Source organism: Electrophorus electricus, chromosome 9 (genome assembly GCF_041902795.1).
Source record: "Electrophorus electricus isolate QZ-2024a chromosome 9, ASM4190279v1, whole genome shotgun sequence".
Lineage (NCBI taxonomy): Eukaryota > Metazoa > Chordata > Actinopteri > Gymnotiformes > Gymnotidae > Electrophorus > Electrophorus electricus.
Genome location: NC_137505.1, coordinates 25389086 through 25461174, shown reverse-complemented (window position 1 = coordinate 25461174; position 72089 = coordinate 25389086).

Genomic DNA, 72089 nt, shown 5'->3' with positions numbered 1-72089 from the left:
GGGGAGATGCAACCCTTTCCAAAGAACCATGAAAAGACTTTCTACTCCCAAGGAGACAAGAGATATTAAGCCGCAATGACGTCCGACGCGCGCATTTTCTCCGCCGCGCAGCACATTTAAAAAAATCATAGCGTGAAAACCGTGGGTTCGATCCACGTGCCGCTCGAAGGCGATTACAGCGGAGATGCAGCCCTTTCCAAAGAGCCATGAAAAGACTTTCTACTCCCAAGGAGCCCAAAGATATTAAGCCGCAAATACGTCCTACGCGCGTCTTTTCTACGCCGCGCACCACATTTAAAAAATCGTATCGGAAGAACGGTGGGTCCAATCCGCGTGCCGCTTAAAGGCGATTACAAGGGAGATGCAAACCTTTCCAAAGAGCCATGAAAAGACTTTCTACTCCCAAGGAGACAATAGATATTAAGCCGAAATGACGTCCGACGCGCGCATTTTCTCCGACGCGCACCACATTTAAAAAAATCATAGCGTGAAAACCGTGGGTTCGATCCGCGTGCCGCTCGAAGGCGATTACAGCGGAGATGCAGCCCTTTCCAAAGAGCCATGAAAAGACTTTCTACTCCCAAGGAGACAAGAGATATTAAGCCGAAATGACGTCCGACGCGCGCATTTCCTCCGCCGCGCACCACATTTAAAAAAATCATAGCGTGAAAACCGTGGGTTCGATCCGCGTGCCGCTCGAAGGCGATTACAGGGGAGATGCAGCCCTTTCCAAAGAGCCATGAACAGACTTTCTACTCCCAAGGAGACCAGAAATATTAACTTATAAAGCGTTACGCTCCAGTCGGATGAACGAGAAACGCTTGTACAATTGCAACGAATTGGAGGAGAAAGTTTAAACAAACGCGCTGACTTTGAACGCTCACATCTAGGCCGGGCCAACTCCAAATGGCGTGCAACTCGGTGTGCATCACCTCCATGACTGTCCCTAACGAACGCCACCTGCCACGCTTTCGGCCTATCCCTGGCGGCATTAAAAAATCGTAGCGTGATAACGATGGTTCCGATGCGCGTGCCGCTCGAAGGCGATTACAGGGGAGATACAGCCCTTTCCAAAGAGCCATGAACAGACTTTCTACTCCCAAGGAGACAAGAGATATTACGCGCATTTTCTCCGACGCGCACCACGTTTAAAAAATCGTAGCGTGAGAACGATGGGTTCGATCCGCGTGCCGCTCGAAGGCGATTAGAGGGGAGATGCAGCCCTTTCCAAAGAGCCATGAACAGACTTCCTACTCCCAAGGAGACAAGAGATATTAAGCCACAAATACGTCCGGACCGCGTCTTTTCTCCGCAGCTCACCACATTTAAAAAAATCGTAGCGTGAAAACCGTGGGTTCGATATAGTATACATACAGAGTATATAGTTTGACCAAAAGATCGTGCTGATCTTTGATCTCCTGGTTCTTCATCTCCAGCGCCACTTTCAGACTCATAATGTCCTCCTCTATGGGCTGGTATAACACAGACACGAATCATCACTACAGCCAGTACAATGGAAAGGTGGGAATGTGTACTGAATGTGTACTGACGTTATAAGTGAGAGGTGGTGGTACTGGTGGATGTGTACTGACACTATAAGGGATCTCTACCTGCAGTGACAGTTTGAGCTTCTCAAGTTCTTCCTCCAGAGATTTCTTCTCCTGTTCACAGGCCATTTTCATATCTGCCAGAGCAAGTATCATTACTGCTGGATATAACATAGATTGTATATACTACATAATTACTGCTGAATATATAAAATATAATATATATAGTACTATACATATATTAGTGTCACTTTTATTGGAGCCTAAAGGCTAGCATTCATTATTAGTTATGTTAGTATTATTGCATTTCCATAGTACTTACTCTTCATGGACCTGTTATGCTCCTCCTCCTCCTGCTGTTTCTGCAGGAGCTCTGTCTCCTCCTGCTGCTTGTGTTTCAGCATCTCCTGAAGAACCTGCAGCTCCTTCTGCTTCTGCAACCTCAACTCCTTCAGCTGCTCCAACAAACTGTTCTCCAACTCCTCCTTCTCACACCGCAAACACTCCAATCGGGCCACAGGCCCCACTAGTGACACAGAACCACACACACACACACACAGAGAGAGATAAACATGTATAAATGTATAAGAATTTGTGGATAAAATTATTATGAGATTATATATAATCAAACGACTACACTACACAACCACATCTTCCTTTTATTTACATATTATACAGATATTTAGAGATATTTACATTTTATTTACCCGCGTGCGTCTCTCTTCTCCAAGGTAGCGGAGAGATATGAAAGGATAAAAGGGGAAAAGAATAAAATGCACGTCCGTTTTAAATTCGCAGGCTACCTGCGCTGAAGGCGTGGAAAACGAGCACGTGACGGAAAGGCTTCCGTACCCGATGGGTCCAAATCACATGCCCAGCAAAGTAGCCTTAAACCTGGACACACAATGGAGACCATTTGACCCTTTAAAATCATACTACAACCAGACTTCCAGGCCCAAGAGGTCACACAGCCATGCCCAGCAAAGTAGCTCTGGGCCTGGGCACACTTCACGCAGTTTGACCGTTTAAATAAAACTAGAAACAGACTTCCTGGCCCAAGAGGTCACAGTCATACCCAGCAAAGTACGTTTAAACCTGGAAACAAATCAGATCCTTTCTGTCATTCAAAGGAATGGGCCTGCAACTCACAACCACATCCCCAGTGAAGCGCACCGTCACCCAGCCACACTACCCCACCTTGCCCGTCCTGGAACAACCACACCTCCAGGGCACCACATGCCAATCTCTCATGCCCAGCAAACTGCAACCTCACGCAGCCAGGCCACACACTGTCTCCCCTTGTACAGTCCAAGGACGAACTCCTCCACAAACCTGGTGTTCACGCGCACACACGCAATTACAACGAATTGGTGGAGAACTTTGAAACAAACGTGCTGACTTTGAATATTCACATCTAGGCTGGGCCAGGTCCAAATGGCCTGCAGCTCGGTGCGCATTAACTGCTTGACTGTCCGTCACGAACGCCACCTGCCAAGCGTTCGTTCCGTCCCTGGCGGATTTTAAAAAATCGTAGCGTGAGAACGATGGGTCCGATCCGCGTGCCGCTTAAAGGCGATTACAGGGGAGATGCAACCCTTTCCAAAGAACCATGAAAAGACTTTCTACTCCCAAGGAAACAAGATATTAAGCCGCAATGACATCCGACGCGCGCATTTTCTCCGCCGCGCAGCACATTTAAAAAAATCATAGCGTGAAAACCGTGGGTTCGATCCGCGTGCCGCTCGAAGGCGATTACAGGGGAGATGCAGCCCTTTCCAAAGAGGCATAAACAGACTTCCTACTCCCAAGGAGCCCAAAGATATTAAGCCGCAAATAAGTCCTACGCGCGTCTTTTCTACGCCTCGCACCACATTTAAAAAATCGTAGCGTAAGAACGGTGGGTCCGATCCGCGTGCCGCTCAAAGGCGATTACAGGGGAGATGCAACCCTTTCCAAAGAACCATGAAAAGACTTTCTACTCCCAAGGAGACAAGAGATATTAAGCCGCAATGACGTCCGACGCGCGCATTTTCTCCGCCGCGCAGCACATTTAAAAAAATCATAGCGTGAAAACCGTGGGTTCGATCCACGTGCCGCTCGAAGGCGATTACAGCGGAGATGCAGCCCTTTCCAAAGAGCCATGAAAAGACTTTCTACTCCCAAGGAGACAAGAGATATTAAGCCGCAATGACGTCCGACGCGCGCATTTTCTCCGCCGCGCAGCACATTTAAAAAAATCATAGCGTGAAAACCGTGGGTTCGATCCGCGTGCCGCTCGAAGGCGATTACAGGGGAGATGCAGCCCTTTCCAAAGAGGCATGAACAGACTTCCTACTCCCAAGGAGCCCAAAGATATTAAGCCGCAAATACGTCCTACGCGCGTCTTTTCTACGCCGCGCACCACATTTAAAAAATCGTATCGGAAGAACGGTGGGTCCAATCCGCGTGCCGCTTAAAGGCGATTACAAGGGAGATGCAAACCTTTCCAAAGAGCCATGAAAAGACTTTCTACTCCCAAGGAGACAATAGATATTAAGCCGAAATGACGTCCGACGCGCGCATTTTCTCCGACGCGCACCACATTTAAAAAAATCATAGCGTGAAAACCGTGGGTTCGATCCGCGTGCCGCTCGAAGGCGATTACAGCGGAGATGCAGCCCTTTCCAAAGAGCCATGAAAAGACTTTCTACTCCCAAGGAGACAAGAGATATTAAGCCGAAATGACGTCCGACGCGCGCATTTCCTCCGCCGCGCACCACATTTAAAAAAATCATAGCGTGAAAACCGTGGGTTCGATCCGCGTGCCGCTCGAAGGCGATTACAGGGGAGATGCAGCCCTTTCCAAAGAGCCATGAACAGACTTTCTACTCCCAAGGAGACCAGAAATATTAACTTATAAAGCGTTACGCTCCAGTCGGATGAACGAGAAACGCTTGTACAATTGCAACGAATTGGAGGAGAAAGTTTAAACAAACGCGCTGACTTTGAACGCTCACATCTAGGCCGGGCCAACTCCAAATGGCGTGCAACTCGGTGTGCATCACCTCCATGACTGTCCCTAACGAACGCCACCTGCCACGCTTTCGGCCTATCCCTGGGGGCATTAAAAAATCGTAGCGTGATAACGATGGTTCCGATGCGCGTGCCGCTCGAAGGCGATTACAGGGGAGATACAGCCCTTTCCAAAGAGCCATGAACAGACTTTCTACTCCCAAGGAGACAAGAGATATTACGCGCATTTTCTCCGACGCGCACCACGTTTAAAAAATCGTAGCGTGAGAACGATGGGTCCGATCCGCGTGCCGCTTAAAGGCGATTACAGGGGAGATGCAACCCTTTCCAAAGAACCATGAAAAGACTTTCTACTCCCAAGGAGACAAGAGATATTAAGCCGCAATGACGTCCGACGCGCGCATTTTCTCTGCCGCGCAGCACATTTAAAAAAATCATAGCGTGAAAACCGTGGGTTCGATCCGCGTGCCGCTCGAAGGCGATTAGAGGGGAGATGCAGCCCTTTCCAAAGAGCCATGAACAGACTTCCTACTCCCAAGGAGACAAGAGATATTAAGCCACAAATACGTCCGGACCGCGTCTTTTCTCCGCAGCTCACCACATTTAAAAAAATCGTAGCGTGAAAACCGTGGGTTCGATATAGTATACATACAGAGTATATAGTTTGACCAAAAGATCGTGCTGATCTTTGATCTCCTGGTTCTTCATCTCCAGCGCCACTTTCAGACTCATAATGTCCTCCTCTATGGGCTGGTATAACACAGACACGAATCATCACTACAGCCAGTACAATGGAAAGGTGGGAATGTGTACTGAATGTGTACTGACGTTATAAGTGAGAGGTGGTGGTACTGGTGGATGTGTACTGACACTATAAGGGATCTCTACCTGCAGTGACAGTTTGAGCTTCTCAAGTTCTTCCTCCAGAGATTTCTTCTCCTGTTCACAGGCCATTTTCATATCTGCCAGAGCAAGTATCATTACTGCTGGATATAACATAGATTGTATATACTACATAATTACTGCTGAATATATAAAATATAATATATATAGTACTATACATATATTAGTGTCACTTTTATTGGAGCCTAAAGGCTAGCATTCATTATTAGTTATGTTAGTATTATTGCATTTCCATAGTACTTACTCTTCATGGACCTGTTATGCTCCTCCTCCTCCTGCTGTTTCTGCAGGAGCTCTGTCTCCTCCTGCTGCTTGTGTTTCAGCATCTCCTGAAGAACCTGCAGCTCCTTCTGCTTCTGCAACCTCAACTCCTTCAGCTGCTCCAACAAACTGTTCTCCAACTCCTCCTTCTCACACCGCAAACACTCCAATCGGGCCACAGGCCCCACTAGTGACACAGAACCACACACACACACACACACACACACAAAGAGAGAGATAAACATGTATAAATGTATAAGAATTTGTGGATAAAATTATTATGAGATTATTTATAATCAAACGACTACACTACACAACCACATCTTCCTTTTATTTACATATTATACAGATATTTAGAGATATTTACATTTTATTTACCCGCGTGCGTCTCTCTTCTCCAAGGTAGCGGAGAGATATGAAAGGATAAAAGGGGAAAAGAATAAAATGCACGTCGGTTTTAAATTCGCAGGCTACCTGCGCTGAAGGCGTGGAAAACGAGCACGTGACGGAAAGGCTTCCGTACCCGATGGGTCCAAATCACATGCCCAGCAAAGTAGCCTTAAACCTGGACACGCAATGGAGAGCATTTGACCCTTTAAAATCATACTACAACCAGACTTCCAGGCCCAAGAGGTCACACAGCCATGCCCAGCAAAGTAGCTCTGGGCCTGGGCACACTTCACGCAGTTTGACCGTTTAAATAAAACTAGAAACAGACTTCCTGGCCCAAGAGGTCACAGTCATACCCAGCAAAGTACGTTTAAACCTGGAAACAAATCAGATCCTTTCTGTCATTCAAAGGAATGGGCCTGCAACTCACAACCACATCCCCAGTGAAGCGCACCGTCACCCAGCCACACTACCCCACCTTGCCCGTCCTGGAACAACCACACCTCCAGGGCACCACATGCCAATCTCTCATGCCCAGCAAACTGCAACCTCACGCAGCCAGGCCACACACTGTCTCCCCTTGTACAGTCCAAGGACGAACTCCTCCACAAACCTGGTGTTCACGCGCACACACGCAATTACAACGAATTGGTGGAGAACTTTGAAACAAACGTGCTGACTTTGAATATTCACATCTAGGCTGGGCCAGGTCCAAATGGCCTGCAGCTCGGTGCGCATTAACTGCTTGACTGTCCGTCACGAACGCCACCTGCCAAGCGTTCGTTCCGTCCCTGGCGGATTTTAAAAAATCGTAGCGTGAGAACGATGGGTCCGATCCGCGTGCCGCTTAAAGGCGATTACAGGGGAGATGCAGCCCTTTCCAAAGAGGCATAAACAGACTTCCTACTCCCAAGGAGCCCAAAGATATTAAGCCGCAAATACGTCCTACGCGCGTCTTTTCTACGCCGCGCACCACATTTAAAAAATCGTATCGGAAGAACGGTGGGTCCAATCCGCGTGCCGCTTAAAGGCGATTACAAGGGAGATGCAAACCTTTCCAAAGAGCCATGAAAAGACTTTCTACTCCCAAGGAGACAAGAGATATTACGCGCATTTTCTCCGACGCGCACCACGTTTAAAAAATCGTAGCGTGAGAACGGTGGGTCCGATCCGCGTGCCGCTTAAAGGCGATTACAGGGGAGATGCATCCCTTTCCAAAGAGCCATGAACAGACTTTCTACTCCCAAGGAGACCAGAGATATTAACAGATAAAGCGTTACGCTCCAGTCGGATGAGCGAGAAACGCTTGTACAATTGCAACGAATTGGAGGAGAAAGTTTAAAGAAACGCGCTGACTTTGAAGGCTCACATCTAGGCCGGGCCAGGTCCAAATGGCCTGCAACTCGGTCCGCATCACGTCCATGACTTTTCCTAACGAACGCCACCTGCCAAGCTTTCGGCCCGTCCCTGTCGGCATTAAAAAATCGTAGCGTGATAACGATGGTTCCGATCCGCGTGCCGCGCGAAGGCGATTACAGGGGAGATGCAGCCATTTCCAAAGAGCCATGAACAGACTTTCTACTCCCAAGGAGCCCAAAGATATTAAGCTGCAAATAAGTCCTACGCGCGTCTTTTCTACGCCTCGCACCACATTTAAAAAATCGTAACGTAAGAACGGTGGGTCCGATCCGCGTGCCGCTTAAAGGCGATTACAGGGGAGATGCAACCCTTTCCAAAGAACCATGAAAAGACTTTCTACTCCCAAGGAGACAAGAGATATTAAGCCGCAATGACGTCCGACGCGCGCATTTTCTCCGCCGCGCAGCACATTTAAAAAAATCATAGCGTGAAAACCGTGGGTTCGATCCGCGTGCCGCTCGAAGGCGATTACAGCGGAGATGCAGCCCTTTCCAAAGAGCCATGAAAAGACTTTCTACTCCCAAGGAGACAAGAGATATTAAGCCGCAATGACGTCCGACGCGCGCATTTTCTCCGCCGCGCAGCACATTTAAAAAAATCATAGCGTGAAAACCGTGGGTTCGATCCGCGTGCCGCTCGAAGGCGATTACAGGGGAGATGGAGCCCTTTCCAAAGAGGCATGAACAGACTTCCTACTCCCAAGGAGCCCAAAGATATTAAGCCGCAAATACGTCCTACGCGCGTCTTTTCTACGCCGCGCACCACATTTAAAAAATCGTAGCGTAAGAACGGTGGGTCCGATCCGCGTGCCGCTTAATGGCGATTACAGGGGAGATGCAAACCTTTCCAAAGAGCCATGAAAAGACTTTCTACTCCCAAGGAGACAAGAGATATTAAGCCGCAATGACGTCGACGCGCGCATTTTCTCCGACGCGCAACACATTTAAAAAAATCATAGCGTGAAAACCGTGGGTTCGATCCGCGTGCCGCTCGAAGGCGATTACAGGGGAGATGCAGCCCTTTCCAAAGAGCCATGAACAGACTTTCTACTCCCAATGAGACAAGAGATATCAAGCCGCAAATACGTCCGGCGCGCGTCTATTCTCCGCCGCGCAACACATTTAAAAAAATCGTAGCGTGAAAACCGTGGGTTCGATCCGCGTGCCGCTTAAAGGCGATTAGAGGGTAGATGCAGCCCTTTCCAAAGAGCCATGAAAAGACTTTCTACTCCCAAGGAGACAAGAGATATTAAGCCGAAATGACGTCCGACGCGCGCATTTCCTCCGCCGCGCACCACATTTAAAAAAATCATAGCGTGAAAACCGTGGGTTCGATCCGCGTGCCGCTCGAAGGCGATTACAGGGGAGATGCAGCCCTTTCCAAAGAGGCATGAACAGACTTCCTACTCCCAAGGAGCCCAAAGATATTAAGCCGCAAATACGTCCTACGCGCGTCTTTTCTACGCCGCGCACCACATTTAAAAAATCGTATCGGAAGAACGGTGGGTCCAATCCGCGTGCCGCTTAAAGGCGATTACAAGGGAGATGCAAACCTTTCCAAAGAGCCATGAAAAGACTTTCTACTCCCAAGGAGACAAGAGATATTACGCGCATTTTCTCCGACGCGCACCACGTTTAAAAAATCGTAGCGTGAGAACGGTGGGTCCGATCCGCGTGCCGCTTAAAGGCGATTACAGGGGAGATGCAAACCTTTCCAAAGAGCCATGAAAAGACTTTCTACTCCCAAGGAGACAATAGATATTAAGCCGAAATGACGTCCGACGCGCGCATTTTCTCCGACGCGCACCACATTTAAAAAAATCATAGCGTGAAAACCGTGGGTTCGATCCGCGTGCCGCTCGAAGGCGATTACAGCGGAGATGCAGCCCTTTCCAAAGAGCCATGAAAAGACTTTCTACTCCCAAGGAGACAAGAGATATTAAGCCGAAATGACGTCCGACGCGCGAATTTCCTCCGCCGCGCACCACATTTAAAAAAATCATAGCGTGAAAACCGTGGGTTCGATCCGCGTGCCGCTCGAAGGCGATTACAGGGGAGATGCAGCCCTTTCCAAAGAGCCATGAACAGACTTTCTACTCCCAAGGAGACCAGAAATATTAACATATAAAGCGTTACGCTCCAGTCGGATGAACGAGAAACGCTTGTACAATTGCAACGAATTGGAGGAGAAACTTTAAACAAACGCGCTGACTTTGAACGCTCACATCTAGGCCGGGCCAACTCCAAATGGCGTGCAACTCGGTGTGCATCACCTCCATGACTGTCCCTAACGAACGCCACCTGCCACGCTTTCGGCCTATCCCTGGCGGCATTAAAAAATCGTAGCGTGAAAACCGTGGGTTCGATCCGCGTGCCGCTCGAAGGCGATTACAGGGGAGATGCAGCCCTTTCCAAAGAGGCATGAACAGACTTCCTACTCCCAAGGAGCCCAAAGATATTAAGCCGCAAATACGTCCTACGCGCGTCTTTTCTACGCCGCGCACCACATTTAAAAAATCGTATCGGAAGAACGGTGGGTCCAATCCGCGTGCCGCTTAAAGGCGATTACAAGGGAGATGCAAACCTTTCCAAAGAGCCATGAAAAGACTTTCTACTCCCAAGGAGACAAGAGATATTAAGCCGAAATGACGTCCGACGCGCGCATTTCCTCCGCCGCGCACCACATTTAAAAAAATCATAGCGTGAAAACCGTGGGTTCGATCCGCGTGCCGCTCGAAGGCGATTACAGGGGAGATGCAGCCCTTTCCAAAGAGCCATGAACAGACTTTCTACTCCCAAGGAGACCAGAAATATTAACTTATAAAGCGTTACGCTCCAGTCGGATGAACGAGAAACGCTTGTACAATTGCAACGAATTGGAGGAGAAAGTTTAAACAAACGCGCTGACTTTGAACGCTCACATCTAGGCCGGGCCAACTCCAAATGGCGTGCAACTCGGTGTGCATCACCTCCATGACTGTCCCTAACGAACGCCACCTGCCACGCTTTCGGCCTATCCCTGGCGGCATTAAAAAATCGTAGCGTGATAACGATGGTTCCGATGCGCGTGCCGCTCGAAGGTGATTACAGGGGAGATACAGCCCTTTCCAAAGAGCCATGAACAGACTTTCTACTCCCAAGGAGACAAGAGATATTACGCGCATTTTCTCCGACGCGCAACACGTTTAAAAAATCGTAGCGTGAGAACGGTGGGTCCGATCCGCGTGCTGCTTAAAGGCGATTACAGGGGAGATGCAACCCTTTCCAAAGAGGCATGAACAGACTTCCTACTCCCAAGGAGACAAGAGATATTAAGCCGCAATGACGTCCGACGCGCGCATTTTCTCCGCCGCGCAGCACATTTAAAAAAATCATAGCGTGAAAACCGTGGGTTCGATCCGCGTGCCGCTCGAAGGCGATTACAGGGGAGATGGAGCCCTTTCCAAAGAGGCATGAACAGACTTCCTACTCCCAAGGAGCCCAAAGATATTAAGCCGCAAATACGTCCTACGCGCGTCTTTTCTACGCCGCGCACCACATTTAAAAAATCGTAGCGTAAGAACGGTGGGTCCGATCCGCGTGCCGCTTAAAGGCGATTACAGGGGAGATGCAAACCTTTCCAAAGAGCCATGAAAAGACTTTCTACTCCCAAGGAGACAAGAGATATTAAGCCGCAATGACGTCCGACGCGCGCATTTTCTCCGACGCGCAACACATTTAAAAAAATCATAGCGTGAAAACCGTGGGTTCGATCCGCGTGCCGCTCGAAGGCGATTACAGGGGAGATGCAGCCCTTTCCAAAGAGCCATGAACAGACTTTCTACTCCCAATGAGACAAGAGATATCAAGCCGCAAATACGTCCGGCGCGCGTCTATTCTCCGCCGCGCAACACATTTAAAAAAATCGTAGCGTGAAAACCGTGGGTTCGATCCGCGTGCCGCTCGAAGGCGATTACAGCGGAGATGCAGCCCTTTCCAAAGAGCCATGAAAAGACTTTCTACTCCCAAGGAGACAATAGATATTAAGCCGAAATGACGTCCGACGCGCGCATTTCCTCCGCCGCGCACCACATTTAAAAAAATCATAGCGTGAAAACCGTGGGTTCGATCCGCGTGCCGCTCAAAGGCGATTACAGGGGAGATGCAGCCCTTTCCAAAGAGCCATGAACAGACTTTCTACACCCAATGAGACAAGAGATATTAAGCCGCAAATACGTCCGGCGCGCGTCTTTTCTCCGCCGCGCAACACATTTAAAAAAATCGTAGCGTGAAAAACGTGGGTTCGATCCGCGTGCCGCTCGAAGGCGATTACAGGGGAGATGCATCCCTTTCAAAAGAGCCATGAACAGACTTTCTACTCCCAAGGAGACCAGAAATATTAACATATAAAGCGTTACGCTCCAGTCGGATGAACGAGAAACGCTTGTACAATTGCAACGAATTGGAGGAGAAACTTTAAACAAACGCGCTTACTTTGAACGCTCACATCTAGGCCGGGCCAACTCCAAATGGCGTGCAACTCGGTGTGCATCACCTCCATGACTGTCCCTAACGAACGCCACCTGCCACGCTTTCGGCCTATCCCTGGCGGCATTAAAAAATCGTAGCGTGATAACGATGGTTCCGATGCGCGTGCCGCTCGAAGGCGATTACAGGGGAGATACAGCCCTTTCCAAAGAGCCATGAACAGACTTTCTACTCCCAAGGAGACAAGAGATATTACGCGCATTTTCTCCGACGCGCACCACGTTTAAAAAATCGTAGCGTGAGAACGATGGGTCCGATCCGCGTGCCGCTTAAAGGCGATTACAGGGGAGATGCAACCCTTTCCAAAGAACCATGAAAAGACTTTCTACTCCCAAGGAGACAAGAGATATTAAGCCGCAATGACGTCCGACGCGCGCATTTTCTCTGCCGCGCAGCACATTTAAAAAAATCATAGCGTGAAAACCGTGGGTTCGATCCGCGTGCCGCTCGAAGGCGATTAGAGGGGAGATGCAGCCCTTTCCAAAGAGCCATGAACAGATTTCCTACTCCCAAGGAGACAAGAGATATTAAGCCACAAATACGTCCGGACCGCGTCTTTTCTCCGCAGCTCACCACATTTAAAAAAATCGTAGCGTGAAAACCGTGGGTTCGATATAGTATACATACAGAGTATATAGTTTGACCAAAAGATTGTGCTGATCTTTGATCTCCTGGTTCTTCATCTCCAGCGCCACTTTCAGACTCATAATGTCCTCCTCTATGGGCTGGTATAACACAGACACGAATCATCACTACAGCCAGTACAATGGAAAGGTGGGAATGTGTACTGAATGTGTACTGACGTTATAAGTGAGAGGTGGTGGTACTGGTGGATGTGTACTGACACTATAAGGGATCTCTACCTGCAGTGACAGTTTGAGCTTCTCAAGTTCTTCCTCCAGAGATTTCTTCTCCTGTTCACAGGCCATTTTCATATCTGCCAGAGCAAGTATCATTACTGCTGGATATAACACAGATTGTATATACTACATAATTACTGCTGAATATATAAAATATAATATATATAGTACTATACATATATTAGAGTCACTTTTATTGGAGCCTAAAGGCTAGCATTCATTATTAGTTATGTTAGTATTATTGCATTTCCATAGTACTTACTCTTGATGGACCTGTTATGCTCCTCCTCCTCCTGCTGTTTCTGCAGGAGCTCTGTCTCCTCCTGCTGCTTGTGTTTCAGCATCTCCTGAAGAACCTGCAGCTCCTTCTGCTTCTGCAACCTCAACTCCTTCAGCTGCTCCAACAAACTGTTCTCCAACTCCTCCTTCTCACACCGCAAACACTCCAATCGGGCCACAGGCCCCACTAGTGACACAGAACCACACACACACACACACACACAAAGAGAGAGATAAACATGTATAAATGTATAAGAATTTGTGGATAAAATTATTATGAGATTATTTATAATCAAACGACTACACTACACAACCACATCTTCCTTTTATTTACATATTATACAGATATTTAGAGATATTTACATTTTATTTACCCGCGTGCGTCTCTCTTCTCCAAGGTAGCGGAGAGATATGAAAGGATAAAAGGGGAAAAGAATAAAATGCACGTCGGTTTTAAATTCGCAGGCTACCTGCGCTGAAGGCGTGGAAAACGAGCACGTGACGGAAAGGCTTCCGTACCCGATGGGTCCAAATCACATGCCCAGCAAAGTAGCCTTAAACCTGGACACGCAATGGAGAGCATTTGACCCTTTAAAATCATACTACAACCAGACTTCCAGGCCCAAGAGGTCACACAGCCATGCCCAGCAAAGTAGCTCTGGGCCTGGGCACACTTCACGCAGTTTGACCGTTTAAATAAAACTAGAAACAGACTTCCTGGCCCAAGAGGTCACAGTCATACCCAGCAAAGTACGTTTAAACCTGGAAACAAATCAGATCCTTTCTGTCATTCAAAGGAATGGGCCTGCAACTCACAACCACATCCCCAGTGAAGCGCACCGTCACCCAGCCACACTACCCCACCTTGCCCGTCCTGGAACAACCACACCTCCAGGGCACCACATGCCAATCTCTCATGCCCAGCAAACTGCAACCTCACGCAGCCAGGCCACACACTGTCTCCCCTTGTACAGTCCAAGGACGAACTCCTCCACAAACCTGGTGTTCACGCGCACACACGCAATTACAACGAATTGGTGGAGAACTTTGAAACAAACGTGCTGACTTTGAATATTCACATCTAGGCTGGGCCAGGTCCAAATGGCCTGCAGCTCGGTGCGCATTAACTGCTTGACTGTCCGTCACGAACGCCACCTGCCAAGCGTTCGTTCCGTCCCTGGCGGATTTTAAAAAATCGTAGCGTGAGAACGATGGGTCCGATCCGCGTGCCGCTTAAAGGCGATTACAGGGGAGATGCAACCCTTTCCAAAGAACCATGAAAAGACTTTCTACTCCCAAGGAAACAAGATATTAAGCCGCAATGACATCCGACGCGCGCATTTTCTCCGCCGCGCAGCACATTTAAAAAAATCATAGCGTGAAAACCGTGGGTTCGATCCGCGTGCCGCTCGAAGGCGATTACAGGGGAGATGCATCCCTTTCCAAAGAGGCATGAACAGACTTTCTACTCCCAAGGAGACCAGAGATATTAACAGATAAAGCGTTACGCTCCAGTCGGATGAGCGAGAAACGCTTGTACAATTGCAACGAATTGGAGGAGAAAGTTTAAACAAACGCGCTGACTTTGAAGGCTCACATCTAGGCCGGGCCAGGTCCAAATGGCCTGCAACTCGGTCCGCATCACGTCCATGACTTTTCCTAACGAACGCCACCTGCCAAGCTTTCGGCCCGTCCCTGTCGGCATTAAAAAATCGTAGCGTGATAACGATGGTTCCGATCCGCGTGCCGCGCGAAGGCGATTACAGGGGAGATGCAGCCATTTCCAAAGAGCCATGAACAGACTTTCTACTCCCAAGGAGACAAGAGATATTACGCGCATTTTCTCCGACGCGCACCACGTTTAAAAAATCGTAGCGTGATAACGATGGTTCCGATCCGCGTGCCGCGCGAAGGCGATTACAGGGGAGATGCAGCCCTTTCCAAAGAGCCATGAACAGATTTTCTACTCCCAAGGAGATATTAAGCCGCAAATACGTCCTACGCGCGTCTTTTCTACGCCGCGCACCACATTTAAAAAATCGTAGAGTAAGAACGGTGGGTCCGATCCGCGTGCCGCTTAAAGGCGATTACAGGGGAGATGCAAACCTTTCCAAAGAGCCATGAAAAGACTTTCTACTCCCAAGGAGACAAGAGATATTAAGCCGAAATGACGTCCGACGCGCGCATTTCCTCCGCCGCGCACCACATTTAAAAAAATCATAGCGTGAAAACCGTGGGTTCGATCCGCGTGCCGCTCGAAGGCGATTACAGGGGAGATGCAGCCCTTTCCAAAGAGCCATGAACAGACTTTCTACTCCCAAGGAGACCAGAAATATTAACTTATAAAGCGTTACGCTCCAGTCGGATGAACGAGAAACGCTTGTACAATTGCAACGAATTGGAGGAGAAAGTTTAAACAAACGCGCTGACTTTGAACGCTCACATCTAGGCCGGGCCAACTCCAAATGGCGTGCAACTCGGTGTGCATCACCTCCATGACTGTCCCTAACGAACGCCACCTGCCACGCTTTCGGCCTATCCCTGGCGGCATTAAAAAATCGTAGCGTGATAACGATGGTTCCGATGCGCGTGCCGCTCGAAGGCGATTACAGGGGAGATACAGCCCTTTCCAAAGAGCCATGAACAGACTTTCTACTCCCAAGGAGACAAGAGATATTACGCGCATTTTCTCCGACGCGCACCACGTTTAAAAAATCGTAGCGTGAGAACGGTGGGTCCGATCCGCGTGCCGCTTAAAGGCGATTACAGGGGAGATGCAACCCTTTCCAAAGAACCATGAAAAGACTTTCTACTCCCAAGGAGACAAGAGATATTAAGCCGCAAATACGTCCGGAGCGCGTCTTTTCTCCGCCGCGCAACACATTTAAAAAAAATCATAGCGTGAAAACCGTGGGTTCGATCCGCGTGCCGCTCGAAGGCGATTACAGGGGAGATGCAGCCCTTTCCAAAGAGCCATGAACAGACTTTCTACACCCAATGAGACAAGAGATATTAAGCCGCAAATACGTCCGGCGCGCGTCTTTTCTCCGCCGCGCAACACATTTAAAAAAAATCGTAGCGTGAAAAACGTGGGTTCGATCCGCGTGCCGCTCGAAGGCGATTACAGGGGAGATGCATCCCTTTCAAAAGAGCCATGAACAGACTTTCTACTCCCAAGGAGACCAGAAATATTAACATATAAAGCGTTACGCTCCAGTCGGATGAACGAGAAACGCTTGTACAATTGCAACGAATTGGAGGAGAAAGTTTAAAGAAACGCGCTGACTTTGAACGCTCACATCTAGGCCGGGCCAACTCCAAATGGCGTGCAACTCGGTGTGCATCACCTCCATGACTGTCCCTTACGAACGCCACCTGCCACGCTTTCGGCCTATCCCTGGCGGCATTAAAAAATCGTAGCGTGATAACGATGGTTCCGATGCGCGTGCCGCTCGAAGGCGATTACAGGGGAGATGCAGCCCTTTCCAAAGAGCCATGAACAGACTTTCTACTCCCAAGGAGACAAGAGATATTACGCGCATTTTCTCCGACGCGCACCACGTTTAAAAAATCGTAGCGTGAGAACGGTGGGTCCGATCCGCGTGCCGCTTAAAGGCGATTACAGGGGAGATGCAACCCTTTCCAAAGAACCATGAAAAGACTTTCTACTCCCAAGGAGACAAGAGATATTAAGCCGAAATGACGTCCGACGCGAGCATTTCCTCCGCCGCGCACCACATTTAAAAAAATCATAGCGTGAAAACCGTGGGTTCGATCCGCGTGCCGCTCGAAGGCGATTACAGCGGAGATGCATCCCTTTCAAAAGAGCCATGAACAGACTTTCTACTCCCAAGGAGACCAGAAATATTAACATATAAATCGTTACGCTCCAGTCGGATGAACGAGAAACGCTTGTACAATTGCAACGAATTGGAGGAGAAAGTTTAAACAAACGCGCTGACTTTGAAGGCTCACATCTAGGCCGGGCGAGGTCCAAATGGCCTGCAACTCGGTCCGCATCACGTCCATGACTTTTCCTAACGAACGCCACCTGCCAAGCTTTCGGCCCGTCCCTGTCGGCATTAAAAAATCGTAGCGTGATAACGATGGTTCCGACACGCGTGCCGCGCGAAGGCGATTACAGGGGAGATGCAGCCCTTTCCAAAGAGCCATGAACAGACTTTCTACTCCCAATGAGACAAGAGATATCAAGCCGCAAATACGTCCGGCGCGCGTCTATTCTCCGACGCGCAACACATTTAAAAAAAATCGTAGCGTGAAAACCGTGGGTTCGATCCGCGTGCCGCTTAAAGGCGATTACAGGGGAGATGCAGCCCTTTCCAAAGAGCCATGAACAGACTTTCTACTCCCAATGAGACAAGAGATATCAAGCCGCAAATACGTCCGGCGCGCGTCTATTCTCCGCCGCGCAACACATTTAAAAAAAATCGTAGCGTGAAAACCGTGGGTTCGATCCGCGTGCCGCTTAAAGGCGATTACAGGGGAGATGCAGCCCTTTCCAAAGAGCCATGAAAAGACTTTCTACTCCCAAGGAGACAAGAGATATTAAGCCGAAATGACGTCCGACGCGCGCATTTCCTCCGCCGCGCACCACATTTAAAAAAATCATAGCGTGAAAACCGTGGGTTCGATCCGCGTGCCGCTCGAAGGCGATTACAGGGGAGATGCAGCCCTTTCCAAAGAGGCATGAACAGACTTCCTACTCCCAAGGAGCCCAAAGATATTAAGCCGCAAATACGTCCTACGCGCGTCTTTTCTACGCCGCGCACCACATTTAAAAAATCGTATCGGAAGAACGGTGGGTCCGATCCGCGTGCCGCTTAAAGGCGATTACAAGGGAGATGCAAACCTTTCCAAAGAGCCATGAAAAGACTTTCTACTCCCAAGGAGACAATAGATATTAAGCCGAAATGACGTCCGACGCGCGCATTTTCTCCGCCGCGCACCACATTTAAAAAAATCATAGCGTGAAAACCGTGGGTTCGATCCGCGTGCCGCTCGAAGGCGATTACAGCGGAGATGCAGCCCTTTCCAAAGAGCCATGAAAAGACTTTCTACTCCCAATGAGACAAGAGATATTAACATATAAAGCGTTACGCTCCAGTCGGATGAGCGAGAAACGCTTGAGCAGTTGCAACGAATTGGAGGAGAAAGTTTAAACAAACGCGCTGACTTTGAACGCTCACATCTAGGTCTGGCCATGTCCAAATGGCGTGCAACTCGGTGCGCATCACCTCCATGACTGTCCCTAACGAACGCCACCTGCCAAGCTTTCGGCCCGTCCCTGGCGGCTTTAAAAAATCGTAGCGTGATAACCGTGGGTCCAATCCGCTTGAAGCTCGAAGGCGATTAGAGGGGAGATGCAGCCCTTTCCAAAGAGCCATGAACAGACTTCCTACTCCCAAGGAGACAAGAGATATTAAGCCACAAATACGCCCGGACCGCGTCTTTTCTCCGCAGCTCACCACATTTAAAAAAATCGTAGCGTGAAAACCGTGGGTTCGATATAGTATACATACAGAGTATATAGTTTGACCAAAAGATCGTGCTGATCTTTGATCTCCTGGTTCTTCATCTCCAGCGCCACTTTCAGACTCATAATGTCCTCCTCTATGGGCTGGTATAACACAGACACGAATCATCACTACAGCCAGTACAATGGAAAGGTGGGAATGTGTACTGAATGTGTACTGACGTTATAAGTGAGAGGTGGTGGTACTGGTGGATGTGTACTGACACTATAAGGGATCTCTACCTGCAGTGACAGTTTGAGCTTCTCAAGTTCTTCCTCCAGAGATTTCTTCTCCTGTTCACAGGCCATTTTCATATCTGCCAGAGCAAGTATCATTACTGCTGGATATAACACAGATTGTATATACTACATAATTACTGCTGAATATATAAAATATAATATATATAGTACTATACATATATTAGTGTCACTTTTATTGGAGCCTAAAGGCTAACATTCATTATTAGTTATGTTAGTATTATTGCATTTCCATAGTACTTACTCTTGATGGACCTGTTATGCTCCTCCTCCTCCTGCTGTTTCTGCAGGAGCTCTGTCTCCTCCTGCTGCTTGTGTTTCAGCATCTCCTGAAGAACCTGCAGCTCCTTCTGCTTCTGCAACCTCAACTCCTTCAGCTGCTCAAACAAACTGTTCTCCAACTCCTCCTTCTCACACCGCAAACACTCCAATCGGGCCACAGGCCCCACTAGTGACACAGAACCACACACACACACACACACACACAAAGAGAGAGATAAACATGTATAAATGTATAAGAATTTGTGGATAAAATTATTATGAGATTATTTATAATCAAACGACTACACTACACAACCACTTCTTCCTTTTATTTACATATTATACAGATATTTACATTTTATTTACCCGCGTGCGTCTCTCTTCTCCAAGGTAGCGGAGAGATATGAAGGGATAAAAGGGGAAAAGAATAAAATGCACGTCGGTTTTAAATTCGCAGGCTACCTGCGCTGAAGGCGTGGAAAACGAGCACATGACGGAAAGGCTTCCGTACCCGATGGGTCCAAATCACATGCCCAGCAAAGTAGCCTTAAACCTGGACACACAATGGAGACCATTTGACCCTTTAAAATCATTCTACAACCAGACTTCCAGGCCCAAGAGGTCACACAGTCATGCCCAGCAAAGTAGCTCTGGGCCTGGGCACACTTCACGCAGTTTGACCGTTTAAATAATACTACAACCAGACTTCCAGGCACAAGAGGTCACACAGTCATGCCCAGCAAGGTTACTTTAAACGTGGGCACACTTCAGACCGTTTCACTCTTTAAATCATTCAAAGCACCACATTTCAAGGCCCAAGAGGTCACAGAATCATGCCCATCAAAGTAGCTCTGCGCCTGGGCACACTTCACGCAGTTTGACCCTTTAAATAATACTACAACCAGACGCATACAGGTGCGCACATATACACAGATACACATTCTGTTTAATTTCTTCACATCTGCAGACTAGAGTAAGCTGAGGGTATAGTGTTAAACCAGGTACTACATAAACAGTATATAGTATATATACAGAGGATATAGTGTTAAACCAGGTACTACATACAGAGTATATAGTATACATACAGAGTATATAGTTTGACCAAAAGATCGTGCTGATCTTTGATCTCCTGGTTCTTCATCTCCAGCGCCACTTTCAGACTCATAATGTCCTCCTCTATGGGCTGGTATAACACACACACGAATCATCACTACAGCCAGTACAATGGAAAGGTGGGAATGTGTACTGAATGTGTATTGACGTTATAAGTGAAAGGTGGAGGTACTGGTGGATGTGTACTGACACTATAAGGGATCTCTACCTGCAGTGACAGTCTGAGCTTCTCAAGTTCTTCCTTCAGAGATTTCTTCTCCTGTTCACAGGCCATTTTCATATCTGCCAGAGCAAGTATCATTACTCCTGGATATAACACAGATTGTATATACTACATAATTACTACTGAATATATAAAATATAATATATATAGTACTATACATATATTAGTATCACTTTTATTGGAGCCTAAAGGCTAACATTCATTATTAGTTATGTTAGTATTATTGCATTTCCATAGTACTTACTCTTGATGGACCTGTCATGCTCCTCCTCCTCCTGCTGTTTCTGCAGGAGCTCTGTCTCCTCCTGCTGCTTGTGTTTCAGCATCTCCTGAAGAACCTGCAGCTCCTTCTGCTTCTGCAACCTCAACTCCTTCAGCTGCTCCAACAAACTGTTCTCCAACTCCTCATTCCTCATTCTCACACCGCAAACACTCCAATCGGGCCACAGGCCCCACTAGTGACACAGAACCACACACACACACACACACACACACACACACACACACACACACACACACACACACACACACACACACACACACACAAAGAGAGAGATAAACATGTATAAATGTATAAGAATTTGTGGATAAAATTATTATGAGATTATTTATAATCAAACGACTACACTACACAACCACATCTTCCTTTTATTTACATATTATACAGATATTTACAGATATTTACATTTTATTTACCCGCGTGCGTCTCTCTTCTCCAAGGTAGCGGAGAGATATGAAAGGATAAAAGGGGAAAAGAATAAAATGCACGTCGGTTTTAAATTCGCAGGCTACCTGCGCTGAAGGCGTGGAAAACGAGCACGTGACGGAAAGGCTTCTGTACCCGATGGGTCCAAATCACATGCCCAGCAAAGTAGCCTTAAACCTGGACACACAATGGAGACCATTTGACCCTTTAAAATCATACTACAACCAGACTTCCAGGCCCAAGAGGTCACACAGTCATGCCCAGCAAAGTAGCTCTGGGCCTGGGCACACTTCACGCAGTTTGACCGTTTAAATAAAACTAAACCAGACACATACAGGTGCGCACATATACACAGATACACATTCTGTTTAATTTCTTCACATCTGCAGACTAGAGTAAGCTGAGGGTATAGTGTTAAACCAGGTACTACATAAACAGTATATAGTATATATACAGAGGATATAGTGTTAAACCAGGTACTACATACAGAGTATATAGTATACATACAGAGTATATAGTTTGACCAAAAGATCGTGCTGATCTTTGATCTCCTGGTTCTTCATCTCCAGCGCCACTTTCAGACTCATAATGTCCTCCTCTATGGGCTGGTATAACACACACACGAATCATCACTACAGCCAGTACAATGGAAAGGTGGGAATGTGTACTGAATGTGTACTGACGTTATAAGTGAAAGGTGGAGCTACTGGTGGATGTGTACTGACACTATAAGGGATCTCTACCTGCAGTGACAGTCTGAGCTTCTCAAGTTCTTCCTCCAGAGATTTCTTCTCCTGTTCACAGGCCATTTTCATATCTACCAGAGCAAGTATCATTACTGCTGGATATAACACAGATTGTATATACTACATAATTACTACTGAATATATAAAATATAATATATATAGTACTATACATATATTAGTATCACTTTTATTGGAGCCTAAAGGCTAACATTCATTATTAGTTATGTTAGTATTATTGCATTTCCATAGTACTTACTCTTGATGGACCTGTTATGCTCCTCCTCCTCCTGCTGTTTCTGCAGGAGCTCTGTCTCCTCTTGCTGCTTGTGTTTCAGCATCTCCTGAAGAACCTGCAGCTCTTTCTGCTTCTGCAACCTCAACTCCTTCAGCTGCTCCAACAAATTGTTCTCCAACTCCTCCTTCTCACACCGCAAACACTCCAATCGGGCCACAGGCCCCACTAGTGACACAGAACCACACACACACACACACACAGACACACACACACACACACACACACACAGAGAGAGAGATAAACATGTATAAATGTATAAGAATTTGTGGATAAAATTACTATGAGATTATTTATAATCAAACGACTACACTATACAACCACATCTTCCTTTTATTTACATATTATACAGACATTTAGAGATATTTACATTTTATTTACCCGCGTGCGTCTCTCTTCTCCAAGGTAGCGGAGAGATATGAAAGTATAAAAGGGGAAAAGAATAAAATGCACGTCGGTTTTAAATTCGCAGGCTACCTGCGCTGAAGGCGTGGAAAACGAGCACGTGACGGAAAGGCTTCCGTACCCGATGGGTCCAAATCACATGCCAAGCAAAGTAGCCTTAAACCTGGACACACAATGGAGACCATTTGACCCTTTAAAATCATACTACAACCAGACTTCCAGGCCCAAGAGGTCACACAGTCATGCCCAGCAAAGTAGCTCTGGGCATGGGCACACTTCACACAGTTTGACCGTTTAAATAAAAGTAGAAACAGACTTCCTGGCCCAAGAGGTCACACAGTCATGCCCAGCAAGGATGCTTTAAACGTGGGCACACTTCAGACCGTTTCACTCTTTAAATCATTCAAAGCACCACATTTCAAGGCCCAAGAGGTCACAGAATCATGCCCATCCAAGTAGCTCTGGGCCTGGGCACACTTCATGCAGTTTGACCCTTTAAATAATACTACAACCAGACACATACAGGTGCGCACATATACACAGATACACATTCTGTTTAATTTCTTCACATCTGCAGACTAGAGTAAGCTGAGGGTATAGTGTTAAAACCAGGTACTACATAAACAGTATATAGTATATATACAGAAGATATAATGTTAAACCAGGTACTACATACAGAGTATATAGTTTGACCAAAAGATCGTGCTGATCTTTGATCTCCTGGTTCTTCATCTCCAGCGCCACTTTCAGACTCATAATGTCCTCCTCTATGGGCTGGTATAACACACACACGAATCATCACTACAGCCAGTACAATGGAAAGGTGGGAATGTGTACTGAATGTGTACTGACGTTATAAGTGAAAGGTGGAGCTACTGGTGGATGTGTACTGACACTATAAGGGATCTCTACCTGCAGTGACAGTCTGAGCTTCTCAAGTCCTTCCTCCAGAGATTTCTTCTCCTGTTCACAGGCCATTTTCATATCTGCCAGAGCAAGTATCATTACTGCTGGATATAACACAGATTGTATATACTACATAATTACTACTGAATATATAAAATATAATATATATAGTACTATACATATATTAGTATCACTTTTATTGGAGCCTAAAGGCTAACATTCATTATTAGTTATGTTAGTATTATTGCATTTCCATAGTACTTACTCTTGATGGACCTGTTATGCTCCTCCTCCTCCTGCTGTTTCTGCAGGAGCTCTGTCTCCTCCTGCTGCTTGTGTTTCAGCATCTCCTGAAGAACCTGCAGCTCCTTCTGCTTCTGCAACCTCAACTCCTTCAGCTGCTCCAACAAATTGTTCTCCAACTCCTCCTTCTCACACCGCAAACACTCCAATCGGGCCACAGGCCCCACTAGTGACACAGAACCACACACACACACACACAGAGAGAGATAAACATGTATAAATGTATAAGAATTTGTGGATAAAATTATTATGAGATTATTTATAATGAAACGACTACACTACACAACCACTTCTTCCTTTTATTTACATATTATACAGATATTTAGAGATATTTACATTTTATTTACCCGCGTGCGTCTCTCTTCTCCAAGGTAGCGGAGAGATATGAAAGGATAAAAGGGGAAAAGAATAAAATGCACGTCGGTTTTAAATTCGCAGGCTACCTGCGCTGAAGGCGTGGAAAACGAGCACGTGACGGAAAGGCTTCCGTACCCGATGGGTCCAAATCACATGCCAAGCAAAGTAGCCTTAAACCTGGACACACAATGGAGACCATTTGACCCTTTAAAATCATACTACAACCAGACTTCCATGCCCAAGAGGTCACACAGTCATGCCCAGCAAAGTAGCTCTGGGCATGGGCACACTTCACGCAGTTTGACCGTTTAAATAAAAGTAGAAACAGACTTCCTGGCCCAAGAGGTCACACAGTCATGCCCAGCAAGGATGCTTTAAACGTGGGCACACTTCAGACCGTTTCACTCTTTAAATCATTCAAAGCACCACATTTCAAGGCCCAAGAGGTCACAGAATCATGCCCATCAAAGTAGCTCTGGGCCTGGGCACACTTCATGCAGTTTGACCCTTTAAATAATACTACAACCAGACACATACAGGTGCGCACATATACACAGATACACATTCTGTTTAATTTCTTCACATCTGCAGACTAGAGTAAGCTGAGGGTATAGTGTTAAACCAGGTACTACATAAACAGTATATAGTATATATACAGAGGATATAATGTTAAACCAGGTACTACATACAGAGTATATAGTTTGACCAAAAGATCGTGCTGATCTTTGATCTCCTGGTTCTTCATCTCCAGCGCCACTTTCAGACTCATAATGTCCTCCTCTATGGGCTGGTATAACACACACACGAATCATCACTACAGCCAGTACAATGGAAAGGTGGGAATGTGTACTGAATGTGTACTGACGTTATAAGTGAAAGGTGGAGGTACTGGTGGATGTGTACTGACACTATAAGGGATCTCTACCTGCAGTGACAGTCTGAGCTTCTCAAGTTCTTCCTCCAGAGATTTCTTCTCCTGTTCACAGGCCATTTTCATATCTGCCAGAGCAAGTATCATTACTGCTGGATATAACACAGATTGTATATACTACATAATTACTACTGAATATATAAAATATAATATATATAGTACTATACATATATTAGTATCACTTTTATTGGAGCCTAAAGGCTAACATTCATTATTAGTTATGTTAGTATTATTGCATTTCCATAGTACTTACCCTTGAGGGACCTGTTATGCTCCTCCTCCTCCTGCTGTTTCTGCAGGAGCTCTGTCTCCTCCTGCTGCTTGTGTTTCAGCATCTCCTGAAGAACCTGCAGCTCCTTCTGCTTCTGCAACCTCAACTCCTTCAGCTGCTCCAACAAACTGTTCTCCAACTCCTCCTTCTCACACCGCAAACACTCCAATCGGGCCACAGGCCCCACTAGTGACACAGAACCACACACACACACACACAGACACACACACACACACACACACAAAGAGAGAGATAAACATGTATAAATGTATAAGAATTTGTGGATAAAATTATTATGAGATTATTTATAATGAAACGACTACACTACACAACCACTTCTTCCTTTTATTTACATATTATACAGATATTTAGAGATATTTACATTTTATTTACCCGCGTGCGTCTCTCTTCTCCAAGGTAGCGGAGAGATATGAAAGGATAAAAGGGGAAAAGAATAAAATGCACGTCGGTTTTAAATTCGCAGGCTACCTGCGCTGAAGGCGTGGAAAACGAGCACGTGACGGAAAGGCTTCCGTACCCGATGGGTCCAAATCACATGCCCAGCAAAGTAGCCTTAAACCTGGACACACAATGGAGACCATTTGACCCTTTAAATAATACTACAACCAGACACATACAGGTGCGCACATATACACAGATACACATTCTGTTTAAATTTCTTCACATCTGCAGACTAGAGTAAGCTGAGGGTATAGTGTTAAACCAGGAACTACATAAACAGTATATAGTATATATACAGAGGATATAGTGTTAAACCAGGTACTACATACAGAGTATATAGTATACATACAGAGTATATAGTTTGACCAAAAGATCGTGCTGATCTTTGATCTCCTGGTTCTTCATCTCCAGCGCCACTTTCAGACTCATAAAGTCCTCCTCTATGGGCTGGTATAACACACACACGAATCATATCTACAGCCAGTACAATGGAAAGGTGGGAATGTGTACTGAATGTGTACTGACGTTATAAGTGAAAGGTGGAGGTACTGGTGGATGTGTACTGACACTATAAGGGATCTCTACCTGCAGTGACAGTCTGAGCTTCTCAAGTTCTTCCTCCAGAGATTTCTTCTCCTGTTCACAGGCCATTTTCATATCTGCCAGAGCAAGTATCATTACTGCTGGATATAACACAGATTGTATATACTACATAATTACTACTGAATATATAAAATATAATATATATAGTACTATACATATATTAGTATCACTTTTATTGGAGCCTAAAGGCTAACATTCATTATTAGTTATGTTAGTATTATTGCATTTCCATAGTACTTACTCTTGATGGACCTGTTATGCTCCTCCTCCTCCTGCTGTTTCTGCAGGAGCTCTGTCTCCTCCTGCTGCTTGTGTTTCAGCATCTCCTGAAGAACCTGCAGCTCCTTCTGCTTCTGCAACCTCAACTCCTTCAGCTGCTCCAACAAATTGTTCTCCAACTCCTCCTTCTCACACCGCAAACACTCCAATCGGGCCACAGGCCCCACTAGTGACACAGAACCACACACACACACACACACACACACACACACAGACAAAGAGAGAGATAAACATGTATAAATGTATAAGAATTTGTGGATAAAATTATTATGAGATTATTTATAATGAAACGACTACACTACACAACCACTTCTTCCTTTTATTTACATATTATACAGATATTTAGAGATATTTACATTTTATTTACCCGCGTGCGTCTCTCTTCTCCAAGGTAGCGGAGAGATATGAAAGGATAAAAGGGGAAAAGAATAAAATGCACGTCGGTTTTAAATTCGCAGGCTACCTGCGCTGAAGGCGTGGAAAACGAGCACGTGACGGAAAGGCTTCCGTACCCGATGGGTCCAAATCACATGCCCAGCAAAGTAGCCTTAAACCTGGACACACAATGGAGACCATTTGACCCATTAAATAATACTACAACCAGACACATACAGGTGCGCACATATACACAGATACACATTCTGTTTAAATTTCTTCACATCTGCAGACTAGAGTAAGCTGAGGGTATAGTGTTAAACCAGGTACTACATAAACAGTATATAGTATATATACAGAGGATATAGTGTTAAACCAGGTACTACATACAGAGTATATAGTATACATACAGAGTATATAGTTTGACCAAAAGATCGTGCTGATCTTTGATCTCCTGGTTCTTCATCTCCAGCGACACTTTCAGACTCATAATGTCCTCCTCTATGGGCTGGTATAACACACACACGAATCATCACTACAGCCAGTACAATGGAAAGGTGGGAATGTGTACTGAATGTGTACTGACGTTATAAGTGAAAGGTGGAGCTACTGGTGGATGTGTACTGACACTATAAGGGATCTCTACCTGCAGTGACAGTCTGAGCTTCTCAAGTTCTTCCTCCAGAGATTTCTTCTCCTGTTCACAGGCCATTTTCATATCTGCCAGAGCAAGCATCATTACTGCTGGATATAACACAGATTGTATATACTACATAATTACTACTGAATATATAAAATATAATATATATAGTACTATACATATATTAGTATCACTTTTATTGGAGCCTAAAGGCTAACATTCATTATTAGTTATGTTAGTATTATTGCATTTCCATAGTACTTACCCTTGAGGGACCTGTTATGCTCCTCCTCCTCCTGCTGTTTCTGCAGGAGCTCTGTCTCCTCCTGCTGCTTGTGTTTCAGCATCTCCTGAAGAACCTGCAGCTCCTTCTGCTTCTGCAACCTCAACTCCTTCAGCTGCTCCAATAAACTGTTATCCAACTCCTCCTTCTCACACCGCAAACACTCCAATCGGGCCACAGGCCCCACTAGTGACACAGAACCACACACACACACACACAGAGAGAGATAAACATGTATAAATGTATAAGAATTTGTGGATAAAATTATTATGAGATTATTTATAATCAAACGACTACACTACACAACCACATCTTCCTTTTATTTACATATTATACAGATATTTAGAGATATTTACATTTTATTTACCCGCGTGCGTCTCTCTTCTCCAAGGTAGCGGAGAGATATGAAAGGATAAAAGGGGAAAAGAATAAAATGCACGTCGGTTTTAAATTCACAGGCTACCTGCGCTGAAGGCGTGGAAAACGAGCACGTGACGGAAAGGCTTCCGTACCCGATGGGTCCAAATCACATGCCCAGCAAAGTAGCCTTAAACCTGGACACACAATGGAGACCATTTGACCCTTTAAAATCATACTACAACCAGACTTCCAGGCCCAAGAGGTCACACAGTCATGCCCAGCAAAGTAGCTCTGGGCCTGGGCACACTTCACGCAGTTTGACCGTTTAAATAAAACTAGAAACAGACTTCCTGGCCCAAGAGGTCACAGTCATACCCAGCAAAGTACGTTTAAACCTGGAAACAAATCAGATCCTTTCTGTCATTCAAAGGAATGGGCCTGCAACTCACAACCACATCCCCAGTGAAGCGCACCGTCACCCAGCCACACTACCCCACCTTGCCCGTCCTGGAACAACCACACCTCCAGGGCACCACATGCCAATCTCTCATGCCCAGCAAACTGCAACCTCACGCAGCCAGGCCACACACTGTCTCCCCTTGTACAGTCCAAGGACGAACTCCTCCACAAACCTGGTGTTCACGCGCACACACGCAATTACAACGAATTGGTGGAGAACTTTGAAACAAACGTGCTGACTTTGAATACTCACATCTAGGCTGGGCCAGGTCCAAATGGCCTGCAGCTCGGTGCGCATTAACTGCTTGACTGTCCGTCACGAACGCCACCTGCCAAGCGTTCGTTCCGTCCCTGGCGGATTTTAAAAAATCGTAGCGTGAGAACGATGGGTCCGATCCGCGTGCCGCTTAAAGGCGATTACAGGGGAGATGCAACCCTTTCCAAAGAACCATGAAAAGACTTTCTACTCCCAAGGAAACGAGATATTAAGCCGCAATGACATCCGACGCGCGCATTTTCTACGCCGCGCACCACATTTAAAAAATCGTATCGGAAGAACGGTGGGTCCAATCCGCGTGCCGCTTAAAGGCGATTACAAGGGAGATGCAAACCTTTCCAAAGAGCCATGAACAGACTTTCTACACCCAATGAGACAAGAGATATTAAGCCGCAAATACGTCCGGCGCGCGTCTTTTCTCCGCCGCGCAACACATTTAAAAAAAATCGTAGCGTGAAAAACGTGGGTTCGATCCGCGTGCCGCTCGAAGGCGATTACAGCGGAGATGCAGCCCTTTCCAAAGAGCCATGAAAAGACTTTCTACTCCCAAGGAGACAAGAGATATTAAGCCGAAATGACGTCCGACGCGCGCATTTCCTCCGCCGCGCACCACATTTAAAAAAATCATAGCTTGAAAACCGTGGGTTCGATCCGTGTGCCGCTCGAAGGCGATTACAGGGGAGATGCAGCCCTTTCCAAAGAGCCATGAACAGACTTTCTACTCCCAAGGAGACAAGAGATATTACGCGCATTTTCTCCGACGCGCACCACGTTTAAAAAATCGTAGCGTGAGAACGGTGGGTCCGATCCGCGTGCCGCTTAAAGGCGATTACAGGGGAGATGCATCCCTTTCCAAAGAGCCATGAACAGACTTTCTACTCCCAAGGAGACCAGAGATATTAACAGATAAAGCGTTACGCTCCAGTCGGATGAGCGAGAAACGCTTGTACAATTGCAACGAATTGGAGGAGAAAGTTTAAACAAACTCGCTGACTTTGAAGGCTCACATCTAGGCCGGGCCAGGTCCAAATGGCCTGCAACTCGGTCCGCATCACGTCCATGACTTTTCCTAACGAACGCCACCTGCCAAGCTTTCGGCCCGTCCCTGTCGGCATTAAAAAATCGTAGCGTGATAACGATGCTTCCGATCCGCGTGCCGCGCGAAGGCGATTACAGGGGAGATGCAGCCCTTTCCAAAGAGCCATGAACAGACTTTATACTCCCAAGGAGCCCAAAGATATTAAGCCGCAAATAAGTCCTACGAGCGTCTTTTCTACGCCGCGCACCACATTTAAAAAATCGTAGCGTAAGAACGGTGGGTCCGATCCGCGTGCCGCTTAAAGGCGATTACAGGGGAGATGCAACCCTTTCCAAAGAACCATGAAAAGACTTTCTACTCCCAAGGAGACAAGAGATATTAAGCCGCAATGACGTCCGACGCGCGCATTTTCTCCGACGCGCAACACATTTAAAAAAATCATAGCGTGAAAACCGTGGGTTCGATCCGCGTGCCGCTCGAAGGCGATTACGGGGAGATGCAGCCCTTTCCAAAGAGCCATGAACAGACTTTCTACTCCCAAGGAGACCAGAGATATTAACAGATAAAGCGTTACGCTCCAGTCGGATGAGCGAGAAACGCTTGTACAATTGCAACGAATTGGAGGAGAAAGTTTAAACAAACGCGCTGACGTTGAACGCTCACATCTAGGCCGGGCCAGGTCCAAATGGCCTGCAACTCGGTGCGCATCACCTCCATGACGGTCCCTAACGAACGCCACCTGCCACGCTTTCGGCCCGTCCCTGGCGGCATTAAAAAATCGTAGCGTGATAACGATGGTTCCGATGCGCGTGCCGCGCGAAGGCGATTACAGGGGAGATGCAGCCCTTTCCAAAGAGCCATGAACAGACTTTCTACTCACAAGGAGACAAGAGATATTAAGCCGCAATGATATCCGACGCGCGCATTTTCTCCGCCGCACACCACATTTAAAAAATCGTAGCGTGAGAACGGTGGGTCCGATCCGCATGCCGCTTAAAGGCGATTACAGGGGAGATGCAACCCTTTCCAAAGAGCCATGAACAGACTTCCTACTCCCAAGGAGACAAGAGATATTAAGCCGCAATGACGTCCGACGCGCGCATTTTCTCCGCCGCGCACCACATTTAAAAAAATCATAGCGTGAAAACCGTGGGTTCGATCCGCGTGCCGCTCGAAGGCGATTACAGGGGAGATGCAGCCCTTTCCAAAGATCCATGAACAGACTTCCTACTCCCAAGGAGACAAGAGATATTAACATATAAAGCGTTACGCTACAGTCGGATGAGCGAGAAACGCTTGAGCAGTTGCAACGAATTGGAGGAGAAAGTTTAAACAAACGCGCTGACTTTGAACGCTCACATCTAGGTCTGGCCAAGTCCAAATGGCGTGCAACTCGGTGCGCATCACCTCCATGACTGTCCCTAACGAACGCCACCTGCCACGCTTTCGGCCCGTCTCTGGCGGCTTTAAAAAATCGTAGCGTGATAACCGTGGGTCCAATCCGCTTGAAGCTCGAAGGCGATTAGAGGGGAGATGCAGCCCTTTCCAAAGAGCCATGAACAGACTTCCTACTCCCAAGGAGACAAGAGATATTAAGCCACAAATACGTGCGGACCGCGTCTTTTCTCCGCAGCTCACCACATTTAAAAAAATCGTAGCGTGAAAACCGTGGGTTCGATATAGTATACATACAGAGTATATAGTTTGACCAAAAGATCGTGCTGATCTTTGATCTCCTGGTTCTTCATCTCCAGCGCCACTTTCAGACTCATAATGTCCTCCTCTATGGGCTGGTATAACACAGACACGAATCATCACTACAGCCAGTACAATGGAAAGGTGGGAATGTGTACTGAATGTGTACTGACGTTATAAGTGAGAGGTGGTGGTACTGGTGGATGTGTACTGACACTATAAGGGATCTCTACCTGCAGTGACAGTTTGAGCTTCTCAAGTTCTTCCTCCAGAGATTTCTTCTCCTGTTCACAGGCCATTTTCATATCTGCCAGAGCAAGTATCATTACTGCTGGATATAACACAGATTGTATATACTACATAATTACTGCTGAATATATAAAATATAATATATATAGTACTATACATATATTAGTGTCACTTTTATTGGAGCCTAAAGGCTAACATTCATTATTAGTTATGTTAGTATTATTGCATTTCCATAGTACTTACTCTTGATGGACCTGTTATGCTCCTCCTCCTCCTGCTGTTTCTGCAGGAGCTCTGTCTCCTCCTGCTGCTTGTGTTTCAGCATCTCCTGAAGAACCTGCAGCTCCTTCTGCTTCTGCAACCTCAACTCCTTCAGCTGCTCAAACAAACTGTTCTCCAACTCCTCCTTCTCACACCGCAAACACTCCAATCGGGCCACAGGCCCCACTAGTGACACAGAACCACACACACACACACACAGACACACACACACACACACACAGAGAGAGATAAACATGTATAAATGTATAAGAATTTGTGGATAAAATTATTATGAGATTATTTATAATCAAACGACTACACTACACAACCACATCTTCCTTTTATTTACATATTATACAGATATTTAGAGATATTTACATTTTATTTACCCGCGTGCGTCTCTCTTCTCCAAGGTAGCGGAGAGATATGAAAGGATAAAAGGGGAAAAGAATAAAATGCACGTCGGTTTTAAATTCGCAGGCTACCTGCGCTGAAGGCGTGGAAAACGAGCACGTGACGGAAAGGCTTCCGTACCCGATGGGTCCAAATCACATGCCCAGCAAAGTAGCCTTAAACCTGGACACACAATGGAGACCATTTGACCCTTTAAAATCATACTACAACCAGACTTCCAGGCCCAAGAGGTCACACAGTCATGCCCAGCAAAGTAGCTCTGGGCCTGGGCACACTTCACGCAGTTTGACCGTTTAAATAAAACTAGAAACAGACTTCCTGGCCCAAGAGGTCACACAGTCATGCCCAGCAAGGTTGCTTTAAACGTGGGCACACTTCAGACCGTTTCACTCTTTAAATCATTCAAAGCACCACATTTCAAGGCCCAAGAGGTCACAGAATCATGCCCATCAAAGTAGCTCTGGGCCTGGGCACACTTTACGGAGTTTGACCCTTTAAATAATACTACAACCAGACACATACAGGTGCGCACATATACACAGATACACATTCTGTTTAATTTCTTCACATCTGCAGACTAGAGTAAGCTGAGGGTATAGTGTTAAACCAGGAGCTACATAAACAGTATATAGTATATATAAAGAGGATATAGTGTTAAACCAGGTACTACATACAGAGTATATAGTATACATACAGAGTATATAGTTTGACCAAAAGATCGTGCTGATCTTTGATCTCCTGGTTCTTCATCTCCAGCGCCACTTTCAGACTCATAATGTCCTCCTCTATGGGCTGGTATAACCCACACATACGAATCATCACTACAGCCAGTACAATGGAAAGGTGGGAATGTGTACTGAATGTGTACTGACGTTATAAGTGAAAGGTGGAGGTACTGGTGGATGTGTACTGACACTATAAGGGATCTCTACCTGCAGTGACAGTCTGAGCTTCTCAAGTTCTTCCTCCAGAGATTTCTTCTCCTGTTCACAGGCCATTTTCATATCTGCCAGAGCAAGTATCATTACTGCTGGATATAACATAGATTGTATATACTACATAATTACTACTGAATATATAAAATATAATATATATAGTACTATACATATATTAGTATCACTTTTATTGGAGCCTAAAGGCTAGCATTCATTATTAGTTATGTTAGTATTATTGCATTTCCATAGTACTTACTCTTGATGGACCTGTTATGCTCCTCCTCCTCCTGCTGTTTCTGCAGGAGCTCTGTCTCCTCATGCTGCTTGTGTTTCAGCATCTCCTGAAGAATCTGCAGCTCCTTCTGCTTCTGCAACCTCAACTCCTTCAGCTGCTCCAACAAACTGTTCTCCAACTCCTCCTTCTCACACCGCAAACACTCCAATCGGGCCACAGGCCCCACTAGTGACACAGAACCACACACACACACACACACACACACACACACACACACACACACACACACACACACACACACACAGAGAGATAAACATGTATAAATGTATAAGAATATGAGGATAAAATTATTATGAGATTATTTATAATCAAACGACTACACTATACAACCACTTCTTCCTTTTATTTAGATATTATACAGATATGTACAGATATTTACATTTTATTTACCCGCGTGCGTCTCTCTTCTCCAAGGTAGTGGAGAGATATGAAAGGATAAAAGGGGAAAAGAATAAAATGCACGTCGGTTTTAAATTCGCAGGCTACCTGCGCTGAAGGCGTGGAAAACGAGCACGTAACGGACAGGCTTCCGTACCCGATGGGTCCAAATCACATGCCCAGCAAAGTAGCCTTAAACCTGGACACACAATGGAGACCATTTGACCCTTTAAAATCATACTACAACCAGACTTCCAGGCCCAAGAGGTCACACAGTCATGCCCAGCAAAGTAGCTCTGGGCCTGGGCACACTTCACGCAGTTTGACCCTTTAACCAAAACTAGAAACAGACCTGCAAGCCCAGGAGCTCACAGAATCATACCCAGTAAAGTAGCTAGCTAGCTTTCAGCTCAGTAACCGTAGCTAGCTAGCTAGCTATCAGCTCAGTAAACCATACAATCAAATGTCCACCAAGCATTTAAACCGCAAGCATTTAAACCACTAGATACCGCTAGTTACCGGCTGCACGGTTAACAGTGCAAAGCCATTACCAAGCTACCTAGCTAGCTAGCTAGCTACCGGAAGCACTTTTAACAGTGCAAAGTCAGTAGCTAGCTAGTAGTAGCTACTGTAGCTAGCTAGCTACCGGAAGCACTTTTAACAGTGCAAAGTCAGTAGCTAGCTAGTAGTAGCTACTGTAGCTAGCTAGCTAGCTACTGACTTTGCACTGTTAACCTTGCAGCCGATAGCTCGCTAGCTAGCTAGCAGCTCAGTAACCGTACAAATTCGCCTGCTGCTGAAAACTGTCAAGTTGTATTTATAGCTTTCGTTTTAGTTCTCTCAGCTTACTTATTTGGTTTTTTTGTGTGTGTGTTTTTTTCAGGGAAGTTTAATAATTTCTTAGAAATCTTGGAACATTTTGCCAGTTGGCATCTAGGAAAGCCTTTCTGCCCACAGACAATAAACACAAGCCAGAATTCCTCAAACAGGAATGAATCTACTAATTTAGTAACATTTCAGGCACATGAGTGGAGGAACTAGCAAATTCTAAATGATGAAATCGAAGCTGATAAAAATCCATGAAAATATAAACTGGTCATGAAAAAATGCTTGTGAATTGAAAATGTAAGTGATAGGATTAAAACAGTCTTGATTTGATATATTTTTAAAAATCAAATATCAAGTTTGATCATTCATGACCAAGGGAGTTTCTATGAGGGTGTAAACAACAAATGCATGTGAACTAAATACTACAGTGGTATATAATTAAATAATTGGAATAACTTTGTGTCACGTCATTTAACGTTTAACTCAAGCCGTTTGTGTTACCGGACTCTTTTATCACTTAACATTAGTAACTGTTTTAGTTGCCTTGTTTATCCAATAACATTCATTAATTAATCAATCCATGGTTTAACCCAAGCAATTTTCGTTACTTCCGCCTCTCGACGCAAAAATGTCAATCAGAACGTTGCGCCCGCAAACTTCAAATAAACGATAAATAAGGCAAGTAATAAAAATGGATAAAGTTGAAAGATAATTTGATTAAACTTGAGTCAAATAAAACTACTTATCAGTCAAAACGTCAATTCATATGCATTTTATTGACTCAAAATTTAATTTACGTGCATTTTAATCAGCCATATTTTTGGTGTATAGACCTGAGTTTTGTCGTTGAAGAGAATAAAAGAATCCGTCGTGTAAACTTACGCCATCTGCAGGCTGAGATGGTGTTGGGTTGACCCGGATGTGACGTTTGCCAAGCTGATGACATATCACGATATTAATTGTGAGATTTCCTTACCATCTTTGCTCTTCGCAGAAGGGCACAGTGCGGTTTACAGGGCACAGTTTGACCCTTTAAATAATACTACAACCAGACTTCCAGGCACAAGAGGTCACACAGTCATGCCCAGCAAGGTTGCTTTAAACGTGGGCACACTTCAGACCGTTTCACTCTTTAAATCGTTCAAAGCACCAGATTTCAAGGCCCAAGAGGTCACAGAATCATGCCCAGCAAAGTAGCTCTGGGCCTGGGCACACTTCATGCAGTTTGACCCTTTAAATAATACTACAACCAGACTTCCAGGCACAAGAGGTCACACAGTCATGCCCAGCAAAGTAGCTCTGGGCCTGGGCACACTTCATGCAGTTTGACCCTTTAAATAATACTACAACCAGACTTCCAGGCACAAGAGGTCACACAGTCATGCACAGCAAAGTAGTGCTGGGCCAGGGCACACTTCATGTACTTTGTGCCTTTAAATAATACTACAACCAGACTTCCAAGCCGAAGAGGTCACAGAGTCATGCCCAGCAAAGTCGCTATGGGCCTGGGCAGACCATGCAATTTGACCCTTTAACCAAAACTAGAAACAGAACTCAAAGCCCAGGAGGTCACAGAATCATGCCCATCAAAGTAGCTCTGGGCCTGTGTACACTTCAGGCCATTTCACCTTTTATATAATGGAAACACCAGACCTCCAGGCCCAAGAGGTCACACAGTCATGCACAGAAAAGTAACTCTGGGCCTATACACACTTCACGCAGTTTGACCGTTTAAATAAAACTAGAAACAGACTTCCTGGCCCAAGAGGTCACACAGTCATGCCCAGCAAAGTAGCCTTAAACCTGGACACACAATGGAGACCATTTGACCCTTTAAAATCATACTACAACCAGACTTCCAGGCCCAAGAGGTCACACAGTCATGCCCAGCAAAGTAGCTCTGGGCCTGGGCACACTTCACGCAGTTTGACCGTTTAAATAAAACTAGAAACAGACTTCCTGGCCCAAGAGGTCACACAGTCATGCCCAGCAAGGTTGCTTTAAACGTGGGCACACTTCAGACCGTTTCACTCTTTAAATCATTCAAAGCACCACATTTCAAGGCCCAAGAGGTCACAGAATCATGCCCATCAAAGTAGCTCTGGGCCTGGGCACACTTTACGGAGTTTGACCCTTTAAATAATACTACAACCAGACACATACAGGTGCGCACATATACACAGATACACATTCTGTTTAATTTCTTCACATCTGCAGACTAGAGTAAGCTGAGGGTATAGTGTTAAACCAGGAGCTACATAAACAGTATATAGTATATATAAAGAGGATATAGTGTTAAACCAGGTACTACATACAGAGTATATAGTATACATACAGAGTATATAGTTTGACCAAAAGATCGTGCTGATCTTTGATCTCCTGGTTCTTCATCTCCAGCGCCACTTTCAGACTCATAATGTCCTCCTCTATGGGCTGGTATAACACACACACGAATCATCACTACAGCCAGTACAATGGAAAGGTGGGAATGTGTACTGCATGTGTACTGACGTTATAAGTGAAAGGTGGAGGTACTGGTGGATGTGTACTGACACTATAAGGGATCTCTACCTGCAGTGACAGTCTGAGCTTCTCAAGTTCTTCCTCCAGAGATTTCTTCTCCTGTTCACAGGCCATTTTCATATCTGCCAGAGCAAGTATCATTACTGCTGGATATAACACAGATTGTATATACTACATAATTACTACTGAATATATAAAATATAATATATATAGTACTATACATATATTAGTATCACTTTTATTGGAGCCTAAAGGCTAACATTCATTATTAGTTATGTTAGTATTATTGCATTTCCATAGTACTTACTCTTGATGGACCTGTTATGCTCCTCCTCCTCCTGCTGTTTCTGCAGGAGCTCTGTCTCCTCCTGCTGCTTGTGTTTCAGCATCTCCTGAAGAACCTGCAGCTCCTTCTGCTTCTGCAACCTCAACTCCTTCAGCTGCTCCAACAAATTGTTCTCCAACTCCTCCTTCTCACACCGCAAACACTCCAATCGGGCCACAGGCCCCACTAGTGACACAGAACCACACACACACACACAAACACACACACACACACACAAAGAGAGAGATAAACATGTATAAATGTATAAGAATTTGTGGATAAAATTATTATGAGATTATTCATAATCAAACGACTACACTACACAACCACTTCTTCCTTTTATTTACATATTATACAGATATTTACAGATATTTACATTTTATTTACCCGCATGCGTCTCTCTTCTCCAAGGTAGCGGAGAGATATGAAAGGATAAAAGGGGAAAAGAATAAAATGCATGTCGGTTTTAAATTCGCAGGCTACCTGCACTGAAGGCGTGGAAAACGAGCACGTGACGGAAAGGCTTCCGTACCCGATGGGTCCAAATCACATGCCCAGCAAAGTAGCCTTAAACCTGGACACACAATGGAGACCATTTGACCCTTTAAAATCATACTACAAGCAGACTTCCAGGCCCAAGAGGTCACACAGTCATGCCCAGCAAGGATGCTTTAAACGTGGGCACACATCAGACCGTTTCACTCTTTAAATCATTCAAAGCACCACATTTCAAGACCCAAGAGGTCACAGAATCATGCCCATCAAAGTAGCTCTGCGCCTGGGCACACTTCACGCAGTTTGACCCTTTAAATAATACTACAACCAGACACATACAGGTGCGCACATATACACAGATACACATTCTGTTTAATTTCTTCACATCTGCAGACTAGAGTAAGCTGAGGGTATAGTGTTAAACCAGGTACTACATAAACAGTATATAGTATATATACAGAGGATATAATGTTAAACCAGGTACTACATACAGAGTATATAGTTTGACCAAAAGATCGTGCTGATCTTTGATCTCCTGGTTCTTCATCTCCAGCGCCACTTTCAGACTCATAATGTCCTCCTCTATGGGCTGGTATAACACACACACGAATCATCACTACAGCCAGTACAATGGAAAGGTGGGAATGTGTACTGCATGTGTACTGACGTTATAAGTGAAAGGTGGAGGTACTGGTGGATGTGTACTGACACTATAAGGGATCTCTACCTGCAGTGACAGTCTGAGCTTCTCAAGTTCTTCCTCCAGAGATTTCTTCTCCTGTTCACAGGCCATTTTCATATCTGCCAGAGCAAGTATCATTACTGCTGGATATAACACAGATTGTATATACTACATAATTACAACTGAATATATTAAATATAATATATATAGTACTATACATATATTAGTATCACTTTTATTGGAGCCTAAAGGCTAACATTCATTATTAGTTATGTTAGTATTATTGCATTTCCATAGTACTTACTCTTGATGGACCTGTTATGCTCCTCCTCCTCCTGCTGTTTCTGCAGGAGCTCTGTCTCCTCCTGCTGCTTGTGTTTCAGCATCTCCTGAAGAACCTGCAGCTCCTTCTGCTTCTGCAACCTCAACTCCTTCAGCTGCTCCAATAAATTGTTCTCCAACTCCTCCTTCTCACACCGCAAACACTCCAATCGGGCCACAGGCCCCACTAGTGACACAGAACCACACACACACACACAAACACACACACACACACACACAAAGAGAGAGATAAACATGTATAAATGTATAAGAATTTGTGGATAAAATTATTATGAGATTATTCATAATCAAACGACTACACTACACAACCACTTCTTCCTTTTATTTACATATTATACAGATATTTACAGATATTTACATTTTATTTACCCGCATGCGTCTCTCTTCTCCAAGGTAGCGGAGAGATATGAAAGGATAAGAGGGGAAAAGAATAAAATGCATGTCGGTTTTAAATTCGCAGGCTACCTGCACTGAAGGCGTGGAAAACGAGCACGTGACGGAAAGGCTTCCGTACCCGATGGGTCCAAATCACATGCCCAGCAAAGTAGCCTTAAACCTGGACACACAATGGAGACCATTTGACCCTTTAAAATCATACTACAAGCAGACTTCCAGGCCCAAGAGGTCACACAGTCATGCCCAGCAAGGATGCTTTAAACGTGGGCACACATCAGACCGTTTCACTCTTTAAATCATTCAAAGCACCACATTTCAAGACCCAAGAGGTCACAGAATCATGCCCATCAAAGTAGCTCTGCGCCTGGGCACACTTCACGCAGTTTGACCCTTTAAATAATCCTACAACCAGACACATACAGGTGCGCACATATACACAGATACACATTCTGTTTAATTTCTTCACATCTGCAGACTAGAGTAAGCTGAGGGTATAGTGTTAAACCAGGTACTACATAAACAGTATATAGTATATATACAGAGGATATAATGTTAAACCAGGTACTACATACAGAGTATATAGTTTGACCAAAAGATCGTGCTGATCTTTGATCTCCTGGTTCTTCATCTCCAGCGCCACTTTCAGACTCATAATGTCCTCCTCTATGGGCTGGTATAACACACACACGAATCATCACTACAGCCAGTACAATGGAAAGGTGGGAATGTGTACTGAATGTGTACTGACATTATAAGTGAAAGGTGGAGCTACTGGTGGATGTGTACTGACACTATAAGGGATCTCTACCTGCAGTGACAGTCTGAGCTTCTCAAGTTCTTCCTCCAGAGATTTCTTCTCCTGTTCACAGGCCATTTTCATATCTGCCAGAGCATGTATCATTACTGCTGGATATAACACAGATTGTATATACTACATAATTACTACTGAATATATAAAATATAATATATATAGTACTATACATATATTAGTATCACTTTTATTGGAGCCTAAAGGCTAACATTCATTATTAGTTATGTTAGTATTATTGCATTTCCATAGTACTTACTCTTGATGGACCTGTTATGCTCCTCCTCCTCCTGCTGTTTCTGCAGGAGCTCTGTCTCCTCCTGCTGCTTGTGTTTCAGCATCTCCTGAAGAACCTGCAGCTCCTTCTGCTTCTGCAACCTCAACTCCTTCAGCTGCTCCAACAAACTGTTGTCCAACTCCTCCTTCTCACACCGCAAACACTCCAATCGGGCCACAGTCCCCACTAGTGACACAGAACCACACACACACACAGACACACACACACACACACACACACACACACACACACACACACACACACACACAGAGAGAGATAAACATGTATAAATGTATAATAATTTGTGGATAAAATTATTATGAGATTATTTATAATCAAACGACTACACTACACAACCACTTCTTCCTTTTATTTACATATTATACAGATATTTAGAGATATTTACATTTTATTTACCCGCGTGCGTCTCTCTTCTCCAAGGTAGCGGAGAGATATGAAAGGATAAAAGGGGAAAAGAATAAAATGCACGTCGGTTTTAAATTCGCAGGCTACCTGCGCTGAAGGCGTGGAAAACGAGCACGTGACGGAAAGGCTTCCGTACCCGATGGGTCCAAATCACATGCCCAGCAAAGTAGCCTTAAACCTGGACACACAATGGAGACCATTTGACCCTTTAAAATCATACTACAAGCAGACTTCCAGGCCCAAGAGGTCACACAGTCATGCCCAGCAAAGTACCTCTGGGCCTGGGCACACTTCACGCAGTTTGACCGTTTAAATAAAACTAGAAACAGACTTCCTGGCCCAAGAGGTCACACAGTCATGCCCAGCAAGGTTGCTTTAAACGTGGGCACACTTCAGACCGTTTCACTCTTTAAATCATTCAAAGCACCACATTTCAAGGCCCAAGAGGTCACAGAATCATGCCCATCAAAGTAGCTCTGGGCCTGGGCACACTTCACACAGTTTGACCCTTTAAATAATACTACAACCAGACACATACAGGTGCGCACATATACACAGATACACATTCTGTTTAAATTTCTTCACATCTGCAGACTAGAGTAAGCTGAGGGTATAGTGTTAAACCAGGTACTACATAAACAGTATATAGTATATATACAGAGGATATAGTGTTAAACCAGGTACTACATACAGAGTATATAGTATACATACAGAGTATATAGTTTGACCAAAAGATCGTGCTGATCTTTGATCTCCTGGTTCTTCATCTCCAGCGCCACTTTCAGACTCATAAAGTCCTCCTCTATGGGCTGGTATAACACACACACGAATCATCACTACAGCCAGTACAATGGAAAGGTGGGAATGTGTACTGAATGTGTACTGACGTTATAAGTGAGAGGTGGTGGTACTGGTGGATGTGTACTGACACTATAAGGGATCTCTACCTGCAGTGACAGTCTGAGCTTCTCAAGTTCTTCCTCCAGAGATTTCTTCTCCTGTTCACAGGCCATTTTCATATCTGCCAGAGCAAGTATCATTACTGCTGGATATAACACAGATTGTATATACTACATAATTACTACTGAATATATAAAATATAATATATATAGTACTATACATATATTAGTATCACTTTTATTGGAGCCTAAAGGCTAACATTCATTATTAGTTATGTTAGTATTATTGCATTTCCATAGTACTTACTCTTGATGGACCTGTTATGCTCCTCCTCCTCCTGCTGTTTCTGCAGGAGCTCTGTCTCCTCCTGCTGCTTGTGTTTCAGCATCTCCTGAAGAACCTGCAGCTCCTTCTGCTTCTGCAACCTCAACTCCTTCAGCTGCTCCAACAAACTGTTCTCCAACTCCTCATTCCTCATTCTCACACCGCAAACACTCCAATCGGGCCACAGGCCCCACTAGTGACACAGAACCACACACACACACACACACACACACACACACACACACACACACACACACACACACACACACACAAAGAGAGAGATAAACATGTATAAATGTATAAGAATTTGTGGATAAAATTATTATGAGATTATTTATAATCAAACGACTACACTACACAACCACATCTTCCTTTTATTTACATATTATACAGATATTTACAGATATTTACATTTTATTTACCCGCGTGCGTCTCTCTTCTCCAAGGTAGCGGAGAGATATGAAAGGATAAAAGGGGAAAAGAATAAAATGCACGTCGGTTTTAAATTCGCAGGCTACCTGCGCTGAAGGCGTGGAAAACGAGCACGTGACGGAAAGGCTTCCGTACCCGATGGGTCCAAATCACATGCCCAGCAAAGTAGCCTTAAACCTGGACACACAATGGAGACCATTTGACCCTTTAAAATCATACTACAACCAGACTTCCAGGCCCAAGAGGTCACACAGTCATGCCCAGCAAAGTAGCTCTGGGCCTGGGCACACTTCACGCAGTTTGACCGTTTAAATAAAACTAGAAACAGACTTCCTGGCCCAAGAGGTCACACAGTCATGCCCAGCAAGGTTGCTTTAAACGTGGGCACACTTCAGACCGTTTCACTCTTTAAATCATTCAAAGCACCACATTTCAAGGCCCAAGAGGTCACAGAATCATGCCCATCAAAGTAGCTCTGGGCCTGGGCACACTTTACGGAGTTTGACCCTTTAAATAATACTACAACCAGACACATACAGGTGCGCACATATACACAGATACACATTCTGTTTAATTTCTTCACATCTGCAGACTAGAGTAAGCTGAGGGTATAGTGTTAAACCAGGTACTACATAAACAGTATATAGTATATATACAGAGGATATAGTGTTAAACCAGGTACTACATACAGAGTATATAGTATACATACAGAGTATATAGTTTGACCAAAAGATCGTGCTGATCTTTGATCTCCTGGTTCTTCATCTCCAGCGCCACTTTCAGACTCATAATGTCCTCCTCTATGGGCTGGTATAACCCACACACACGAATCATCACTACAGCCAGTACAATGGAAAGGTGGGAATGTGTACTGAATGTGTACTGACGTTATAAGTGAAAGGTGGAGGTACTGGTGGATGTGTACTGACACTATAAGGGATCTCTACCTGCAGTGACAGTCTGAGCTTCTCAAGTTCTTCCTCCAGAGATTTCTTCTCCTGTTCACAGGCCATTTTCATATCTGCCAGAGCAAGTATCATTACTGCTGGATATAACACAGATTGTATATACTACATAATTACTACTGAATATATAAAATATAATATATATAGTACTATACATATATTAGTATCACTTTTATTGGAGCCTAAAGGCTAACATTCATTATTAGTTATGTTAGTATTATTGCATTTCCATAGTACTTACTCTTGATGGACCTGTTATGCTCCTCCTCCTCCTGCTGTTTCTGCAGGAGCTCTGTCTCCTCCTGCTGCTTGTGTTTCAGCATCTCCTGAAGAACCTGCAGCTCCTTCTGCTTCTGCAACCTCAACTCCTTCAGCTGCTCCAACAAATTGTTCTCCAACTCCTCCTTCTCACACCGCAAACACTCCAATCGGGCCACAGGCCCCACTAGTGACACAGAACCACACACACACACACAGAGAGAGAGATAAACATGTATAAATGTATAAGAATTTGTGGATAAAATTATTATGAGATTATTTATAATCAAACGACTACACTACACAACCACATCTTCCTTTTATTTACATATTATACAGATATTTAGAGATATTTACATTTTATTTACCCGCGTGCGTCTCTCTTCTCCAAGGTAGCGGAGAGATATGAAAGGATAAAAGGGGAAAAGAATAAAATGCACGTCGGTTTTAAATTCGCAGGCTACCTGCGCTGAAGGCGTGGAAAACGAGCACGTGACGGAAAGGCTTCCGTACCCGATGGGTCCAAATCACATGCCCAGCAAAGTAGCCTTAAACCTGGACACACAATGGAGACCATTTGACCCTTTAAAATCATACTACAACCAGACTTCCAGGCCCAAGAGGTCACACAGTCATGCCCAGCAAAGTAGCTCTGGGCCTGGGCACACTTCACGCAGTTTGACCGTTTAAATAAAACTAGAAACAGACTTCCTGGCCCAAGAGGTCACACAGTCATGCCTGGGTCTGGGCACACTTCACGCAGTTTGACCCTTTAAATAATACTACAACCAGACACATACAGGTGCGCACATATACACAGATACACATTCTGTTTAATTTCTTCACATCTGCAGACTAGAGAAAGCTGAGGGTATAGTGTTAAACCAGGTACTACATAAACAGTATATAGTATATATACAGAGGATATAGTGTTAAACCAGGTACTACATACAGAGTATATAGTATACATACAGAGTATATAGTTTGACCAAAAGATCGTGCTGATCTTTGATCTCCTGGTTCTTCATCTCCAGCGCCACTTTCAGACTCATAATGTCCTCCTCTATGGGCTGGTATAACCCACACACACGAATCATCACTAAAGCCAGTACAATGGAAAGGTGGGAATGTGTACTGAATGTGTATTGACGTTATAAGTGAAAGGTGGAGGTACTGGTGGATGTGTACTGACACTATAAGGGATCTCTACCTGCAGTGACAGTCTGAGCTTCTCAAGTTCTTCCTCCAGAGATTTCTTCTCCTGTTCACAGGCCATTTTCATATCTGCCAGAGCAAGTATCATTACTGCTGGATATAACACAGATTGTATATACTACATAATTACTACTGAATATATAAAATATAATATATATAGTACTATACATATATTAGTATCACTTTTATTGGAGCCTAAAGGCTAGCATTCATTATTATGTTAGTATTATTGCATTTCCATAGTACTTACTCTTGATGGACCTGTTATGCTCCTCCTCCTCCTGCTGTTTCTGCAGGAGCTCTGTCTCCTCCTGCTGCTTGTGTTTCAGCATCTCCTGAAGAACCTGCAGCTCCTTCTGCTTCTGCAACCTCAACTCCTTCAGCTGCTCCAACAAACTGTTCTCCAACTCCTCCTTCTCACACCGCAAACACTCCAATCGGGCCACAGGCCCCACTAGTGACACAGAACCACACACACACACACACACAGACACACACACACACACAGAGAGAGAGATAAACATGTATAAATGTATAAGAATTTGTGGATAAAATTACTATGAGATTATTTATAATCAAACGACTACACTATACAACCACATCTTCCTTTTATTTACATATTATACAGACATTTAGAGATATTTACATTTTATTTACCCGCGTGCGTCTCTCTTCTCCAAGGTAGCGGAGAGATATGAAAGGATAAAAGGGGAAAAGAATAAAATGCACGTCGGTTTTAAATTCGCAGGCTACCTGCGCTGAAGGCGTGGAAAACGAGCACGTGACGGAAAGGCTTCCGTACCCGATGGGTCCAAATCACATGCCCAGAAAGTAGCCTTAAACCTGGACACACAATGGAGACCATTTGACCCTTTAAAATCATACTACAACCAGACTTCCAGGCCCAAGAGGTCACACAGTCATGCCCAGCAAGGATGCTTTAAACGTGGGCACACTTCAGACCGTTTCACTCTTTAAATCATTCAAAGCACCACATTTCAAGACCCAAGAGGTCACAGAATCATGCCCATCAAAGTAGCTCTGCGCCTGGGCACACTTCACGCAGTTTGACCCTTTAAATAATACTACAACCAGACACATACAGGTGCGCACATATACACAGATACACATTCTGTTTAATTTCTTCACATCTGCAGACTAGAGTAAGCTGAGGGTATAGTGTTAAACCAGGTACTACATAAACAGTATATAGTATATATACAGAGGATATAATGTTAAACCAGGTACTACATACAGAGTATATAGTTTGACCAAAAGATCGTGCTGATCTTTGATCTCCTGGTTCTTCATCTCCAGCGCCACTTTCAGACTCATAATGTCCTCCTCTATGGGCTGGTATAACACACACACGAATCATCACTACAGCCAGTACAATGGAAAGGTGGGAATGTGTACTGAATGTGTACTGACGTTATAAGTGAAAGGTGGAGCTACTGGTGGATGTGTACTGACACTATAAGGGATCTCTACCTGCAGTGACAGTCTGAGCTTCTCAAGTTCTTCCTCCAGAGATTTCTTCTCCTGTTCACAGGCCATTTTCATATCTGCCAGAGCATGTATCATTACTGCTGGATATAACACAGATTGTATATACTACATAATTATTACTGAATATATAAAATATAATATATATAGTACTATACATATATTAGTATCACTTTTATTGGAGCCTAAAGGCTAACATTCATTATTAGTTATGTTAGTATTATTGCATTTCCATAGTACTTACTCTTGATGGACCTGTTATGCTCCTCCTCCTCCTGCTGTTTCTGCAGGAGCTCTGTCTCCTCCTGCTGCTTGTGTTTCAGCATCTCCTGAAGAACCTGCAGCTCCTTCTGCTTCTGCAACCTCAACTCCTTCAGCTGCTCCAACAAACTGTTCTCCAACTCCTCCTTCTCACACCGCAAACACTCCAATCGGGCCACAGGCCCCACTAGTGACACAGAACCACACACACACACACACAGACACACACACACACACACACACACAAAGAGAGAGATAAACATGTATAAATGTATAAGAATTTGTGGATAAAATTATTATGAGATTATTTATAATGAAACGACTACACTACACAACCACTTCTTCCTTTTATTTACATATTATACAGATATTTACAGATATTTACATTTTATTTACCCGCGTGCGTCTCTCTTCTCCAAGGTAGCGGAAAGATATGAAAGGATAAAAGGGGAAAAGAATAAAATGCACGTCGGTTTTAAATTCGCAGGCTACTTGCGCTGAAGGCGTGGAAAACGAGCACGTGACGGAAAGGCTTCCGTACCCGATGGGTCCAAATCACATGCCCAGCAAAGTAGCCTTAAACCTGGACACACAATGGAGACCATTTGACCCTTTAAAATCATACTACAACCAGACTTCCAGGCCCAAGAGGTCACACAGTCATGCCCAGCAAAGTAGCTCTGGGCATGGGCACACTTCACGCAGTTTGACCGTTTAAATAAAAGTAGAAACAGACTTCCTGGCCCAAGAGGTCACACAGTCATGCCCAGCAAGGATGCTTTAAACGTGGGCACACTTCAGACCGTTTCACTCTTTAAATCATTCAAAGCAGCACATTTCAAGGCCCAAGAGGTCACAGAATCATGCCCATCAAAGTAGCTCTGGGTCTGGGCACACTTCATGCAGTTTGACCCTTTAAATAATACTACAACCAGACACATACAGGTGCGCACATATACACAGATGCACATTCTGTTTAATTTCTTCACATCTGCAGACTAGAGTACGCTGAGGGTATAGTGTTAAACCAGGTACTACATAAACAGTATATAATATATAAACAGAGGATATAATGTTAAACCAGGTACTACATACAGAGTATATAGTTTGACCAAAAGATCGTGGTGATCTTTGATCTCCTGGTTCTTCATCTCCAGCGCCACTTTCAGACTCATAATGTCCTCCTCTATGGGCTGGTATAACACACACACGAATCATCACTACAGCCAGTACAATGGAAAGGTGGGAATGTGTACTGAATGTGTACTGACGTTATAAGTGAAAGGTGGAGCTACTGGTGGATGTGTACTGACACTATAAGGGATCTCTACCTGCAGTGACAGTCTGAGCTTCTCAAGTTCTTCCTCCAGAGATTTCTTCTCCTGTTCACAGGCCATTTTCATATCTGCCAGAGCAAGTATCATTACTGCTGGATATAACACAGATTGTATATACTACATAATTACTACTGAATATATAAAATATAATATATATAGTACTATACATATATTAGTATCACTTTTATTGGAGCCTAAAGGCTAACATTCATTATTAGTTATGTTAGTATTATTGCATTTCCATAGTACTTACCCTTGAGGGACCTGTTATGCTCCTCCTCCTCCTGCTGTTTCTGCAGGAGCTCTGTCTCCTCCTGCTGCTTGTGTTTCAGCATCTCCTGAAGAACCTGCAGCTCCTTCTGCTTCTGCAACCTCAACTCCTTCAGCTGCTCCAACAAACTGTTCTCCAACTCCTCCTTCTCACACCGCAAACACTCCAATCGGGCCACAGGCCCCACTAGTGACACAGAACCACACACACACACACACAGACACACACACACACACACACACACACACACACACACACACACACAAAGAGAGAGATAAACATGTATAAATGTATAAGAATTTGTGGATAAAATTATTATGAGATTATTTATAATGAAACGACTACACTACACAGCCACTTCTTCCTTTTATTTACATATTATACAGATATTTACAGATATTTACATTTTATTTACCCGCGTGCGTCTCTCTTCTCCAAGATAGCGGAGAGATATGAAAGGATAAAAGGGGAAAAGAATAAAATGCACGTCGGTTTTAAATTCGCAGGCTACCTGCGCTGAAGGCGTGGAAAACGAGCACGTGACGGAAAGGCTTCCGTACCCGATGGGTCCAAATCACATGCCCAGCAAAGTAGCCTTAAACCTGGACACACAATGGAGACCATTTGACCCTTTAAATAATACTACAACCAGACACATACAGGTGCGCACATATACACAGATACACATTCTGTTTAAATTTCTTCACATCTGCAGTCTAGAGTAAGCTGAGGGTATAGTGTTAAACCAGGAACTACATAAACAGTATATAGTATATATACAGAGGATATAGTGTTAAACCAGGTACTACATACAGAGTATATAGTATACATACAGAGTATATAGTTTGACCAAAAGATCGTGCTGATCTTTGATCTCCTGGTTCTTCATCTCCAGCGCCACTTTCAGACTCATAATGTCCACCTCTATGGGCTGGTATAACACACACACGAATCATCACTACAGCCAGTACAATGGAAAGGTGGGAATGTGTACTGAATGTGTACTGACGTTATAAGTGAAAGGTGGAGCTACTGGTGGATGTGTACTGACACTATAAGGGATCTCTACCTGCAGTGACAGTCTGAGCTTCTCAAGTTCTTCCTCCAGAGATTTCTTCTCCTGTTCACAGGCCATTTTCATATCTGCCAGAGCAAGTATCATTACTGCTGGATATAACACAGATTGTATATACTACATAATTACTACTGAATATATAAAATATAATATATATAGTACTATACATATATTAGTATCACTTTTATTGGAGCCTAAAGGCTAACATTCATTATTAGTTATGTTAGTATTATTGCATTTCCATAGTACTTACCCTTGAGGGACCTGTTATGCTCCTCCTCCTCCTGCTGTTTCTGCAGGAGCTCTGTCTCCTCCTGCTGCTTGTGTTTCAGCATCTCCTGAAGAACCTGCAGCTCCTTCTGCTTCTGCAACCTCAACTCCTTCAGCTGCTCCAACAAACTGTTCTCCAACTCCTCCTTCTCACACCGCAAACACTCCAATCGGGCCACAGGCCCCACTAGTGACACAGAACCACACACACACACACACAGACACACACACACACACACACACACACACACACACACACACAAAGAGAGAGATAAACATGTATAAATGTATAAGAATTTGTGGATAAAATTATTATGAGATTATTTATAATGAAACGACTACACTACACAGCCACTTCTTCCTTTTATTTACATATTATACAGATATTTACAGATATTTACATTTTATTTACCCGCGTGCGTCTCTCTTCTCCAAGATAGCGGAGAGATATGAAAGGATAAAAGGGGAAAAGAATAAAATGCACGTCGGTTTTAAATTCGCAGGCTACCTGCGCTGAAGGCGTGGAAAACGAGCACGTGACGGAAAGGCTTCCGTACCCGATGGGTCCAAATCACATGCCCAGCAAACTAGCCTTAAACCTGGACAAACAATGGAGACCATTTGACCCTTTAAAATCATACTAAAACCAGACTTCCAGGCCCAAGAGGTCACACAGTCATGCCCAGCAAAGTAGCTCTGGGCCTGGGCACACTTCACGCAGTTTGACCGTTTAAATAAAACTAGAAACAGACTTCCTGGCCCAAGAGGTCACAGAGTCATGCCTGGGTCTGGGCACACTTCACGCAGTTTGACCCTTTAAATAATACTACAACCAGACACATACAGGTGCGCACATATACACAGATACACATTCTGTTTAATTTCTTCACATCTGCAGACTAGAGTAAGCTGAGGGTATAGTGTTAAACCAGGTACTACATAAACAGTATATAATATATATACAGAGGATATAATGTTAAACCAGGTACTACATACAGAGTATATAGTTTTACCAAAAGATCGTGCTGATCTTTGATCTCCTGGTTCTTCATCTCCAGCACCACTTTCAGACTCATGTCCTCCTCTATGGGCTGGTATAACCCACACACACGAATCATCACTACAGCCAGTACAATGGAAAGGTGGGAATGTGTACTGAATGTGTACTGACGTTATAAGTGAAAGGTGGAGGTACTGGTGGATGTGTACTGACACTATAAGGGATCTCTACCTGCAGTGACAGTCTGAGCTTCTCAAGTTCTTCCTCCAGAGATTTCTTCTCCTGTTCACAGGCCATTTTCATATCTGCCAGAGCAAGTATCATTACTGCTGGAAATAACACAGATTGTATATACTACATAATTACTACTGAATATATAAAATATAATATATATAGTACTATACATATATTAGTATCACTTTTATTGGAGCCTAAAGGCTAACATTCATTATTAGTTATTAGTTATGTTAGCTCTGTCTCCTCCTGCTGCTTGTGTTTCAGCATCTACTGAAGAACCTGCAGCTCCTTCTGCTTCTGCAACCTCAACTCCTTCAGCTGCTCCAACAAACTGTTCTCCAACTCCTCCTTCTCACACCGCAAACACTCCAATTGGGCCACAGGCCCCACTAGTGACACAGAACCACACACACACACACACAGTCACACACACACACACACACACACACACACAAATTAGCAAGCCATATAGTGTAGAAATAGATAGATGTTATTCAGGGACCTCATTTATAAAACTTTGTGGATTCCAAAGTGAAAGTGTGTGTATTCTGCACAAATAACAGGAAATGGCATATACCCCCCAAAAACTTAGATTTCTAAAGCCTCGAGTATGAATTATTGGGAGATAGAGGCGACAATGCAGCGCTAAAGACAAAAAAGGAATTTTAACCACAGGTATGAGTGCCAGCACCAGCAACCGCAGGTGTGAGTGGCATTATATTTACATTTACCCTCCACATCCTTTGTGTCTGTGTATTCGTCCTCGATGCGTCCAGCACACCAGCTCCAGAAACGCCTCATTTTTCCTCTGTCCTCTTCAGTGTCTTTCCACAGACTGATCTGTAAAGGTGTTCATGGGATTCCCCTCACGTGTGACATCGGGCCACAGGACATATGGGGTTCTAAAGTTCCAAGAGCGTAGATGAGTTGTTTTTCTTTGAATTTCCTAATTTCATTGCTGCCATAGCAGCAACTGGCAATGCAAACAGACGTGTCATTAATGCAGTGACTCTACCTCAACCTGGATTGATCAACCATGTACGGCTCACCGGAGACTGTGATACGTATAACATCCCAAAGTGTACTTAATTCTGAGCAAAATCTAACTAGCCTCATTACTGCTGAACTATGAGGGGCCATTTAGGGAGAAATCAGGGAAACACTACTTGTACATACATATGAAACATTTTCACATAAATAGCCTACTACTTACATTTGTGTATAATAATTTAAACTCGCATATACACGCACTTGCCCACTCAATCTCTGGTGCGTAAACAAAGAGTTGCACTATGCTTATGTTGGTATGGGGGTGTCTGTGTGTATATAACAATTTTCAGTGCGCCCGGAAGTCATTTCATTGTCATTTCAAGGCAGATATTTAACATGTGTACAGTGCGTATAATAGACAGAGGAAGACTGTTGAACTATTAATATTAGGACGGTTATTGACATCTGTGTAATGAGTAGTGCTTCTCTTAATGACAACTGTAACTGTTTTCCCATATAGAATTGTGTGCCTTATATTGTTTGGAGGAACTTTTTCTTCTCATTTAGAAATATGTGGACTAAGTGCTCAGATTGTCTTATTACTTATTATGCTCAGTCTCACCATTTTTGGCAGATTTCACCACGTTATTACGAACGTGGATACGTTATCTTATAATTATAAGCAGTGTGAGATGTGAAGCTAAGCGAAGCACATGTGCAGAATTTCTAACAATAGCCTGTTTTGTATAGCCTGGCTAACTGACCAATCAGTGAAATTAAATGTGGTTGCTGAGCCTGTTGCAGCTGGGTCAATTTAATTTGATTTCATTGTGTTTAATTTTAAACTCAGCTGCGTGCCATGAGACACAAGTTAATCTGAGCATTTTTTGTTCTAACGCCGACTTAACCTAGCCATGTTTTACAGATATCTTGAAATAATTGAGGTTCATCGCTAGAGGGTGCTGTTCATCTTTTTTTTTCTTTTCTTCTATTATTCATCAGGAAAAAACGATAAAATAGAGAATTTGTGGGTAAAATTATTATGAGATTATTTATAATCAAACGACTACACTACACAACCACTTCTTCCTTTTATTTACATATTATACAGATATTTACATTTTATTTACCCGCGTGCGTCTCTCTTCTCCAAGGTATCGGAGAGATATGAAAGTATAAAAGGGGAAAAGAATAAAATGCACGTCGGTTTTAAATTCGCAGGCTACCTGCGCTGAAGGCGTGGAAAACGAGCACGTGACGGAAAGGCTTCCGTACCCGATGGGTCCAAATCACATGCCAAGCAAAGTAGCCTTAAACCTGGACACACAATGGAGACCATTTGACCCTTTAAAATCATACTACAACCAGACTTCCAGGCCCAAGAGGTCACACAGTCATGCCCAGCAAAGTAGCTCTGGGCATGGGCACACTTCACACAGTTTGACCGTTTAAATAAAAGTAGAAACAGACTTCCTGGCCCAAGAGGTCACACAGTCATGCCCAGCAAGGATGCTTTAAACGTGGGCACACTTCAGACCGTTTCACTCTTTAAATCATTCAAAGCACCACATTTCAAGGCCCAAGAGGTCACAGAATCATGCCCATCAAAGTAGCTCTGGGCCTGGGCACACTTCATGCAGTTTGACCCTTTAAATAATACTACAACCAGACACATACAGGTGCGCACATATACACAGATACACATTCTGTTTAATTTCTTCACATCTGCAGACTAGAGTAAGCTGAGGGTATAGTGTTAAACCAGGTACTACATAAACAGTATATAGTATATATACAGAAGATATAATGTTAAACCAGGTACTACATACAGAGTATATAGTTTGACCAAAAGATCGTGCTGATCTTTGATCTCCTGGTTCTTCATCTCCAGCGCCACTTTCAGACTCATAATGTCCTCCTCTATGGGCTGGTATAACACACACACGAATCATCACTACAGCCAGTACAATGGAAAGGTGGGAATGTGTACTGAATGTGTACTGACGTTATAAGTGAAAGGTGGAGCTACTGGTGGATGTGTACTGACACTATAAGGGATCTCTACCTGCAGTGACAGTCTGAGCTTCTCAAGTCCTTCCTCCAGAGATTTCTTCTCCTGTTCACAGGCCATTTTCATATCTGCCAGAGCAAGTATCATTACTGCTGGATATAACACAGATTGTATATACTACATAATTACTACTGAATATATAAAATATAATATATATAGTACTATACATATATTAGTATCACTTTTATTGGAGCCTAAAGGCTAACATTCATTATTAGTTATGTTAGTATTATTGCATTTCCATAGTACTTACTCTTGATGGACCTGTTATGCTCCTCCTCCTCCTGCTGTTTCTGCAGGAGCTCTGTCTCCTCCTGCTGCTTGTGTTTCAGCATCTCCTGAAGAACCTGCAGCTCCTTCTGCTTCTGCAACCTCAACTCCTTCAGCTGCTCCAACAAATTGTTCTCCAACTCCTCCTTCTCACACCGCAAACACTCCAATCGGGCCACAGGCCCCACTAGTGACACAGAACCACACACACACACACACAGAGAGAGATAAACATGTATAAATGTATAAGAATTTGTGGATAAAATTATTATGAGATTATTTATAATGAAACGACTACACTACACAACCACTTCTTCCTTTTATTTACATATTATACAGATATTTAGAGATATTTACATTTTATTTACCCGCGTGCGTCTCTCTTCTCCAAGGTAGCGGAGAGATATGAAAGGATAAAAGGGGAAAAGAATAAAATGCACGTCGGTTTTAAATTCGCAGGCTACCTGCGCTGAAGGCGTGGAAAACGAGCACGTGACGGAAAGGCTTCCGTACCCGATGGGTCCAAATCACATGCCAAGCAAAGTAGCCTTAAACCTGGACACACAATGGAGACCATTTGACCCTTTAAAATCATACTACAACCAGACTTCCATGCCCAAGAGGTCACACAGTCATGCCCAGCAAAGTAGCTCTGGGCATGGGCACACTTCACGCAGTTTGACCGTTTAAATAAAAGTAGAAACAGACTTCCTGGCCCAAGAGGTCACACAGTCATGCCCAGCAAGGATGCTTTAAACGTGGGCACACTTCAGACCGTTTCACTCTTTAAATCATTCAAAGCACCACATTTCAAGGCCCAAGAGGTCACAGAATCATGCCCATCAAAGTAGCTCTGGGCCTGGGCACACTTCATGCAGTTTGACCCTTTAAATAATACTACAACCAGACACATACAGGTGCGCACATATACACAGATACACATTCTGTTTAATTTCTTCACATCTGCAGACTAGAGTAAGCTGAGGGTATAGTGTTAAACCAGGTACTACATAAACAGTATATAGTATATATACAGAGGATATAATGTTAAACCAGGTACTACATACAGAGTATATAGTTTGACCAAAAGATCGTGCTGATCTTTGATCTCCTGGTTCTTCATCTCCAGCGCCACTTTCAGACTCATAATGTCCTCCTCTATGGGCTGGTATAACACACACACGAATCATCACTACAGCCAGTACAATGGAAAGGTGGGAATGTGTACTGAATGTGTACTGACGTTATAAGTGAAAGGTGGAGCTACTGGTGGATGTGTACTGACACTATAAGGGATCTCTACCTGCAGTGACAGTCTGAGCTTCTCAAGTTCTTCCTCCAGAGATTTCTTCTCCTGTTCACAGGCCATTTTCATATCTGCCAGAGCAAGCATCATTACTGCTGGATATAACACAGATTGTATATACTACATAATTACTACTGAATATATAAAATATAATATATATAGTACTATACATATATTAGTATCACTTTTATTGGAGCCTAAAGGCTAACATTCATTATTAGTTATGTTAGTATTATTGCATTTCCATAGTACTTACCCTTGAGGGACCTGTTATGCTCCTCCTCCTCCTGCTGTTTCTGCAGGAGCTCTGTCTCCTCCTGCTGCTTGTGTTTCAGCATCTCCTGAAGAACCTGCAGCTCCTTCTGCTTCTGCAACCTCAACTCCTTCAGCTGCTCCAATAAACTGTTATCCAACTCCTCCTTCTCACACCGCAAACACTCCAATCGGGCCACAGGCCCCACTAGTGACACAGAACCACACACACACACACACAGAGAGAGATAAACATGTATAAATGTATAAGAATTTGTGGATAAAATTATTATGAGATTATTTATAATCAAACGACTACACTACACAACCACATCTTCCTTTTATTTACATATTATACAGATATTTAGAGATATTTACATTTTATTTACCCGCGTGCGTCTCTCTTCTCCAAGGTAGCGGAGAGATATGAAAGGATAAAAGGGGAAAAGAATAAAATGCACGTCGGTTTTAAATTCACAGGCTACCTGCGCTGAAGGCGTGGAAAACGAGCACGTGACGGAAAGGCTTCCGTACCCGATGGGTCCAAATCACATGCCCAGCAAAGTAGCCTTAAACCTGGACACACAATGGAGACCATTTGACCCTTTAAAATCATACTACAACCAGACTTCCAGGCCCAAGAGGTCACACAGTCATGCCCAGCAAAGTAGCTCTGGGCCTGGGCACACTTCACGCAGTTTGACCGTTTAAATAAAACTAGAAACAGACTTCCTGGCCCAAGAGGTCACAGTCATACCCAGCAAAGTACGTTTAAACCTGGAAACAAATCAGATCCTTTCTGTCATTCAAAGGAATGGGCCTGCAACTCACAACCACATCCCCAGTGAAGCGCACCGTCACCCAGCCACACTACCCCACCTTGCCCGTCCTGGAACAACCACACCTCCAGGGCACCACATGCCAATCTCTCATGCCCAGCAAACTGCAACCTCACGCAGCCAGGCCACACACTGTCTCCCCTTGTACAGTCCAAGGACGAACTCCTCCACAAACCTGGTGTTCACGCGCACACACGCAATTACAACGAATTGGTGGAGAACTTTGAAACAAACGTGCTGACTTTGAATACTCACATCTAGGCTGGGCCAGGTCCAAATGGCCTGCAGCTCGGTGCGCATTAACTGCTTGACTGTCCGTCACGAACGCCACCTGCCAAGCGTTCGTTCCGTCCCTGGCGGATTTTAAAAAATCGTAGCGTGAGAACGGTGGGTCCAATCCGCGTGCCGCTTAAAGGCGATTACAAGGGAGATGCAAACCTTTCCAAAGAGCCATGAACAGACTTTCTACACCCAATGAGACAAGAGATATTAAGCCGCAAATACGTCCGGCGCGCGTCTTTTCTCCGCCGCGCAACACATTTAAAAAAAATCGTAGCGTGAAAAACGTGGGTTCGATCCGCGTGCCGCTCGAAGGCGATTACAGCGGAGATGCAGCCCTTTCCAAAGAGCCATGAAAAGACTTTCTACTCCCAAGGAGACAAGAGATATTAAGCCGAAATGACGTCCGACGCGCGCATTTCCTCCGCCGCGCACCACATTTAAAAAAATCATAGCTTGAAAACCGTGGGTTCGATCCGTGTGCCGCTCGAAGGCGATTACAGGGGAGATGCAGCCCTTTCCAAAGAGCCATGAACAGACTTTCTACTCCCAAGGAGACAAGAGATATTACGCGCATTTTCTCCGACGCGCACCACGTTTAAAAAATCGTAGCGTGAGAACGGTGGGTCCGATCCGCGTGCCGCTTAAAGGCGATTACAGGGGAGATGCATCCCTTTCCAAAGAGCCATGAACAGACTTTCTACTCCCAAGGAGACCAGAGATATTAACAGATAAAGCGTTACGCTCCAGTCGGATGAGCGAGAAACGCTTGTACAATTGCAACGAATTGGAGGAGAAAGTTTAAACAAACTCGCTGACTTTGAAGGCTCACATCTAGGCCGGGCCAGGTCCAAATGGCCTGCAACTCGGTCCGCATCACGTCCATGACTTTTCCTAACGAACGCCACCTGCCAAGCTTTCGGCCCGTCCCTGTCGGCATTAAAAAATCGTAGCGTGATAACGATGGTTCCGATCCGCGTGCCGCGCGAAGGCGATTACAGGGGAGATGCAGCCCTTTCCAAAGAGCCATGAACAGACTTTCTACTCACAACGAGACAAGAGATATTAAGCCGCAATGATATCCGACGCGCGCATTTTCTCCGCCGCACACCACATTTAAAAAATCGTAGCGTGAGAACGGTGGGTCCGATCCGCATGCCGCTTAAAGGCGATTACAGGGGAGATGCAAACCTTTCCAAAGAGCCATGAAAAGACTTTCTATTCCCAAGGAGACAAGAGATATTAAGCCGCAATGACGTCCGACGCGCGCATTTTCTCCGCCGCGCACCACATTTAAAAAAATCATAGCGTGAAAACCGTGGGTTCGATCCGCGTGCCGCTCGAAGGCGATTACAGGGGAGATGCAGCCCTTTCCAAAGATCCATGAACAGACTTCCTACTCCCAAGGAGACAAGAGATATTAACATATAAAGCGTTACGCTACAGTCGGATGAGCGAGAAACGCTTGAGCAGTTGCAACGAATTGGAGGAGAAAGTTTAAACAAACGCGCTGACTTTGAACGCTCACATCTAGGTCTGGCCAAGTCCAAATGGCGTGCAACTCGGTGCGCATCACCTCCATGACTGTCCCTAACGAACGCCACCTGCCACGCTTTCGGCCCGTCTCTGGCGGCTTTAAAAAATCGTAGCGTGATAACCGTGGGTCCAATCCGCTTGAAGCTCGAAGGCGATTAGAGGGGAGATGCAGCCCTTTCCAAAGAGCCATGAACAGACTTCCTACTCCCAAGGAGACAAGAGATATTAAGCCACAAATACGTGCGGACCGCGTCTTTTCTCCGCAGCTCACCACATTTAAAAAAATCGTAGCGTGAAAACCGTGGGTTCGATATAGTATACATACAGAGTATATAGTTTGACCAAAAGATCGTGCTGATCTTTGATCTCCTGGTTCTTCATCTCCAGCGCCACTTTCAGACTCATAATGTCCTCCTCTATGGGCTGGTATAACACAGACACGAATCATCACTACAGCCAGTACAATGGAAAGGTGGGAATGTGTACTGAATGTGTACTGACGTTATAAGTGAGAGGTGGTGGTACTGGTGGATGTGTACTGACACTATAAGGGATCTCTACCTGCAGTGACAGTTTGAGCTTCTCAAGTTCTTCCTCCAGAGATTTCTTCTCCTGTTCACAGGCCATTTTCATATCTGCCAGAGCAAGTATCATTACTGCTGGATATAACACAGATTGTATATACTACATAATTACTGCTGAATATATAAAATATAATATATATAGTACTATACATATATTAGTGTCACTTTTATTGGAGCCTAAAGGCTAACATTCATTATTAGTTATGTTAGTATTATTGCATTTCCATAGTACTTACTCTTGATGGACCTGTTATGCTCCTCCTCCTCCTGCTGTTTCTGCAGGAGCTCTGTCTCCTCCTGCTGCTTGTGTTTCAGCATCTCCTGAAGAACCTGCAGCTCCTTCTGCTTCTGCAACCTCAACTCCTTCAGCTGCTCAAACAAACTGTTCTCCAACTCCTCCTTCTCACACCGCAAACACTCCAATCGGGCCACAGGACCCACTAGTGACACAGAACCACACACACACACACACAGACACACACACACACACACACAGAGAGAGATAAACATGTATAAATGTATAAGAATTTGTGGATAAAATTATTATGAGATTATTTATAATCAAACGACTACACTACACAACCACATCTTCCTTTTATTTACATATTATACAGATATTTAGAGATATTTACATTTTATTTACCCGCGTGCGTCTCTCTTCTCCAAGGTAGCGGAGAGATATGAAAGGATAAAAGGGGAAAAGAATAAAATGCACGTCGGTTTTAAATTCGCAGGCTACCTGCGCTGAAGGCGTGGAAAACGAGCACGTGACGGAAAGGCTTCCGTACCCGATGGGTCCAAATCACATGCCCAGCAAAGTAGCCTTAAACCTGGACACACAATGGAGACCATTTGACCCTTTAAAATCATACTACAACCAGACTTCCAGGCCCAAGAGGTCACACAGTCATGCCCAGCAAAGTAGCTCTGGGCCTGGGCACACTTCACGCAGTTTGACCGTTTAAATAAAACTAGAAACAGACTTCCTGGCCCAAGAGGTCACACAGTCATGCCCAGCAAGGTTGCTTTAAACGTGGGCACACTTCAGACCGTTTCACTCTTTAAATCATTCAAAGCACCACATTTCAAGGCCCAAGAGGTCACAGAATCATGCCCATCAAAGTAGCTCTGGGCCTGGGCACACTTTACGGAGTTTGACCCTTTAAATAATACTACAACCAGACACATACAGGTGCGCACATATACACAGATACACATTCTGTTTAATTTCTTCACATCTGCAGACTAGAGTAAGCTGAGGGTATAGTGTTAAACCAGGAGCTACATAAACAGTATATAGTATATATAAAGAGGATATAGTGTTAAACCAGGTACTACATACAGAGTATATAGTATACATACAGAGTATATAGTTTGACCAAAAGATCGTGCTGATCTTTGATCTCCTGGTTCTTCATCTCCAGCGCCACTTTCAGACTCATAATGTCCTCCTCTATGGGCTGGTATAACCCACACATACGAATCATCACTACAGCCAGTACAATGGAAAGGTGGGAATGTGTACTGAATGTGTACTGACGTTATAAGTGAAAGGTGGAGGTACTGGTGGATGTGTACTGACACTATAAGGGATCTCTACCTGCAGTGACAGTCTGAGCTTCTCAAGTTCTTCCTCCAGAGATTTCTTCTCCTGTTCACAGGCCATTTTCATATCTGCCAGAGCAAGTATCATTACTGCTGGATATAACATAGATTGTATATACTACATAATTACTACTGAATATATAAAATATAATATATATAGTACTATACATATATTAGTATCACTTTTATTGGAGCCTAAAGGCTAGCATTCATTATTAGTTATGTTAGTATTATTGCATTTCCATAGTACTTACTCTTGATGGACCTGTTATGCTCCTCCTCCTCCTGCTGTTTCTGCAGGAGCTCTGTCTCCTCATGCTGCTTGTGTTTCAGCATCTCCTGAAGAACCTGCAGCTCCTTCTGCTTCTGCAACCTCAACTCCTTCAGCTGCTCCAACAAACTGTTCTCCAACTCCTCCTTCTCACACCGCAAACACTCCAATCGGGCCACAGGCCCCACTAGTGACACAGAACCACACACACACACACACACACACACAAAGAGAGAGATAAAAATGTATAAATGTATAAGAATTTGTGGATAAAATTATTATGAGATTATTTATAATCAAACGACTACACTACACAACCACATCTTCCTTTTATTTACATATTATACAGATATTTAGAGATATTTACATTTTATTTACCCGCGTGCGTCTCTCTTCTCCAAGGTAGCGGAGAGATATGAAAGGATAAAAGGGGAAAAGAATAAAATGCACGTCGGTTTTAAATTCGCAGGCTACCTGCGCTGAAGGCGTGGAAAACGAGCACGTGACGGAAAGGCTTCCGTACCCGATGGGTCCAAATCACATGCCCAGCAAAGTAGCCTTAAACCTGGACACACAATGGAGAGCATTTGACCCTTTAAAATCATACTACAACCAGACTTCCAGGCCCAAGAGGTCACACAGCCATGCCCAGCAAAGTAGCTCTGGGCCTGGGCACACTTCACGCAGTTTGACCGTTTAAATAAAACTAGAAACAGACTTCCTGGCCCAAGAGGTCACAGTCATACCCAGCAAAGTACGTTTAAACCTGGAAACAAATCAGATCCTTTCTGTCATTCAAAGGAATGGGTCTGCAACTCACAACCACATCCCCAGTGAAGCGCACCGTCACCCAGCCACACTACCCCACCTTGCCCGTCCTGGAACAACCACACCTCCAGGGCACCACATGCCAATCTCTCATGCCCAGCAAACTGCAACCTCACGCAGCCAGGCCACACACTGTCTCCCCTTGTACCGTCCAAGGACGAACTCCTCCACAAACCTGGTGTTCACGCGCACACACGCAATTACAACGAATTGGTGGAGAATTTTGATACAAACGTGCTGACTTTGAATACTCACATCTAGGCTGGGCCAGGTCCAAATGGCCTGCAGCTCGGTGGGCATTAACTGCTTGACTTTCCGTCACGAACGCCACCTGCCAAGCGTTCGCTCCGTCCCTGGCGGATTTTAAAAAATCGTAGCGTGAGAACGATGGGTCCGATCCGCGTGCCGCTTAAAGGCGATTACAGGGGAGATGCAACCCTTTCCAAAGAACCATGAAAAGACTTTCTACTCCCAAGGAAACGAGATTTTAAGCCGCAATGACGTCCGACGCGCGCATTTTCTCCGCCGCGCAGCACATTTAAAAAAATCATAGCGTGAAAACTGTGGGTTCGATCCGCGTGCCGCTCGAAGTCGATTACAGGGGAGATGCAGCCCTTTCCAAAGAGGCATGAACAGACTTTCTACTCCCAAGGAGACAAGAGATATTAAGCCGAAATGACGTCCGACGCGCGCATTTTCTCCGCCGCGCACCACATTTAAAAAAATCATAGCGTGAAAACCGTGGGTTCGATCCGCGTGCCGCTCGAAGGCGATTACAGGGGAGATGCATCCCTTTCAAAAGAGCCATGAACAGACTTTCTACTCCCAAGGAGACAAGAGATATTACGCGCATTTTCTCCGACGCGCACCACGTTTAAAAAATCGTAGAGTGAGAACGGTGGGTCCGATCCGCGTGCCGCTTAAAGGCGATTACAGGGGAGATGCATCCCTTTCCAAAGAGCCATGAACAGACTTTCTACTCCCAAGGAGACCAGAGATATTAACAGATAAAGCGTTACGCTCCAGTCGGATGAGCGAGAAACGCTTGTACAATTGCAACGAATTGGAGGAGAAAGTTTAAACAAACGCGCTGACTTTGAAGGCTCACATCTAGGCCGGGCCAGGTCCAAATGGCCTGCAACTCGGTCCGCATCACGTCCATGACTTTTCCTAACGAACGCCACCTGCCAAGCTTTCGGCCCGTCCCTGTCGGCATTAAAAAATCGTAGCGTGATAACGATGGTTCCGATCCGCGTGCCGCGCGAAGGCGATTACAGGGGAGATGCAGCCCTTTCCAAAGAGCCATGAACAGACTTTCTACTCCCAAGGAGCCCAAAGATATTAAGCCGCAAATAAGTCCTACGCGCGTCTTTTCTACGCCGCGCACCACATTTAAAAAATCGTAGCGTAAAAACGGTGGGTCCGATCCGCGTGCCGCTTAAAGGCGATTACAGGGGAGATGCAACCCTTTCCAAAGAGCCATGAAAAGACTTTCTACTCCCAAGGAGACAAGAGATTTAAGCCGAAATGACGTCCGACGCGCGCATTTTCTCCGCCGCGCACCACATTTAAAAAAATCATAGCGTGAAAACCGTGGGTTCGATCCGCGTGCCGCTCGAAGGCGATTACAGGGGAGATGCAGCCCTTTCCAAAGAGCCATGAAAAGACTTTCTACTCCCAAGGAGACAAGAGATATTAAGCCGCAATGATGTCCGACGCGCGCATTTTCTCCGCCGCGCACCACATTTAAAAAATCTTAGCGTGAGAACGGTGGGTCCGATCCGCGTGCCGCTTAAAGGCGATTACAAGGGAAATGCAGCCCTTTCAAAAGAGCCATGAACAGACTTTCTACTCCCAAGGAGACAAGAGATATTACGCGCATTTTCTCCGACGCGCACCACGTTTAAAAAATCGTAGAGTGAGAACGGTGGGTCCGATCCGCGTGCCGCTTAAAGGCGATTACAGGGGAGATGCAGCCCTTTCCAAAGAGCCATGAACAGACTTTCTACTCCCAAGGAGCCCAAAGATATTAAGCCGCAAATAAGTCCTACGCGCGTCTTTTCTACGCTGCGCACCACATTTAAAAAAAATCATAGCGTGAAAACCGTGGGTTCGATCCGCGTGCCGCTCGAAGGCGATTACAGGGGAGATGCATCCCTTTCAAAGGAGCCATGAACAGACTTTCTACTCCCAAGGAGACCAGAAATATTAACATATAAAGCGTTACGCTCCAGTCGGATGAGCGAGAAACGCTTGTACAATTGCAACGAATTGGAGGAGAAAGTTTAAACAAACGCGCTGAATTTAAACGCTCACATCTAGGCCGGGCCAGGTCCAAATGGCCTGCAACTCGGTGCGCATCACCTCCATGACTGTCCCTAACGAACGCCACCTGCCACGCTTTCGGCCTATCCCTGGCGGCATTAAAAAATCGTAGCGTAATAACGATGGTTCCGATGCGCGTGCCGCTCGAAGGCGATTACAGGGGAGATACAGCCCTTTCCAAAGAGCCATGAACAGACTTTCTACTCCCAAGGAGACAAGAGATATTACGCGCATTTTCTCCGACGCGCACCACGTTTAAAAAATCGTAGCGTGAGAACGGTGGGTCCGATCCGCGTGCCGCTTAAAGGCGATTACAGGGGAGATGCAACCCTTTCCAAAGAACCATGAAAAGACTTTCTACTCCCAAGGAGACAAGAGATATTAAGCCGCAATGACGTCCGACGCGCGCATTTTCTCCGCCGCGCAGCACATTTAAAAAAATCATAGCGTGAAAACCGTGGGTTCGATCCGCGTGCCGCTCGAAGGCGATTACAGGGGAGATGGAGCCCTTTCCAAAGAGGCATGAACAGACTTCCTACTCCCAAGGAGCCCAAAGATATTAAGCCGCAAATACGTCCTACGCGCGTCTTTTCTACGCCGCGCACCACATTTAAAAAATCGTAGCGTAAGAACGGTGGGTCCGATCCGCGTGCCGCTTAAAGGCGATTACAGGGGAGATGCAAACCTTTCCAAAGAGCCATGAAAAGACTTTCTACTCCCAAGGAGACAAGAGATATTAAGCCGCAATGACGTCCGACGCGCGCATTTTCTCCGACGCGCAACACATTTAAAAAAATCATAGCGTGAAAACCGTGGGTTCGATCCGCGTGCCGCTTAAAGGCGATTACAGGGGAGATGCAAACCTTTCCAAAGAGCCATGAAAAGACTTTCTACTCCCAAGGAGACAAGAGATATTACGCGCATTTTCTCCGACGCGCACCACATTTAAAAAATCGTAGCGTAAGAACGGTGGGTCCGATCCGCGTGCCGCTTAAAGGCGATTACAGGGGAGATGCAAACCTTTCCAAAGAGCCATGAAAAGACTTTCTACTCCCAAGGAGACAAGAGATATTAAGCTGAAATGACGTCCGACGCGCGCATTTCCTCCGCCGCGCACCACATTTAAAAAAATCATAGCGTGAAAACCGTGGGTTCGATCCGCGTGCCGCTCGAAGGCGATTACAGGGGAGATGCAGCCCTTTCCAAAGAGCCATGAACAGACTTTCTACACCCAATGAGACAAGAGATATTAAGCCGCAAATACGTCCGGTGCGCGTCTTTTCTCCGCCGCGCAACACATTTAAAAAAAATCGTAGCGTGAAAACCGTGGGTTCGATCCGCGTGCCGCTCGAAGGCGATTACAGGGGAGATGCAGCCCTTTCCAAAGAGCCATGAACAGACTTTCTACTCCCAATGAGACAAGAGATATCAAGCCGCAAATACGTCCGGCGCGCGTCTATTCTCCGCCGCGCAACACATTTAAAAAAAAATCGTAGCGTGAAAACCGTGGGTTCGATCCGCGTGCCGCTTAAAGGCGATTACAGGGGAGATGCAGCCCTTTCCAAAGAGCCATGAAAAGACTTTCGACTCCCAAGGAGACAAGAGATATTAAGCCGAAATGACGTCCGACGCGCGCATTTCCTCCGCCGCGCACCACATTTAAAAAAATCATAGCGTGAAAACCGTGGGTTCGATCCGCGTGCCGCTCGAAGGCGATTACAGGGGAGATGCAGCCCTTTCCAAAGAGGCATGAACAGACTTCCTACTCCCAAGGAGCCCAAAGATATTAAGCCGCAAATACGTCCTACGCGCGTCTTTTCTACGCCGCGCACCACATTTAAAAAATCGTATCGGAAGAACGGTGGGTCCAATCCGCGTGCCGCTTAAAGGCGATTACAAGGGAGATGCAAACCTTTCCAAAGAGCCATGAAAAGACTTTCTACTCCCAAGGAGACAATAGATATTAAGCCGAAATGACGTCCGACGCGCGCATTTTCTCCGCCGCGCACCACATTTAAAAAAATCATAGCGTGAAAACCGTGGGTTCGATCCGCGTGCCGCTCGAAGGCGATTACAGGGGAGATGCAGCCCTTTCCAAAGAGCCATGAACAGACTTTCTACACCCAATGAGACAAGAGATATTAAGCCGCAAATACGTCCGGCGCGCGTCTTTTCTCCGCCGCGCAACACATTTAAAAAAAATCGTAGCGTGAAAAACGTGGGTTCGATCCGCGTGCCGCTCGAAGGCGATTACAGGGGAGATACAGCCCTTTCCAAAGAGCCATGAACAGACTTTCTACTCCCAAGGAGACAAGAGATATTACGAGCATTTTCTCCGACGCGCACCACGTTTAAAAAATCGTAGCGTGAGAACGGTGGGTCCGATCCGCGTGCCGCTTAAAGGCGATTACAGGGGAGATGCATCCCTTTCCAAAGAGCCATGAACAGACTTTCTACTCCCAAGGAGACCAGAGATATTAACAGATAAAGCGTTACGCTCCAGTCGGATGAGCGAGAAACGCTTGTACAATTGCAACGAATTGGAGGAGAAAGTTTAAACAAACGCGCTGACTTTGAAGGCTCACATCTAGGCCGGGCCAGGTCCAAATGGCCTGCAACTCGGTCCGCATCACGTCCATGACTTTTCCTAACGAACGCCACCTGCCAAGCTTTCGGCCCGTCCCTGTCGGCATTAAAAAATCGTAGCGTGATAACGATGGTTCCGATCCGCGTGCCGCGCGAAGTCGATTACAGGGGAGATGCAGCCCTTTCCAAAGAGCCATGAACAGACTTTCTACTCCCAAGGAGCCCAAAGATATTAAGCCGCAAATACGTCCTACGCGCGTCTTTTCTACGCCTCGCACCACATTTAAAAAATCGTAGCGTAAGAACGGTGGGTCCGATCCGCGTGCCGCTTAAAGGCGATTACAGGGGAGATGCAACCCTTTCCAAAGAACCATGAAAAGACTTTCTACTCCCAATGAGACAAGAGATATCAAGCCGCAAATACGTCCGGCGCGCGTCTATTCTCCGCCGCGCAATACATTTAAAAAAAATCGTAGCGTGAAAACCGTGGGTTCGATCCGCGTGCCGCTCGAAGGCGATTACAGCGGAGATGCAGCCCTTTCCAAAGAGCCATGAAAAGACTTTCTACTCCCAAGGAGACAAGAGATATTAAGCCGAAATGACGTCCGACGCGCGCATTTCCTCCGCCGCGCACCACATTTAAAAAAATCATAGCGTGAAAACCGTGGGTTCGATCCGCGTGCCGCTCGAAGGCGATTACAGCGGAGATGCAGCCCTTTCCAAAGAGCCATGAAAAGACTTTCTACTCCCAAGGAGACAAGAGATATTAAGCCGAAATGACGTCCGACGCGCGCATTTTCTCCGCCGCGCAGCACATTTAAAAAAATCATAGCGTGAAAACCGTGGGTTCGATCCGCGTGCCGCTCGAAGGCGATTACAGGGGAGATGCAGCCCTTTCCAAAGAGGCATGAACAGACTTCCTACTCCCAAGGAGCCCAAAGATATTAAGCCGCAAATACGTCCTACGCGCGTCTTTTCTACGCCGCGCACCACATTTAAAAAATCGTATCGGAAGAACGGTGGGTCCAATCCGCGTGCCGCTTAAAGGCGATTACAAGGGAGATGCAAACCTTTCCAAAGAGCCATGAAAAGACTTTCTACTCCCAAGGAGACAATAGATATTAAGCCGAAATGACGTCCGACGCGCGCAATTTCTCCGCCGCGCACCACATTTAAAAAAATCATAGCGTGAAAACCGTGGGTTCGATCCGCGTGCCGCTCGAAGGCGATTACAGGGGAGATGCAGCCCTTTCCAAAGAGACATGAACAGACTTTCTACTCCCAAGGAGACAAGAGATATTACGCGCATTTTCTCCGACGCGCACCACGTTTAAAAAATCGTAGCGTGAGAACGGTGGGTCCGATCCGCGTGCCGCTCGAAGGCGATTACAGGGGAGATGCAGCCCTTTCCAAAGAGCCATGAACAGACTTTCTACTCCCAAGGAGACCAGAGATATTAACAGATAAAGCGTTACGCTCCAGTCGGATGAGCGAGAAACGCTTGTACAATTGCAACGAATTGGAGGAGAAAGTTTAAACAAACGCGCTGACTTTGAAGGCTCACATCTAGGCCGGGCCAGGTCCAAATGGCCTGCAACTCGGTCCGCATCACGTCCATGACTTTTCCTAACGAACGCCACCTGCCAAGCTTTCGGCCCGTCCCTGTCGGCATAAAAAAATCGTAGCGTGATAACGATGGTTCCGATCCGCGTGCCGCGCGAAGCCGATTACAGGGGAGATGCAGCCCTTTCCAAAGAGCCATGAACAGACTTTCTACTCCCAAGGAGCCCAAAGATATTAAGCCGCAAATAAGTCCTACGCGCGTCTTTTCTACGCCTCGCACCACATTTAAAAAATCGTAGCGTAAGAACGATGGGTCCGATCCGCGTGCCGCTTAAAGGCGATTACAGGGGAGATACAGCCCTTTCCAAAGAGCCATGAAAAGACTTTCTACTCCCAAGGAGACAAGAGATATTAAGCCGAAATGACGTCCGACGCGCGCATTTCCTCCGCCGCGCACCACATTTAAAAAAATCGTAGCGTGAAAACCGTGGGTTCGATTCGCGTGCCGCTCGAAGGCGATTATAGGGGAGATGCATCCCTTTCAAAAGAGCCATGAACAGACTTTCTACTCCCAAGGAGACCAGAAATATTAACATATAAAGCGTTACGCTCCAGTCGGATGAACGAGAAACGCTTGTACAATTGCAACGAATTGGAGGAGAAAGTTTAAACAAACGCGCTGACTTTGAACGCTCACATCTAGGCCGGGCCAACTCCAAATGGCGTGCAACTCGGTGCGCATCACCTCCATGACTGTCCCTAACGAACGCCACCTGCCACGCTTTCGGCCTATCCCTGGCGGCATTAAAAAATCGTAGCGTGATAACGATGGTTCCGATGCGCGTGCCGCTCGAAGGCGATTATAGGGGAGATACAGCCCTTTCCAAAGAGCCATGAACAGACTTTCTACTCCCAAGGAGACAAGAGATATTACGCGCATTTTCTCCGACGCGCACCACGTTTAAAAAATCGTAGCGTGAGAACGGTGGGTCCGATCCGCGTGCCGCTTAAAGGCGATTACAGGGGAGATGCATCCCTTTCCAAAGAGCCATGAACAGACTTTCTACTCCCAAGGAGACAAGAGATATTAAGCCGCAATGACGTCCGACGCGCGCATTTTCTCCGCCGCGCACCACATTTAAAAAAATCATAGCGTGAAAACCGTGGGTTCGATCCGCGTGCCGCTCGAAGGCGATTACAGGGGAGATGGAGCCCTTTCCAAAGAGGCATGAACAGACTTCCTACTCCCAAGGAGCCTAAAGATATTAAGCCGCAAATACGTCCTACGCGCGTCTTTTCTACGCCGCGCACCACATTTAAAAAATCGTAGCGTAAGAACGGTGGGTCCAATCCGCGTGCCGCTTAAAGGCGATTACAGGGGAGATGCAAACCTTTCCAAAGAGCCATGAAAAGACTTTCTACTCCCAAGGAGACAAGAGATATCAAGCCGCAAATACGTCCGGCGCGCGTCTATTCTCCGCCGCGCAACACATTTAAAAAAAATCGTAGCGTGAAAACCGTGGGTTCGATCCGCGTACCGCTTAAAGGCGATTACAGGGGAGATGCAGCCCTTTCCAAAGAGCCATGAACAGACTTCCTACTCCCAAGGAGACAAGAGATATTAAGCCGCAATGACGTCCGACGCGCGACTTTTCTCCGCAGCTCACCACATCGAAGCGTGAAAACCGTGGGTTCGCTATAGTATACATACAGAGTATATAGTTTGACCAAAAGATCGTGCTGATCTTTGATCTCCTGGTTCTTCATCTCCAGCGCCACTTTCAGACTCATAAAGTCCTCCTCTATGGGCTGGTATAACACACACACGAATCATCACTACAGCCAGTACAATGGAAAGGTGGGAATGTGTACTGAATGTGTACTGACGTTATAAGTGAAAGGTGGAGCTACTGGTGGATGTGTACTGACACTATAAGGGATCTCTACCTGCAGTGACAGTCTGAGCTTCTCAAGTTCTTCCTCCAGAGATTTCTTCTCCTGTTCACAGGCCATTTTCATATCTGCCAGAGCAAGTATCATTACTGCTGGATATAACACAGATTGTATATACTACATAATTACTACTGAATATATAAAATATAATATATATAGTACTATACATATATTAGTATCACTTTTATTGGAGCCTAAAGGCTAACATTCATTATTAGTTATGTTAGTATTATTGCATTTCCATAGTACTTACCCTTGAGGGACCTGTTATGCTCCTCCTCCTCCTGCTGTTTCTGCAGGAGCTCTGTCTCCTCCTGCTGCTTGTGTTTCAGCATCTCCTGAAGAACCTGCAGCTCCTTCTGCTTCTGCAACCTCAACTCCTTCAGCTGCTCCAACAAACTGTTCTCCAACTCCTCCTTCTCACACCGCAAACACTCCAATCGGGCCACAGGCCCCACTAGTGACACAGAACCACACACACGCACACACAGACACACACACACACACACACACACACACACACAAAGAGAGAGATAAACATGTATAAATGTATAAGAATTTGTGGATAAAATTATTATGAGATTATTTATAATGAAACGACTACACTACACAACCACTTCTTCCTTTTATTTACATATTATACAGATATTTACAGATATTTACATTTTATTTACCCGCGTGCGTCTCTCTTCTCCAAGGTAGCGGAGAGATATGAAAGGATAAAAGGGGAAAAGAATAAAATGCACGTCGGTTTTAAATTCGCAGGCTACCTGCGCTGAAGGCGTGGAAAACGAGCACGTGACGGAAAGGCTTCCGTACCCGATGGGTCCAAATCACATGCCCAGCAAAGTAGTCTTAAACCTGGACACACAATGGAGACCATTTGACCCTTTAAAATCATACTACAAGCAGACTTCCAGGCCCAAGAGGTCACACAGTCATGCCCATCAAAGTAGCTCTGGGCCTGGGCACACTTCACGCAGTTTGACCCTTTAAATAATACTACAACCAGACACATACAGGTGCGCACATATACACAGATACACATTCTGTTTAAATTTCTTCACATCTGAAGACTAGAGTAAGCTGAGGGTATAGTGTTAAACCAGGTACTACATAAACAGTATATAGTATATATACAGAGGATATAGTGTTAAACCAGGTACTACATA